Source organism: Leptosomus discolor, chromosome 14, assembly GCF_034619465.1.
Source record: "Leptosomus discolor isolate bLepDis1 chromosome 14, bLepDis1.hap2, whole genome shotgun sequence".
Classification (NCBI taxonomy): Eukaryota; Metazoa; Chordata; class Aves; order Leptosomiformes; family Leptosomidae; genus Leptosomus; species Leptosomus discolor.
The window spans coordinates 8,599,360-8,670,519 of NC_141404.1; the positions used below are offsets into that span (position 1 = coordinate 8,599,360).

The following is a 71,160-nucleotide window of genomic DNA, read 5'->3' on the forward strand; positions in this document are numbered from 1 at the left end:
TTATAAATATATAATGATGTCTTTATTCCAAAAAGCCTACAGTCACATACAGGGATTACTGTATAGAGTCCCACTGCCTTCAAAACAGTTCTCACTGTAGTAAGCACTGTCTGTTACTGCTTGCTAAACCTGAGGGTAGACATAAGTGAATGCAAAGCCTTATGTGGTTTTTGTAACTGAAATTCCTGACAGAAGAGATATTTGTCAGAAGCTACCTAAAGAAAATACAGGACTTGTGTCTGTTGTATACATATACCAGCTAAATCATCTATGCTAATATCACATGAATGCGATGCTTTTATTTTGCAATGCTTTCTTATGAATGTAGAGATTTATATACTAATATTTTATTTTTATGCTCCTTTAATCTGTTCTCTCTGATGCAGCAAATGCTGACATTTAAAAGTTGTGGCTCCTTTTTTTATTGCTGGCTTTGGTTCCTCTAGAGCAGACTGAGTGCTATATTTGAACAGCGCACATATCACATGCTAGTACAGGGTTTTTTTTCAACACTCAGGAAACTAATCAGGCCAAAAATGTCTGCCTGGAATATCTAGAAATTGAGGACCATTACTGGTGGATTATATTATTTTCTAACATGAATTTTATGTCACGATTATCTCCCCAGCTTCAGTGAAGATACTCTGAATTTCTGAAGATACTCTGAATTTCCTCCACAGCAATAGTGTCACTTTCCCAGTTAACACTGTGTGCTCTATTGGCTTGACAAAGATACAGAACTAAAGAATTCAAAGATCATTAAGCAAAAAACTTCAGGATCTCAGGCAACACTGAGGCACAAATCTTTAAGTGCTGGCTACTATCCAAACAGCTTGAATAAGTACTGGTATCCCGATTAAAAGAGGGCAGGCAGAGGGGCTCAGTGAGTGACAGGCCACGAAGGCAGATAACACCACAGGTCGAATTAGAGACCAGGAAGGAATTTCAGATGCCTAGTGCTGTGCACTAAGATTTCTTTCTACCAGCTGCTACATCCCTGCTACTACTACTGAGTCATTAATCTCCTGACTTTTACCACCAACTCAAATTAGGATAAAATCAAGCCTTAAGTACAGTTTTTAAAGACAGTCCTTTTAGCTATTTTAAGATGAAAAAGCATCTAGAAACCCTGTTCTTCTCCAGTAAGAGAAACCTCCCTTCGATTGCTTTGGGTGCAATTTTTTTGCCTCTCATTTTAATACAAATATCTAAAGAGAGAAGAGGGCCATATGCTGAAAACCTGATTCCTCCCTCTGACACTTTGTGATACACTTTTGCATCATGTCAGGTTGGCTCCTGCACTTCAGTCCAACCCCTAGTTCCAAGTGGCTGTGAATTGCCATTACAGCTTTCTGCCCCTGAACCGGTTTTTACGCTATTGGTAAGGACAGACTTTTGACCTAGATATTGCAGCATGCTGTTTCCTGAAGGCGGCTGAACAGAACTGGTCTCAGCAGGAAGTGTCATCTAGGAGTGAGAGAATACCCCTGTGAATCACTCTTAGGTGTTCTCTTTGCTTCACTGACGTGTTTCCTTGTACGCGCAATATGTATACTGGTACTTCTCTACTTCTCTGTGCATTTGTTTATGGCTTTATTAATGAACTAACACGTTAAAGAACACAGTAATAGTTTGGGATGAAAGATACTATAAAAGCGCAAATAATTATTGTCTCTGTAATGCTGATAGTCTGTGTCATGGTGAGTAGAACTTTCCAGTATTGCATCAGCGTGATTATCCTGCCACTCCCCATCCACAAAGGAGAATAATCCTCCTTCAGTGCCAGCACATACACACATTCAGACAGTATCTGAAACAATTTTAAACAATTTTTTCCCCTTGATGTTTAAAAAGAGACTTTCAACAACAATTGTAATGGATGAGAGAAGGTAAGGTGATAGATTGTGGAACAATATTAGGACTGATCTAAGCCTCAACTTTATGATACATTACCTTATTAGAATTATGGAAAGATTTATAATTGGTTATAGTTACTGCCATTTATTATTTCCTTTTCACATACTCAGCCGTGTAGTGCATTTGCAACTGTTCTGTATACAACTCAGCACTGCAGTCGTATCTATCAAACTGACAATTTTTCTCTTAAGTTGTAACTAACTCTCACTCCTTTGCTCTGTCTTTCATCCTGTTGCCTACGTTTCTTTTGCCAGACTAATGTTTCAATACGTCCCCTGTGTCAGTCTCTCTTCTCTTTCTCAGGGAAAAAAACCCCATACCAGCAAAGAGTGCTAAGCATTTTTAGCATCATGCAAGTTGTTTCTTTTTAAAAACAAATACACTACATATTAATTAAACAAAAAAGATGTAAGAATAAAGTAAAATGTAGCTGAAATATAGTAAAGTTTAATAATAGAGTAATTAACACATCATGTATTCTAAGGAGCATACACACAAGTAAAAATTTGTCTTCCAGGGCCAAAAAGCAAAGTTAAGTCCCAGTTCAAACCTAGTTAAGAGAGACATCAACTAGGATTTCAAATGCAAAATTTTGAACACTTCCAAAAGGCTCCTTTTTACCATATTTGAGGAAAAACATTTACAAATGTGTGGGGGAAAAAAAAATTATAAATTGGTTTTTATCATCTATCCAAACTGTAATATTGTTTTTAATGACTAACAGTAAACATTTATATAGGTATTTTCTAATGTTGACAATTATATATCCAATGCGGTATAAAATTGTCAATCTAAAACATATTCAAAGCATACCCTGTGTTTTAACTTAAGTATCTTTTGACAATGCAAAACAAGTGGTCGCAAGAGAATAGAATGGAGGAGCACTGAAAAGAACATATATAAAAAGATATTGTCTCATGGCAGGATCATAAAAGCAATTTGTGCTGATGTAAGTATTTTCAGTATTATAGCCTTCATCCTTGTCTTTGTATGCTATTTCATAATATTGTAAATCTTGTTGTACCCCTTTTTCATATTAAAAACTCTAATCATCCATCTGCATTACACTGGATAAAAAAGAACCAGTGGAGGAATAGGTAGGTGGTGGGAAAATCAGAAGCAGTTTCACATGTCCCTTGAATCCTCCCATGTTCTGGGTCTCCCCAGGACCATGACATAAATTAGACAGTCTTCATGTCTGCTCTATTTCTGTGCAGTATCTCAAAGGCCCCAAAAGCTGTAGCGGCAGCCAAGAACAGCAGGAGCCCTGCGATACTGCCCACACCTCTCTTCCGCAGCTCCCGGCTGCTGGGTAGAGAGCAGTTGCCAGGTCATTGGCAGCAGCAGAGTCTTGGCTTTAAGGATATTTAGCTTAAATGACACGTCATTTCAGCTTCCATCTGTATGAGGGAACATGGACATACAAGCGTTGCAAAAATAGCCTTTCAGTTCACAGCAGTAGTGATGATGTTTTCCTCACTGATGTGAAATATCTGAGAATTGTCTTTGCAGCGGAAGAAAAATGGAAGACAGTAAATGTCACAGAATGCTCTGTCCACTGATGAGGTTGCATTGTGTGGTATCAAAATAATTTAGAAATGTTCTGGAATTAACAGGAGATCAAATCTCTAGAAAACCGCCCATGATGGTACACTATCGATTTCAGTGAATTCATCATCACTATGCAGAAGCAGCACGTGCACAGGCCCTTTCCCCATACTTTCTTTGAAGAATGGATGGCAATGCAAACAAAGGGTCATGTGCATCAGTCCAACCAGAACCTTCTCTGCCAAGTAGAATTATGGCAAGAACTAATTGTAGAAATTAAAAGACTTCTGGGATCATTGGACCTGCTCTGCTTGACTTTTACTTCGGTATTTCCTGAAAATAACTTGTTTGCTTGGGGAAAATGAAAACCCCAAGGGTCTGTGTAGCCTGACAAGCCTAACAGTCCCTGGGCTGTCCCATCTTGTGAAGACTGACTGTGCACTGGTCTGGTCTAAAACTTGCCAGCAGAGTTAATCAGTGTCACAGCACATCAGAAGGCGGGAGGGCAGCGTGAAGATCCATTGATGGAGGGAAATGTTCTGGCTCTGTTCTGTGCTGGCACAGTGACCAAGAGGGACTGTCCCCTGGTGGCTGGCTGGCTGGGGAAAACAGGTAACTACCACTGTGGCACTTCAGCAACGTTGCAGGTTGTCTCTGACAACTTGAGTTACATCCGCTCGGTCAGTCTGCCCGGCAACCATTTCACATTAACGTTCTCCATGAGATGTAAAGAATTAGATCGGCGTGTGGTGTCCTGACAGTGGATGGGTGCTGGGATCGTCTTACTCTGTGTCAGGAGTGAAAGACAGGATCCAAAGTGGGGCCAGAAAACAGCTTGTTGTTTGAGAGGGGTTTGTCACGAGAGCGTGGCTGCCAGGCAGATACGTTGCCAGTGAGGCGGTGGACGCGCTGCTCTCCCGCGGCCTGCAAGCCGCCGCCAGCCCTGCTCGCAGCACGAGGCTGCTCGCTTGTCGGAGCAGTGCCAGCGCATGACGTCACACTTCACTACGGCTCTGACTGATTAAAGTATAAGAAAAACAGATCACGCTGGGAGCCACCCTGCTCCTGAGGGAGCCGGAGGGCGACCCCCCCCGCGCCCTGACTGGGTTAGTAGCACAAGCATGGCGGCCGCTCCTCACGGCGGTAAGCGGCGCCGAGCGCTGCCGATCGCGCCCGAAGCCCTCCCGGCGCGGCGGAGAAACCCGAGCTCTGCCGAAGCGGCCCGAAGCGCGCTCGGCGCCGCGCCCCGCCTGGCCGAAGAGGCCCGAAACGGCGGCGCCGAAGCGGCTCCCCGGGAGGGCGGGGTGTCTCCGAGCGGGCCCGAAGGCGGGGCCGCGGGAGCCGAGCGCAGCCCGGCCGGATGTGAGTGGAGCGGCCACTTCCTGTTTCCCCGCAGTCCTCCCTCACTCTGCCTTGGGTGGTGGACGCTGTCTCGTCTCCGCTCCCAGGCACAGGGCGGAGGCGGCCGCGACCTAGTGCGGAGACCGCCGCCGGCTCCCTTCTTGCGCGGCCCTCCGCGCCCCGCTCAGCAGCAGGACCCGCCGTCGCGGCGCAGCCCCGATGCAGGCCATCAAGTGTGTGGTGGTGGGCGACGGGTAAGTCTGAGGGGACCTCTCTGTCGGGCCCTCGCCGCGAGGAGCTCCGCCGACCCCGGGGAGGCGGGAGAAGGGTGTCCGCCCGCGGGGCGGGGAGCGGAGCGGGCCGCCCGGCCACCGCCGCAAGTTGTGGGCGCTGCCGCCGCGGGGCACGGGCGCGGCCCTGCCGCCCCTGAGGGGTGCGGGGGCTCGCCGGGGCCGGGGGTGTCCGCGCCGAGGCGCGGGGGTGGGTGGCGGCCGCGGCTTCCTGCTGGTGGCGGGGGAGGGGAGGGAAGCGTGGGGCAAGGCGGTGACTGCTGCGAGCAAATGGTGGCTGCCTCGGGAGCGGGAGAGTGAGGTTTGTGCAGGGGTGTTCGCCAGCGGTGGGTGTCTCCCGTGCTGGCTTCCTTCCCGAGCCCTGGATTACTGCTGGGGAAGGTGCTCCGGGGGTAGGTGCCGAATAATTCATGTTCGTGCTGACAGAAGTGGCTTTCGCCTGCCGTGGTACGGCAGGGTGTGCGCTCCGGATTTGTGGTGGCAGGGGTGGGCCGCTTCTCCCGCCTCACCCTGGAGCTGCCTCTTCTTTCTGGGGTTTTGTGTAGCACTAGACACACAAAAGTAATCAAAGTGTATTTGAAAATAAATAATTGGCAATGCTTTTAATCAAATGAGAAACTTAATATTGCTTTGAAGTATCTTTTGTGAAAGTAACAATCTTTTTACTGTTTATAGCTTGATTTTTGACGTCTGATTCTTGCAGTAAAACTAAATGAAATGTGCTGAACTCTAAGCAGATCATGAATGCTTGTGAGCAGAGACTGTTTTTCTGCATGCATACATCTTGTAAGGTTCCTGTCTAAAGGAGGCTGATAAAGCACTTGAAATATAGATAATTGGTGATAATAGTTGCCTGTAAAGAACTGGTACACCTACAGCATTCTAATGCCATATTACTTATGAGGGAAATAACTTGAGGATGCTTTTTAAATTCGAGTTAACTCTTTTAAGTTTAGCTGTTGGATTTGAATGTGAGGAATGCTGGAATTGTGGTGGGGAAAGAGTTTGTGTGTTTGCTACTTTTGAATATTCTCCGCGATGCTATTCCCATCAGCTCTGAGGCATTCTTTCTCTTATTGGATGTCAGAGCTCAGGGGAACATCACAGGCCAGCTGGAAAACAAGACTTGTCTTAGGCAGTTTGAGAGGGGTTTTTTCCCCTTAGGAGAAACAAATATCCCAGTGTAGGCTGAGCATAATTGGTATCACAGCAAACTTCTGTAGATGACAGAGGAGTGAAGTGTATCTAAACGGTCTTGCCACTGTGTGTAATTTCACATGGGGGCTTAATCTTCCATGTTACTTGTGTGTGGGTTTTTTCTTGGTTTGTGTTTTTTAAGATGTAGAATCCTTAAAAGGCAGCTAAGTATGGTTGTAAGGTAAATTTACTGTGGGTGGCAAATTCGTTTTTACTTGCTGTGTAAGATTTTGAGCAATACGAATATGAAAGTGGTATCTTGACAGAAAGACTTTTCATAGTAACGTAATTCTTTGATGGTAGATAGGATAACTATGGGGTGTTCTTTTGGTTATACTGATTTTAAAACAAACAAATTTGCCTTTCTATTATCTTTTTTTAAGTTCAACTGACCTATGTTTTCTGTGACAATGCTATAAATAAATGTGATGCATCGTGTTTGGGTGGGGAAAAAAGTTCAGTCTTCTTCCTCCAGTAGATTTGAGAACTCTGCACAGACAAACTGTAATGTTCAGTAATTCATTCAACAAAACAGTTCTTTTTGTCATTTGCTTTGTAAACCATCCCACTTCCTAACATGTTTATTGCTCTTTGTCTTGGAAATGAAAGTGGTGTAACTCTACCTGAGTTTTGTACATATGTGTGAACAAAATACAGTAGTTTAATTTGTTTTCCTTCCTCCATATTCAGAAACAAATCCCTCCTAAGCTTCCATTCAGGTACTATTGCTTGGTTTTGGTAGCTTTGTCATTCTCCATTTAGTGTTTTTTAAAAATATTTGACTATTTGTGTTTCTCTGTGCTGCTGCTGCTGCTTCAAAAGTTCAAGCATTACAAGTATTCTAGGAAATGTGTAATACTTGGCTTAGATAAGGCTAAAGCTTTAGTGTTTCCGTAGAACAATGCAAGTTAAAGATTTGCTTATGTAATACAAAACTCTGCAAATATCTGCTAGGAACAGAATAAACAAAGCTGTAGAAGTACCTGTGTGAGTATTATTTTTTTTTAATTTGTGAGTAGGCTGTTTCTTATATGAAACTCATGTTTGTTCTTAGAGCTTTGACTAGTATCTATTTAGACAACTAATTTGACTAGAAAAACATGATGTGTATAGTAGTTGTGCTATCATATTTTGCCCTTGTTTTTTTTCATCACTGAAGACTATTTGGGGAAAAATAAATGGCAACTGTTGCTTTGACTTGATGATAGAGCGCAGCAGGAATGTGCAGGACAGATGAAGAGCACTCCTGTTGAGTAAGTGCAGGAATTGCTGTTGACTGACACTTGAGAAAAAGCATTGGTGTAAGTTATTTTTAGTGGCTTTTGTTTTCACTCTAAAAAGGCAGCTGTTAAGCATGAAATTTTCAGTGATGTCGTGTGTAACATTAGGGGAAGCTCTGCATTTTGGAGAACTGATTACTAGATGCCACAGAAGTGGTCATGCTTCGTGCTCTTTTGTAGGCATTTTTTGGACTGTAAAAATACTGTAAGAACAAGAGCAGTGAGTTAAGAGTCCCTGTTTGGAATTTGGCTTAATTTGAGGCCTTATCTGCTAAAGCCATGCTGCATTTGATTTGATGGCTTGTCGAGAAGGGCGAGGCAGGGTAATGGCCTTCTGGTTGAGTGTAGTGTGGTGTTCGTGCAAGATGCTGAACGCCTCGGGTCTCTCCAGTGCAATCTGTATGGAGTGCACTGACTTCATGTTTGGTAACCTGTGTTACCGAACTTTGAAAGTTTAAAAAATATGGTTGTGTGCTAGGTACTCTGTGGGACAGTGTGTATCACAGTGAGTAAAAACAGCTTATCTGGCAGAGCAGTAGGTAACTAAACCTACTACGGCAAAAATACTGAACTTTGGATCTGAGGATGATACTAGGGAAATCTCAGCTACCTTTTAATGTTTGAGTGAAGACCTGGGCTGTTGTGCGTCATGTGTGCTAGGGAGGTAGTTCATGTGATCAGAGAAAGAAATAAATGTCAAAATCAAAGCTTTTCATGAAAGCTGCCACTTGTTTGCAGATACCAGCATTTTCAGAATGAAACCAGCAAGTACTCCAGCTAGCCTCCATTACCATGGCTGCCAATGAGAACTAAATTCTCACAGTTAGTTTTAATTGCAGGAAAGCAGGAGACACTCAGCTGTCTGTGCAGCTGTGGTGCCTTTAGAATGGAAGAAATGCTGGTGCAGGTCTCCAACAGCATTTTCAGTGCTTGTCACATAACATGGCTCCAAGCATGGTAGGGAAAGAAACTTCATAAAACTTGTTGGTCTAAATAAGGCCGGGAAAGAGATGACATGTTTTGTTTTCAAGAATTAATATGTATGTGGTTATAGAAATACATTGATTCCTGGATGGTACTCAGAAGCAGTAAGGGACTTTGTGCTGTCTTTTGTAAGTCTTTCACTTATTGTTAAGTTGTTAAAATGCCGGATTTCTGCAGGCCATATTTTTAATGACAGTCAAATGTTACTAGTTTCGTTTATGTAATAGTGGGTGGACAGATTGCTAGAAATCTTGTTATGACTAATCTTGGTTTGGTGTTATTTTAGTTTCTTAGTCTCAGCCTTTACGTACAAGGATTTACATTCTGCCAAACAATTCTCTTTAGGGGAGTTGCTTTAATACAGAAGTTAGAAGTCTAAAAAAGTTGATAAAGTACTTAGGGGATGTACTTTATAAATAAAGGTAGGCATTAGTGTTTATTTTTAAGACTAGTGACCGTAATGATCTGATTCGTAGGGCAGTTAGCCAAAAGGCAAGGAAAGCAGGAAACCTAGATGGAGCAAGTCTGAAACAGGGTTGTTGAACGTGTTTTTTTTTTGTTTAAATGACTCTGGCTGATTGGTGCTGCAGAAGCACACTACAGGCACTTCTAAGCTTGGCATGAAATCCCTCACCACCTCCTTCCCGTGCTTTTTGATTAGCCAAAGCAGACTCACCAGTTTCAGTGCAAAGTGAGCAAAGGAGCCTGGGTGCAGAGAAAAGTTCTTGATCCACTGCTGAAAATACTGAGTTCAACATTAATTTCTTAGAAGCTAAATTACCTGTAATGAACTCACTGGAAGATGAAGTGTTGGACCAAACAGGTTTCTAGAAGCATGAGAACACGTAGCCTCTGTGCCTTGAGAAATCTCCCAGAGAAGCTGGCTGTTGCTCCTCTCGCTATTTTGAAGGTTTTCACGTTTGTCCTTTGTAAGCTGGACCAGCATAGCCTGCTCTGTAGTGTTGGGAGTGCAGTTCAGTAGTACATTCAAATGGATGGCTTGGGGAGCTAAAATAGCAAGTTGTCCTAGTGGGGGAGGCAGAGTGAATAGCTTTCCTAACTCCTTGTTCTGGCTTGTTACAGAGTCAGTGGCTGCTAGTGCCGAGAGATCAGATGGGGTCTCCTCTTTTGACAGCTGTTAAATTAGCTAGCTGCGTTGTCATGCTGCTCCCTGGTTCTTTCCCACAAAAGTTTTTGGAGGGTAAATCCCTCTCCTGCTTTCGAGCACAAGTATATCTGAAGCCTGTTACTACAGCAAAATGTTCAGAGATTTTACTTATCAAGAAAAGAATTAAATGCTTCCTTTGTTGTTGTTATAGCTTGGTAAAAGAGTGCATGCTGAAAGGAAAAAAAAATCTCAGCCTGTGCAAGGAACTGGCATTTTGTTTCCTTAGAGGCAGGTGTGAAAAGTCATGTGGAAAACTGCATGGTATGATCCGAGGGAGTTGCAGCAGATGGGATGTAATGCTAGGTGTCAGCTCAAAAACATAAAATTACAATTAAAAATGGGCATATAGGATAAAATTCTAGATAATTCTGCACACCGAAGCAACTCTTCCATAACTCAGGCATTTAAGGTAATGTCAGATGCTGCTATCAAATATCTTCTTGTGCTGATGTGGTATGGAACTGCTTAAAGTTTAATGGAGAGACTTGTTACAGATTGAGCTACAACACACATTGTAACTTCTGGTTGTGACAAAGCTCAAATTTACTTAACCTACCTTAAGTTGTGAGTCAGTAGGTAAGGCTGGCTGGTTAATTTTGTGTGTTACATCATTTAAAATAATGTTTTGAAGACAGTCTTTGATAAGTGAAGGGACAGTCCCCATGCTTCCAAACAAAAAAGAGATGGCAGTGATTTAAGTGGAAAATACATAGTAAAACTCAGATACAAATGCCTTGGAACATTTGCAGCTGGAGAGCTAGTAAGCCCTTGACTAAAGCTTGTTTCTGTGAGTTATTTTTTTTCTTCTGCAGAAGCTAGGATATAAAAACAATAGGCTATTTTTAGCAATAGTATTTGGTTCTTGGGTTGGGCTCAGGGTTCTTTGTTTTTGTTTTGGTGGGGGTTTTTTTAATATCAACTGTAGTTGTAGACTAAAACTTGAACAAGTTGCTTCAGCTTGTGAAAGATTCAGTTCAGCAGGCTCATGAGTTGAACCTAATACTAATGGCAAGATTATACATGTGAGTACAGTAAGGTTTGAAAGCCACTGCTAGCTTGCTTTGAGGAAATCATTCTAGTGATAAAATGTCTGCAAGATAATGCCATTTTCCTTTCACGGGAGTTTGTTTGGGAAGAGTGAAAGGGAAGGCTGTAGGCTGCCTGGACATGACTGCTTTTGAGGAACTAGTTGCACATTCGCCTCTGGAATCTCTCAGACTGTTAAAGGATTATGGACTTCCAAGTGAGAAGCCAGCATGGGAATGCATCTGCAGTTTTAAAACTGTAGAGTTTTTAAAAAGAAATATGGTCCGATTTCAAGTTTTCCAACACTTCAGTTGAAACTGTAACAAAAATTCAATGGTGTCGTTAATCTAATGTTTGACTCCAGATAAAATGTGGGGAGGAGGGTGGAGAGGGAAGGAGCTGGCTGCCAGAGATTTGAAAGAAACCTGGAACAGAACCTTGTCCTGCCCTCATTTGAGGCTGTTCAGAATTAGATTGGTGGGGAAAGTTTTGGTGTTCCAAGTTCTCCAATATTGGAATGTAATTTATCTGTAAATCAGTTTATAAAGTGTTTGAATAGTTGATGAATGCATGAAGGGAGTCATTTAGCAATAAATATTGTGAGGATTATAATTTGTTCCTCAAATACTCAAAAGTAACAACGTGTTGAGAAATTACACTTTTCAAGCTATTTCAGACTTTGCTTACATGAAAGCATACCATTTTCTGGAAAAGATAACCGTTTTGGAATTGTGTAAAGGGTATCTGGACTTTTAATTTTTTTTTTAATTTCAGGGAGTTGGAGTAAGGTGGTCTTGATGAGTATTCAGGTGACTAGCAGATGTTGGTAGTCTTACTAATACTTGTGGGTGTTCTTTGTCTAAAGATTAACAAAATTTGGTAATTTACTGCTTCACAAAATGGATGTTTGTATTGAGTATGTTTTCACTACCAGTTATGTTAAGGCTACAGTCTATTAGCTGTTTTCCCCGCACAATAGTGACTACAGACACTCAGTTGTTCCTTAGATGACTGGATGTAATCAGTCTTCTTCCCTAAAAGGAATATTATTTCTTGTTATTCAAGATGAATGTGTTTTACATGTGAACTTTCTCTTTTCACAGTGCTGTAGGTAAAACATGCCTACTCATCAGTTACACAACCAATGCATTTCCTGGAGAATATATACCCACTGTGTAAGTACTCACAAAATCCTAAAAACTCATGTATGTCAACTTCTCTGTTTACTGCCATTCCAGATTCCTTATTTGAATTGTTTGAATTGGTGGCAAGCACCCCTCTGTTTCATCTTAAATGTTTAACTGAGTATAGGTGTGTGTAAGGAGAAGCACTTTGGCCTTTTACTGCTTAGCACAGTCATACCTGTGCTCGTTCGTGCTCCATCGGTTTTGCACCTCTGCCCTCTAGGCCTAGCTAGGGCTAACGTTTTATCAGATGTTCTCTTTTGAGATAATGTGTTATTTCTGTCTTTAACATCATTTATAATAAGCAGTCCCAAGGCTGAACAGCTTGTAAAACATTATACCATAGTCAGAAATAGTTTGTGACTAGAGATTTTTTTTCATTTGTTCCTTCCACTTGTTGTGCTACTGCCAATCCTGTGCTAAGCCAGCCGCAGCTCTAGCTCCTCAGACGAGATTGTGGGGACTCATTTATTTTGGTGCTTCCCGTTTTCTTGCATGTAAGGATTTGTCAGTATCAGTATTAGTGTAGTTCTGCTTTTGAGCACCTGTTGGGGGAGGCGTTTTATACATGAGCAGCTTCTTTGCCCTTTTCGGATGTCTCTGTACTTATCTGGCTATCTTGCTCTCTGTATGTATTGACGAGTTTTTTGGATCGCGAAATAAATTCTAATCAGTTTTACAGATGACTTTAGTTACCTTTCCAAGGCCTTGTTGTCTTAACTACTCCTGTTTCCTTTTTTTGGTCTTAAATTACGATTTTTGTACTACAGTATGCTTGTGTTCCCAGTGAACTTAGTTTAGCCTTAACAAGTCATTAAATACCTTTGCTTCTGCAGTAGTGATGAGATAAAAATTATGCCTCTACTGGCTCCTGGTTATTGACTTTGATATTTAATTGGGGCGGGAGGGTGATTAGCAGGATTAATAAGTTGGGTGTTTTTTTCTTACCTATTGTTATTAAGGATTCCTTGGTTGATGCTTATGTATCCTCTGTTCTAAATCTTATAAAATGAGACAGATTAACTTGCTGAACATCCCACTAAGACTGGAAAGTGCTTGCTAAGTGCATCACCTGCTTTCCTATACTTACTGAGATTAACACTTCCTTTGGAAGAGCAATGAAAAAGGTGACTTCTCTTCAGAGTGGACCAAGTCTGTTGTGCATGTTTTTCTTTGCATTATGCAATACCAGGCTTAGTATTTAAAGAACGACTTTACTGGTGCTGGGGAGCAGAAGGATGCAATAAAAACGTTTCCTTTTGTAGGGTTCCCAGTTAGGGCACTGTAGGAAAAAGTCCTTGAGTGCCCTCTTTTACTGCAAGCTAATGCAGCTAACGCACTGTTTACTTTCTAGTTTTGACAACTACTCTGCTAATGTAATGGTTGATGGAAAACCGGTCAATCTGGGCTTGTGGGATACAGCTGGTCAAGAGGACTATGACAGACTACGTCCACTCTCCTATCCGCAAACAGTAAGAGCTACAGTGTGAAACTAGAAAGAGTCTGTACAGCTTTGTCTTAACATACAGGTGTTTTCTTTTTGAAAGTAAGGCCAACATCTGGGGTTATCTCTTAGTAACAGTGACTTGTTGCAAGCTACCTTCCTTCATCCTACATGCTGTAGCTGTAATATGGTAAACTTTAATGTGTGTACAGTTGTACAAATATTAAAATTTGCCTGCTTGTGTAGTTGTGTGCACTGATACTTGTTGGCTTTTGTGTAGTTGCAGCCTCAGAATCAGCTAGAATGCTTGATTTGAAACAAAGCCAAACCAAAACCAAAAAAAAACAAAACAAAACAAGACCAAAAACCCTTTGGTGAATAGTCCCATCAGCTAGTCCCTTAAATTCAAGGTCAGCATGCCTGCCCAAAGCAGGGTTTGTTTTTTGGTTTTAGGTGTGATGTTTGGCTGCAACCTGACACTGTCACTGCTAAGCACTTGGTGTTGTTTGATCTCTGTGAAGATGTTCTAAATGTGAAAGAGGTGGTACTGAAGGAGGGTGGCATTGGTACTGACAGGGGCTGCGTTGGACCTCTTGAACGTACTTAAGGCTGTGGCTATTTTATGACGTATTGTAGTTTGTGCTACAACCTAATACAAACGTGCTTCTGTCTTCCGTGCCTGCAACTGGCTACGTCCTGTCCGCATGCTGCGTCTTTCCTGGTACAAGGAAAATGCTGAAGTAACCTGCTCTGCTTTTTCCAATGCGGCTTCAGCTACAGTTAATTTTTGTAGAGGCTGGTTTTCTAGTCTCTTTAGAGCAGTTACTTTTATCTGGTGGAGCTGTACTATAAGTGAAGAAAAGTGGTAATTTGCAGGTTTTTTGGCATTGACTGTGTTAACTATCAAATATATATTCAATGCTAATAATGCAAAATGCAGAATTGTTCCAGTTATTCTACAGCATAACTGCTCTCTTGAATAATGTGAACTTAACTGTCTTAATTCACAGTTTTTCTTAATTCACTGCTCACTAACCCTTAGGATTAGGCTTTCCCATCAGTTATGATACCCAAAATGGATATGATCTTGCCAGTTGTAGGCAGCTCTAGTAGAAATGCCAGAAATATCTGTCTTTCCTAGGAAAAGAGACAATGGAAAGCTGTTTTTCTCCAATACTTAGATATTTATAGGATACTTAGGACTTAAGCTTTGCTTAACATCGTAAAAATATTTTCAAAAAAGTATCTCGGGGTAGAAAAAGGTGTGTTGCAAGATCGTTCAATAGTGTGAGAAAGCAGAGTTGTGTGGGAGAATATTGTTCCTTCCCTACGACAAAGCGACAGAATGCACATGCATGTCTTCAGCCTGCTAAAATAATTGTGGCTTTCTGATAGACTGCAAGAGAACTCCATGCCAATCTAGGTGTACTTTTGGGAAAGAATTTGGATTGTTTTTTACAGCAGAAAATGAAGCAGGGTGGTAAGTCTTGAACTTCTTATGCAGCAATCATCACATTTTAGACTTGTGCAATACATAAGATTCATCATCGCTTAAAAGACAGAACCCCCACAAAACTAACAAAAAGCACAGGAAGAGAACAGTGGAGCTGATGAAGCTTGACTGTTTGTTTTTTTAGGATCTGCATTCAGCCTCCCCCTTCCTTCACTGTGCTGTTTACAACTCACCCCTCGCATGTTCTTGTGGCCCTCTGTTTCCCTGTATGTGCACTTGAGCTGTGTTCTGGGCAAGGTGGAAGCAGGTATTGCTCATTAGTTGGCCAATGTGTGTATGATGGCTGTTGGCTACCACCCAGCAGTTTAACAGCTTTAACTTCACAGTAAGGACTTGGCCATAGTGGAGGCATTAATTTTGTATCTTTTTCCCTTATTAATATTTTTTTTTCTGTAAAATATACAGGAATTTAATACTGTCTCCTGAATGTATTTGAAATCTACCAGTATTTCAAAATACTTGGGGAAGGCAGAAGTTGGGACAGAAAAGGCAGTTAACTTTGTTTCCTCAGGAGACGAAACCAAAAAAAGAAAATGAGGCTAGGAGGATGCTTTTCAAGAGGGGTTTGCTCTGCAAGTTTCCTCTGACAATTCAGACAGACATTTACAGGCTTACAGGGAAGTCTGGCGGTCTGTCCTGGGTGCAGGCCCTTGGTTGTGCTGAATTACAGGGCAGTGTCTCTCTTAAGAAGAAAAAACATGTTGTGGGTATTTATGAGCACAAATCGCCAACTTGAGAGAACGTTTTCCCTTAAATCCATTTTAGGAGTAACTTTATCTCCTGCTGTTATTAGGTTGGAGGAACCAATGGTAAGAATCTATCTTCCAGTCTGACAGATCAACCTATTGCCGTATGTAAAACTTCAAATAAACTTCAGTTCCAAGTTCTGTCATTTTGTCTTGCTTACGACAGTGATAAATTGGCCCCTATTTTTTAAACAACTACTTTTCTTGGAACTATGGAATTTCTAGATCTGAGAATTTACCAAATCTCTTTATACGAGTTGCTAAGACTAAACATTTTCTTGCAAATAAATAGCTTTTCCTCCTATTCATTAAGATTGGTAGTGTGCAAGACACCTAAGTCTTAATTAATTCCTCATGATCTCTGGAGCTAGTAAAGGAGAGAGTCTGCGTAATGTGCAGAACTTGAATCACCACAAACTACAGAATTGGAAAACAGAAGTAGTGGCCATAGTATCACATTATTTGATGTTGTTTCTTTCTTCTTCTGGGACGCTGCTACGGAAACTTGTTGGGGTGATGCATGAACAACGGGGTTGCCAGTGCTTAGCAGTGCAGATGTCAGATGCTGACCTAACAAAATGCCTTGAAACGCAGCACAATCAACTAACATTCTGAAATGCCTGATTCTTTAACACATTTGGTACCGGCATAAGTACAGATGCAGAGGTAGGTTGGGGGAAGTTGGGCTTGTTTTGAGAGATGCTTATTGAGTTTTGGGTCGTACACCAAGATTACAGTCTTCATCAGCTTAGAGAAAATTAATTTTGTGGTTATTCTGAATGCTTGTAGAGTGCAGTGTGGTGTGTATGAAGCTTGTTGTTTTCTGAAGTGTATACTGTACAGCAGTTGGTGTAAACATGTGCTCTAAAACAGTTTTGCCTGCTCTTACAATCTTTTGCCTTCAGTTGAAAAGCGAGATGTGCAAGATCCTTAAAACACCCACTTTCCTCTGCTTTCTCATTGTTTAGAAAGGGAAGAAGTTTCTTATATTTTCTACCCTCCTCAATCCTAATTTGGTTCTAGAGAAATTCTGAAATCATTTTATACTGACATTCAGTAGCATTGACAGTTCTACAAGATTCTTCTGATTTGCTCATGGAAGTAATAATTTTAGAAATAATCGTATGATTTTTTTTATTCCATACTCTATATTATTTTGCCTTTGCTATTTAAGACTATTTTAGAGTAGTATATTAATAGTATATTTGTATTGAAAAAATTGGTGTCAACAGTTAATACTTTGGAACATCCTTTGCTGATGAGTTACGTGTCTTTCAAGGTTTAAATCACCTAGAGGTCTGCAGAGAGCATCCAGCCTCAGTTTAGAAGCCAGTCTGATGACTCTTCACTGCTTCCTGTGTTTGTCAAGGATCTGAAGTGTGTTGTTTTTGTTGTTTCTTTCTTTTTTTTTTTTTTTCTGAATGCCAGTGAGGAAATAGAGATGACATTTAGGGAAAAAAAAAAGCTTGCAGTGCAATGGTGTTAGTTTTAGTTGCTGGCTGCTGCAATAGCTGATTAGTAAACTTGGTTATGGTCTGTTTGTTGTTGGTTCCCCCTGCCCTGGGTGTCTGCTTGTAGCTGCCTGGGAATGGATTTCCCACTGGGAGAGCTACCTCTAATTGTCACGTGCAGCTGTGTTGTTGGCCTCACCTTTGCAAGTGTGGTACAGGTGACAGTGTGATACCAGTGCTGGGGACACCAGCCTTCTCAGGGGGATGAGATTTTGTGATGGTTGCCCTGCTGGGCTAACTGCTATCAACTTGTTCCGTAGGACGTCTTCTTAATCTGCTTTTCCCTTGTGAGTCCTGCTTCCTTTGAAAATGTCCGTGCTAAGGTAAGTACAGGCTGGTATCACTTTATTTCTGAGGGCTCACCAGAGTGTTCACTTTACAGCAATGTCTGGAACATATTAGGTGGGATGTTTCTAATTGTGGTTTGGTTTTTTTTGTTTGGGTGGGTTGTTTGTGGTTTTTTTGTTTTTTTTTTTTTTTTTTTTTTTTTGCCAGGCAATGTGAAATGTAGTTTGAAAAGGCAGAAATCCATTTGCCTGACTTACAAGTCATGGAAGTTCAGGGCACATGAAACACTCCAAGTATGAATTGTTCTTGATGTATTGATAGGATAACCGAAGTTTAAGAGTTTTCAGCCAACAAGGCGCTAAGATCACAAGCAGGAGTTTTGCTTTTAATGCAATTTAAAGACATATTAAAAACTAAATGCATGTAATAATTAGGTCGATGCCACTTGTTTCTTGCATCAGCCAGCATGCTAGCACGCGCTCTTGGTTGCAGTTGGTTGTGGTGTTGGACAATTTGGCTGCATGGTGTTATGGAGACCTCAGAAATGAGAGGTGGTCTCCATGGGTGGGGGAAGGCACATCAGGGTTTTTCCATTGTGTGGAAAAAATACAGCCCTTAACAGGGTCAGTTTTAAAATTATTTCAGAATACCTGTTGGCTGCATTAAAAGTGTTTCACAATTGTGTGCTCTGTTCTAACACTGCCTTAGTGCGGCCGTGTGTTCTCCCCTTTACCGTCGGGCTGACTCTCGGAATGTTGTGAAGGACTGTGAGCCTCTCGGTCGCAACGTTCGAGAGCCGTCGTGGGCACCTGCCCACACCCAACCTGGGCTCTTGTTTTGCAGTGGTATCCTGAGGTGCGGCACCATTGCCCCAACACCCCCATCATCTTAGTGGGAACCAAACTCGATCTCCGGGATGATAAGGACACTATTGAAAAACTGAAGGAGAAGAAGCTGACTCCGATCACCTACCCACAGGGCCTTGCCATGGCAAAAGAGATTGGTAATGATGGCAACGGGTTACTGTTGACTCGATCTGAATTTTGTTTATGGAAGATGTTGTACCTTAATTGAAGTGAATGCCTGGCTCTTGTCACGGAGTGAGCTAGAAGCTGTGCTGCTGCTGCCGTTGTGGAAAGCTGCTTGGTAACTGCCCTTTTGCTTTCCCCAGGTGCAGTGAAATACCTAGAATGCTCAGCACTTACGCAGCGAGGCCTCAAGACAGTGTTTGATGAAGCTATCCGAGCAGTTCTGTGCCCCCCTCCTGTAAAGAAGAGGAAGAGAAAATGTCTGCTGCTGTAAACATTACCCTCCCCCACCCCACTCCAACCCCTGTGCTTTGCTCGGAACAATGGAGCATTCACACTCAATGCCAAGTTTTTCTGTTATAAATTAGTTCTCTTCCATAAATTCTTGAACCAATCAACAATTTCATGGTTTCATTTGTTTAAAGTGTGAAAGTTACCTTGCATTCTTCTAAAAGCAAACTCCTGAAAAGACAAACCTATGTAAAGCCTTATTTTTAAAATCCTATTCTTGCTCAATTAAGTGTTGCCAAACTATCTGCTGAACTAAGTTGCATTGTTGTGCTACAAACACTAAGCACTAAACTGTTTTTTAAAGATTCTTCTTGAAGATAACTCTAATTTCTGGTAGGAAATGCAAAAACACTTTCTAGTTTTTCACAGTAAGTAACAGTACCTTAGCAGCACACTGCACTCTAATGTGTTTTATTATTAAATGTTTTCTCAGCCTGCAGTCATTGCACAGCGCTGTGTATCAAACCTGAATCTTTGACAATGACTGACACCCTTGAGTCACAGTGTAAAATGCTTTATCGTTGGTAAGGGCTTGGTTGCAATCTCATTCCTGCTGCTGTGATTGGACAAATAAATAAATAACAATTCTTACCGAAGTGTGTCCAGTCCTTCTGACAGTTTTGCCTTGGGATGGATCAGTGGAGCACTGGGCTGCAGCAAACGCTGGTGCCGGACAGTATTTTACACTGTACAGGTGACTTGCACTACACTGCCAGGGCAGTTGAAACTGAATTGACTCTCAGTGCAGGTTAAAATCAGGGACCATTTTTGCAGAGGTGCAGCAGCGGAGGAGAGGTTGATGTTCATGGGTGAACTCCTTCGACGCGTAAGTAGGGCATTCGTGTAGGTACAGTTCTGAACCAGTCATTCCTACAGCTCTTGTGTAGTAAGTGCTTTTCTTGTAGAATCTCTTCTTACTGAGCAATATAACTTGTATTTTAAAACCTTTCTGATGATTGAAATGGGCTTTTTTTTTTTCTTTAGAGTAGAACATTCAAGCATATCCTCCTTATTTTCCTGTTCTTTCTGACCCAGTAAGTTATATGCTTTCTGAGGAGCTTTTAGTCTATAACTAGGTGTAAAAATCATGTGAAGCAGCTTTACACATTTTAGTAATTTTTATATTTCAAACCTCTATAAACTATAAACCTTCTCAAATATCGTTATTTGCCAGATATTCCCACCACTGTAACGTTACTAATGCAGACAAGTGTTCTTGATGTCACTACATGTACATGTGCAGCGTAGGTTGAGTAATGGTAACTGGGGTCTGTGAGGTTCTGTAAATTAGTGCTAATGTTCTGTACATTCTGAACGGGCAGGAATACAGTGTTGGGCTACACCCTTTCAACCATGGAAGCGAAATTTAAAAATAAAAGTTGCAAAATTGTGAAGTTTTTACATTGATCTTTTGCTAATGCAGTTACCAGTATGTTTTGCATGTATGACTTGACTTAATAAATCCTTGAATCACACGTGTGGTAGTGTTTGAGTTTGAGCAGGTGTTTGTTCTCCTCCCACTACGAATAAGCATTCTTCTGCCAGGGCCGGCAGCAGCGTGGGGCACTTGGCTCCTCAGGGGGCGTGTGCTAACCCGGGCTCTGTCGAGAACCAGAATTAAATGCAGTACATGGCAACGCTTCAGCGGCCTTGCGTTCTCGTTTGAGGTGTTCTGGCTCCTGCTGCTGCTTATACAATGTTGTAAAGCTGCTGACAACGGGGGGGAGGGGGGGGGCGGGAACAGGAACACCACCAACCCAACCCCCTCTCTAACTGTTGCATGCCAACAGGAGTGCTTACCTGTAAGGGTTTGTAAAACAAGGGCTCTGGGGGCAGTGGTGTTTGTTCTTAAGTAAGTGCCTCAGATTTTAACCTTTCACAGCTCCGGCCATGCTCTATGCTTGTAGCCCCCCAGCTCCAGGACAGCAGCCCCCAGCCCCTCTCCCCAGGGGCAGGTCTTACTCCACGGGAGGCAGGGGGTGACACTGCAGTGTGCTGGAAGCAGCACCACTACCACCACCTGTGCAAGGCCCTGGCTGCTGGCACTGCCGAACCTGGCTGCACCCCAGCTGGCTCCGAACAGCTACCAACGAGGGGCTCATCTCACACCCAGCACCCCAGAACAGAAGACCACTGGTTTCTAGAGGGCATTTTATTTTGTCTCCATATTAAGTATCAGAGCAACAACATCCACACAGTTATTCTCAACCACATATTACTTCTACTTATTAAAAAAATTTTATATAAGAAATGCTGCTGAGCCTTAAAAAAAAAAAATTAAAATAGTTGCACACTAGAAATGAGGAATCCACTTTTTTAAAATCAGTACAACAGGTTATACATTTCTTAGCAGAATGAGCTTGATGCTCTCTGGAGCAGAGCTGGAGATAAAGATGATACCAGGCCATGAACAATCTTTTTTTTTTTTTACTGCTCATTAAATAGTTACAATATTAGTTTAGCTTAAAAAATCACTAAAAGTAGTCATGTGGACCAACAAATACAAAAGACAGGTAGATTAAAGAATATTGCACATGTGTATCCAAGCAGCATTTAACCACACCACCCCCGCCCCCCCCCCCCCCCGGGATACGACCCCGAGTTGTAAGAAAACCAGTGCAACCCATCAGCACTGCCACCTGCAGCCCAGCTTGGGCACCCTGCCCCCACCCTCCTACCCAGCAGAACTGCTGCTCCTTTCACACAACACCCTCCAGGCTGCAAAGGGTGGTCAAGGGGCGCTAAAACAACAGCTTGAGGTGACTGGAGCAAACTGCATTTATTTTTTAAAGTCTGACAGGACCCTGCTCCAACACGTAGGCTGAGCTGTCCTCACGCAGACCTGCACTCTGGTCAGCTATTCCGCTGCCACCTCGGCTCTCCTGCACCAGCGGACACAGGCTCAGAGAGACCATGTCACACTTCTCCCTTTTGTAAATCTCAACCTTCAGCACAAATGCAGAATCTGCGCTTCAACCAGTGTACTGTTACTTGAGGTCACTGCAGAAGCAAGGGCCTCAGGACCCTTGTTTATTTTATGCAATGTGAGAAAAGTACTGAAATCCACTTGGGTATGAAAGTGGAATGTGTCCTCCACACTTGAAACCTGCACTATAAAACCTCCCACCTCACCTTTGAGCTATCGTTACACCACATTGGTGTTACATTCTTGTGTTTGACAAGAAAGACATGATCCATGTTCCTGAGACAAACTATTCAGAGCTTTGAGCACAACATCGGGCATGTGGTCTGTTATCATCTTGGGACTTATTAAAATGCTGCTGAAGACTGCTTCGTTTGACCATCTTGCTGTGTATTTAATATCTGAAGAGCACAACCTGGGGGAAAAAAAAAAAAAAGAAAAAAAAAAAGAAGAAACCACAAATACAACAGCTCAGACTGTTCAACTCGATGCCAAGCCTGGAACAGACAGTCTGGAGACTTCTGACCTTGCTCAGGAAGGAACTGGAACCTTCTCACAGCAGGAAGGTGGGCTCCCAAAGAGCTCCAGTCCTGACCCCCAGCACCAGCTGGGAATGCTGCCATTCACTGTCCCTGAAGGCAGAACCATGCCACATCGTACTGTGCCTTAACGGCAAAAGAAGCCATCAAATAACGCTGCTCAACGCAACACAGGACAGCGTGTGAGCAAAGTGGGATGCGGGGACAAGCCCTGCACATTCACGTGGCTCGTGTCAAATTTAGGGAGTAAGGGGTAGCAGTAGGAGACTCGACTCTAGATTTAATGCTGCGCATAGGATGTATTTAGGGTTTTATTGTACAGAACAGTACATGACGGCAGCTCTTGTGTGCTAGTCCAGTTAAGAAAAACACCATGATTAACTGCTGTGCTGTGGAGTAAATGAAAGAAAAGAAACGAACTCATAAAGTAGAAGAGCAGTCATTGAGAAAGTCTGCCAGGTCACAGGTTTAAAGTATCTAACTTGTAGAACCAGTATTAAAAGAATTAAACATTAAAGATGTGAAGCTTAAATAAAATACTAATTACTGAACAGGAGGAAAAAAGTGGCCTTCTTATCCAGCCCTTTTCTTTCCTCTTCTATAAGATACAGATATTTTTTTTCTTCTGTGAGATAGTCTTGTGCAAGTTACAGATGCTCATATTTCCTCTTGTGCAAGTTACAGATGCTCTTATTTCCGTTTCAGAATGAAACGAGGATATAGAGTACTGTCTAGCTTGTGGGCTGTTTCACATTGTTTTGTCTAAAAAACCCAACATCAACAAAACACAAACAAACAAACAAACAAGCCCCTAAACACAACGCTGCCCCAACAAACCCACAATCCTCACCCTTCCAGCAGTTTCAGCTTTTCTGTTGTCTTTGTCTCACCTTCCTGCATCCACAAAAAAAAAAAAGCAGCACAGGACAGGAAAAAAGAAGCTGCATGGGCACACGCACCAGTTACTGGGGCAAGTGGACCTCTCCAGTCTGGCTGGGCTGGTATTACAGGCAGCATTTTGCCTCTTTCCCATCACCAAGATTCACTGCTGGGTAACCAGCTATTCTGCTACCAGGACACAGGACTGTAAGACGTGCAGCCTCGGGCAGGGACTGCAGCTGGCCAAAGCTGAACTTGACAGTCTGACTGTTCAACACCATCCCTTGAGCACATGCAACGTATGGGCAGAACAAGGCCCACGGGCATAACGAGAAACAGTTTCCAGGGCTTGAAGTGAAACAGAAAGCAGCAGGGAGGCACAGAATAAAACCAGAAAGGCTGGCTAACGCAATAACCGAAGGCGGGGACTGGAGATGCAGATGAGGCGCAGAGCTGGAACCATGTACTTTGAAAGTGAGAAGCAGCTTTAAGTAGATTTTAGGAAAACGCAACAGTGGTATCCATCAGTCTACCTACCTCCTAGAGCTGGATTCTTCTACAATATGGATAATCTTTCCAGGAAGATACAGATGAGGATACTGAGGTGGCGAATTTAAGTGCGATTCATCCTCCAGGGCGTTGTAGGAAGGTGACCGATGGACCATTAAACTCTCCTCAGCTAGAAGTGGCTGGGTGAGGGCATCCTGGTTTCTGCCATCCAGCTCAGTGGGGAAGTTATCTGGATCTCCCCCAAATACTTCGTACCAACACCCACGCAGCAAAATCTGGTACTGAATTCAGAAAGAAAACAGTCAAATTGAGGTTTGGCATCTCTTCCAAGTAACTTATTCAACACACAACTGTGTGCTTGCACGCTGTCATCTGGAACTACAATTAAAAAGTATTACAAGATTTTTAAAAAGATTAAAAATGACTATGCACATGCTCCCCAAACTTTTTGCTTGATAAAATCTCCTTACAGAGTTTTCCAGGCAGTAACATCTGTTTCACGCTATCTAACCCAAGCCACTAGTAACACTACAGAAAACATTACAATCTTTACCAGCTGAATTACTCTGTGTGGATTCTGCTCTGCAGGTTTCAGTTTTCTTGTACCTGTAACTTGTGCCTGTCTGTTATCTTATTCTGTATTTACGACATCACATGACTCCTCATCCTGGGACTACATGGAAACCTTGGGGGTACAGCAGATTTAACTTTACATGTTCAGAAATGGCAGTTTTGAATCTTTAAGCCACTCCTCTATACCTCCAGTATCATCTTGCCTGACACCACACTGTTCCAGCACTTTCAAAACTGTGTTTCTCATCAACAGGAAAAAGAAGAGGCAACCAATTAACACCATAGCAGAGAAATAACTTGCTTTCCAAATGAATTCTGAAGGTAAAATTTAAGTAAACCCACTAATTTGTTTGCTTAGTGATACAAAATGGTTATTAAAGTAAGCAATCTTACTGATTTTTCATAATTTTAGCCGTTCTGTTTTTCAGTTTTGCGGTTTTGTTTGTTTGTTTGTTCCCCCCCCCTTTTTTTTTTTAATAGTTCCCCTTTGCCAGCCAAACTAGCAAACAGATAATTTCAGGTCTTGGATGTTGTGCACAGGTATCTTCCAGGTCTTGCTGAATCACAGGGCAAGAGACTAACACAAATGCCACCGAATTAAAACCAAACATTTTTGTTCCAAAACACAACTGTAACTCTCATCACTGAGATCAACAATACACACACCAAGTGTCACTTCATCAAAGCTGGGGCTTAAGCCAAGTAATAATTCCACTGACTTTCAAACAGGAACTGCATTTAGTTACCTTAGGTCTGTTGCAGTTTGCAACAATTCTCACTATTCTCCTCTTTAAATCCTCCATGTTGGGCATACTTAACCTGTTTAAATACACATAGAACAAAGTGAAGAAAAGCCTCCTCTAACACATCCCTGGAAGAACAATTTTTAAATATTTCCATCTTACCTTGCAACAAGGTCCTTTCCAACAATGACTGAAACAATGAAGTGCTTAGTGTAATCTGCAAGTGATTTGCTTAAAAAAAAAAAAAAAGACACGCACTTTAGATACACGGAAGAGACAGGCACACTTTAGTTTTATGATCATAAGTATCATTCAATAAAAATAAAAATATGTGGCAACAGCAGCAGCGTTTGCAGTCAGTTCCTCGGTAGGTTTCAGACCTACTTGCTGCAGATGAGAGAGTAAACTTCAATGCTGATTATAACGGTACGTGTAGATGTCAAACAGGCCAAGCCAGACTAGTCAGGTGAGCATTTTATTTCTGAGACATTTATTTTAAACTAGTTACACCACCTGACAGAATTCACTAGACGTATTTCACTCTGTAATATTCCCCTAGAACACGACTGTAACTCAAGATGGAGCAAACCTAGTGCTAGTGGAGAACATACAAACACACTCTGAACACAGTCAAGCCCAGAGGGATCATCCAACGTATTTGTCAGCTACTTTGAAGGTTTTTATATCTTGGACACAGAAACAAATAACAGAAGTCTCTTACCTTAACAGTCCTCCTGGAGGAGAAAAGGCATAACATCTTAACGTGGGGAAAGAATTCCTGAGCATGATTGCCAATATAGAAGCAGTTCCACCACCCAAACTGTGACCAACTATCACAAGTTTATACTCCTACAGACAGAAGGAGAAGACTGAAACATAGACGGACACAGAAAAAGCTTTGTGTAATTTTTATGGCAAACTGGATTATTTGGAAGGTAACTTACTGGAGCAATTGTGAAAGCCTGGTTTAAAATTCCATCATTTATTAGCTTTCGATAGATGTAATTTGCAGCTTGAGTTATTCCCTACAAGACAGCATCTGAAGTTAGAAGAGAAGGGTATATCTAATCTGACGTGTGATACACGTATACTTTAAATACCAACACCATCACAGAACTTTCTTGTCGCAAAGCTGGTCTTCTCTTTCAACATGCTCCTGACAGAAGTCTAGTTATAACCCAGTGGTCTTGTACATAACAGTTAAAAAGTGCCTGGACTATCTAATAAGGTCACAGAGTCTGACCAGAGGATTTCTACCTTGTGGTTCCAGAGGCAGTATTTGATGCAACAACCAAGACACTGAAATAGTTCGTGCAATCCACCTCACAAGGAGCAAACTCTTCTGTTCAACTAAAGGATCCCAGGTGTTCACAGCTTTCCTACTGCCAAGAGGATTTATGAACAGCTACAGACTGCACACACCTTATGCACAAAGCCATTCTCTAGAACATCCTCCAGGGTCAGGTCTTCACAATCTGCTGACAGATCAGTGAGAATGTCCTGCAAACAAGACAGCTTTTGTCAGAGCTCTCTGCAGGGCTGCACACCTCACGAGTCACCCCCTGCTACTCAACACATTGTCACCACGACATCATCACCCGACTTCCAAGTCTGTAAGCAACGAAACACAACGCGCCATAAACCGCCACCCGAACAAACCCACACAGCGATGGCAGCTGTGACGTCAGCAACTATTTCCCAGCTGCAGACACAGACATCACGAATGCACCTCCACTGCCCGCCCTCCACGCTCTCTTCCAGGGGCACAGGGAATGTTCCTATCCAAGGGCAGGAGGGCTTACAACTGCAGCCTGGAAGACTCGTACCTGGGAGCGAGCTGTTTTCATGTGTGCCAGTGTAACACCATTTCCTCTAGAGCTTAGAGCTCACCCATTTCTAGAAAGCTAATACATATATATCAGATGATACCTCAAAAGACAAGGTTCCTCTCACTGCAACCACAATAGCTTCTTTTTTGTGGTCCAAAGCAACAAAAAATGGAATCTCATAGATCTGGAGGGGAAAAATGTAATCAGTAAAGACACCAACTTAAAAGAGTAAGCATGTGTTCTCACCTTCTGAAAGCTCTCTTACTGAGCTCTCTTTATTGTATTATGGAAAGAAGCTGAATTATTTTCTTATCAAGTTATTTAAGTGTCTTTATTGCAATACTGAGACAGATTTATGTCAACGGTTTTGTGGCTGTTCCTTTAGATTAGGAAGAAAAAAAATCAGAACTGAATGTTTCAGGGCCTGTTTTCATTTGGCTTTGCATCTCACAGGTTATAAATGCTGAAGGCGAAGCAGAAACCTTACCCCTTGCTTTCACTGAATTAATCACTAAGTTTTTTTGCTGAATGCCTGTCCGGATTGTTTACCTTGTTATGAAAACTGATATGAATGAAGTCTCTGTACTGCAGTCCTGTTATTTTTAGGATGGATCCAAAGTGAAAGTTATGACGATCACTGCCAGTTATATCAGAATCTGTTGGTCTATTTCCGCAACTAACAAACACAGAAGAGAGAAACTTTCATGTTCAAATTTTTTTTAGGTTTCCTTTCAAGGAATCAAACTCAGTTACATTTGCAGATTTCTGCCAGTAATCAAATGCTCTTTTTTCCTTTTTTAAAATTTTTTTTTTCCTTTTTTTCACTAGAACCAGTAGTCTGACACAAGATGTTACCTCTGCCTACAAACCTGGTTTTGCCCGAGCAGCACGCCACCCATTTTCAGTTCAAGGACTGTCAAATACACCATTGCTACGGGACTATCAGCAGAGCAAACAATGCAATAAGAAAAGAATTCTTACAACTACAGGCCAATGACAAAATACAAACAAGCAACAAGGAAATTTCAAAACAAAGGCTTATTTAGCCATTATGTGATTTTTTTTTTCCAAAGGTATTTATATTTCAGTAGGTTAAATCATTTCATGTTACTGATTAAGAAAATCATGGTTGCAGTCACCAATGTCAGTGGTCACTTAAACAGACAGTAATCCCACACAGCATTAGGCATACTTAAAAAAATGTTTACAGTCAGTATTGAAGTAAAGGGACGAAAGGGAATAAAATGGAGGCTGGAGGAACAGGAAACTTTTGCCAATTCCTTTAAGACAGGGAAAACTGTTGATACACTTTCATTTCTCTACACACATGTGTGCCAAAAGGCAGCTCTAAAAAGCCTCATTTTAAAACATGTTTGATTTAATTCCAATTCTTCCTTTGTCATCTTGCTAAATTGACTTTATCTATCTCAATCACAAACTTCTCTTAAGAAACAAAAGCTAATCAGTTTCTGAGGGTGGAAAGATGTTGGAATTCTGTTTACACTTGAGGTTGTAATTTGTGAAAGATAACTCTACCAGTCAAGCTCAGGTACTCCCAAGAGTGCTGTAATTTAATGCAACAAAAATATTGCTATTGAAACTATTTTATTCTGCTAAGGCTAGTTAAATAAAAGGAAGATATGTGTTTTTAAGCTCTCGATCGAACGTACCAGTCACCATTGAGCTTACAGAGTGCAGTAAATGGGTTGGTGTATATGTAGTAGGGCCAGCCATAAGCAGCTGCAGCAAACAGCATATAGTGAGCAGCATTCTCCAGTTCGGTATCCAAATCATCTGTCTGAAAGGACAGAGGGAAAGAAAAGGAGGAAGAGAGAAGAAAGGTGTGTCAGGCAGCCCCACAAGAAAACCTGAACATAGACTAGTGAAAAATCAAGGCGTGGTGAAACACGCACTATCCAAAAGGAAAACCTCAAGGTCTAGGAGGAACCAAAACCAGCCACTCATATTCCAGGAAAAAAGATCCACGTTTATGTACCTGGCTACACGGCTCAAGAATCTTGACATGCTCTCAGTAAATTTGTTTCTTCCGATACTTATACGCCGAAAGCTTGATACTGAAAACAGCATTCACTCAAACTATGTTACTTAAGGATGTCAACAGAATGGCTAAAGAGTCTGTAGATCTCTCTGGTAAGGACTTTTAAAGCACAACCCCATCATATTGGCTGGATTCAAAAGGAATTTGATAGAAGCTGGTTGAAGTAGAATTATATACTTCCATGAAACATAACCCAAAAGAAGGTAAAATAATTTACAAAGGCATTTTACCATAGAAGACTAGCAAAATTCAATTAGCAAACTGTAACCTGGTTTTGCTTCTTACCTTGTCTGGATATCTGCAGTAGACATAATTTAAACAGAGTGCAATACTTAAAGACCAGCTTTTCAGTTCTAGGCAAATAGTACTAAATATTAATTTTCTCTCTGTTCCCTTTCTCTCCCACCTCTTCAACAATGATCAAATGTCCTACAGGGTTCCTTTTTGTACTTAGTTCCCCGTGCATATCTAAGTTCTACTTATGCAAAAGCAGAGAAATTATTTGACTGCAAACTCATCAAGATGTTTTCACTGCATGTATTCATAATTTAAATTGTTGTGATTTTTTATAGCAGTGTTTAATCTTGTTAAAAAAACAAAACCAAAAAAACCCTTGCACAAAGAACTGCATTTCAATTTCATCCGGCACCATCTCCTACAGTAATTGCACCAGAGGCTGCAACAACCCTATCTTACCACGAGAGATGATGGAGAATGACACAGGACTTCTTCAGGCTCTTTTGGGCAACTTTCCATTTTATCTTGCTCTTGATGAAGCAGAGTCAAACCAGCTGCTATGTCACTTGGCACCAGATCGGTGTCCTGTACAAAGAAACGAGCGAGTGCTTAAAACCATCCTACACCTCAACACGGCAAAATGATCCCATGAGAAACTGCACACAGAATTATCTTTTTTCCGTTTACACAAACACAGGTAACTCGGAGACCATGTGCACTGGGGAACCAGGTCACAGCAGCATCTAACTCCACCCCTTCTGTACATACTGAACATTTTCTTCAGAGTGATGAAAATTCTACACATGAATTTCATCACTTAACAACATACCCGACAGAGGCCCAGCTCCGCCATATACCAAATAATGACTTAGAAATTACTCATCGCTGTTCTGCGCCTCTATGTGAAAAGTCCTCCATACTGAGAGCAACTCAGAAGGCTTTTGCACAGAAAGCTGAAGGGTTTTCATTCCACTCTCTGGGGCAGTCATCTCTCTGTGTGACTTGCACCCTTTGCCCCAACCCACTGAGTAAGCTGTAGCAACACATCAGCACGCCCAAGTACCGCTTCATAAACAAGAACTACTAGGCTTGAAATCATGAGCAGATTTCAAAGTCAACATTGAACTATGACTGCCCAAGCAGTAGGTGACAAAAATTTGAGCTACATCAACGCTCTGCAGGCTCCAATTTCGCAGACGCTGTTTCCAAAAAGCAACTTCCTGCATGTGCACACTCTAGTCTGGTACGTGCTCAGAAGCGGCTCTGAGCAGGAAGACTGCCTAACACACTGTGGGGCTCATGGTTTTTAACAGCCAGAAAGCAGTCTGGTTTTTTCCTATGGGTACAGCTCCTTACTCAGGGTCAGTAGGAAAAATGCCTGGATCTTCGCATATTGAGGAAAAGAAACGCACCCTGGTTCTCCTGAATAGGGACTCACCTAAGCAGAAAGAATACTGTTTTCTCACAGCCCTTCACACTTGTGAAGGGAGAGAAATCTTTGTTAAAGGGAGGGAAACACCAGTGTGGAATACCTTGTATGAGAATCACCTTTAATTTTGAAACTGGCACATTCAAAACCTGATTTCAAGGCACAGGGTAGCAGGGACCTCTGGCTGAACAAAGGCACACGTGGGCTGCAATGTTTGCAAATTCAGAGTTAGTCAAAACAGAACACAAAAAAGCTTTCCATCTTACTGCAAAGTAGGTGCGGAAAAGCTCTGCGATACTCGTAAAAGCCACTCGATGATCATCGTCTTGCACAATACAACAACACAGTAACCTGATTCTTTTTTCCCAGACTCTGGTGGCAGTGTTCTTCACATTATACAGCAACTGCCCTGACTGACTGCTTTCCAGGTTCCGGTTTACACTATCGGTGAGGTAAAATGTCTTTTTCCCCCCAAGTGGATCAAAGACGATTAGAACTCCAATGATGGTAAAGATGATGATAACCCAGCTGCAAAACAGAAGGAAGTGGGATAAAAAGACCGTGAAACCAGATACTTCTAACAAGTACACAAGAAACGATAAATATAGATCCTGACAGACAGAAAACAAAGTTAGGTATGAAATATACTGTAAGAGCACTGTATGAACACCATCTGTTACTGTCTTAAGGGTTATCAGGCTTTCAGTCTAGTAGGCACAAGAACAAGGCCATCAGCTCATTTCACACAGGGCACGAAACTCAGAATCACAGCCCTGTCCTTAGGAAACAGCAACCCAGAGGTACAAAGGCTCCATTTTTCACCACAAGTTAAGCGATCTAGTTATTACCCTCTTCACATTTATCCAGTTTTCTACATTCCCATCTATTCTTCTTACCCTTTCTGATCTTCACCTCCTTTCCTTCACTCTAACATGTGCTCTCTCAAAGGCAAGTAGCTCAAGCTTGTTTAGGGAAGGATACCAACTCATTCTAGCTGTCTAGATGTAAAAATTCTTCTTTCACAATGAAAACCCTTCTAGGAGAAACCACAGTAATTTATAAGAAATATCAAAGTCTCCAGCTGCTGGAAAGCCTTCAATAAACACATACAAAAACCACGTAAGCAGTACTTTCCATTTCATGTATACTATCAAGCTTAGATTTGGGGGGAGGCACCTTTACCTCGCAATAACTGTCACAATGATGACATTTATCACAGTCTTCTCACAGCGCACGCTGCTGTCTGACACCCATACAGCTCCTACAACAGCCCAGATGAATTCAGGCAAATAGAGAAGTAGGCGAGTGTAAAGTAGCTTGGGAAGTGATTTTCTTGGGCCTGGATTAGAAATTGTTCCTGAAATTACAAGAAGAATTTAACTGTTTACCAATGCATCTTCAGCACATAAAATCCTACCTGGATATATGAACTTTCTGAGCTTTACAGGAAGGGAGAAACATAACTGAAACTATAAAGTATTTTCATACTAATGGAAAGCTACCACTGAAGTTGAGAAAAGATAAACAAGAATGGGTTTATAGCCACGATTCTTAGAATCTACTGCACCAATACCCAAAATCAGTTTCCAGTCAGAGACAGCTCCGCAGTGAACTTGAGGCAGCAGTGCTGTGCCCAGCACGCAAAGCGTTGACTCACCTACAGATCCTTATGGCTTTTGGTGCCTGCTTTTATTATTAGTCTATTTAGTTTTTAGCTGGCCGAGTATTTCATTTTTAGATGCTACTTTGCTGGGCTACATCGAAGTTCTGTATACTGAGTCACCAAACAATAAATTCATTCACATTTTTATTTAGGAGAACAAAAGTAGGACCATTACTAGGACAAATACTTCTTAGACTATTTTCTGTATTGTCAGCTTACTAATAACCTCTTCCTTTTAGCACTCTTGGGCAATAAAAAGGCAGTAATTTTTGGCCAGCTCAGCTCGTTAAACCAGTTTGTTCATCGCAGGATAATGAGGTGGTGGGGTGTGCGTGCTCATGTGTAGGCAGGATAGTTTGTGAAGGCTTAAAACACCGCAGAACAAACAGCCCTTTGGAAACTACGTTCCAATTGTGAAGCTGCGGTTCACATCCAGGGACCAAGCGGTTTAAAAAGCCCTCGAGCCAGTGATCGCTTACTGCCTGGGCTGCGGTCTGTACTGTGGCAGCACGGCTGCTTGCAGACACCATCAGATGGAATTGCGGCTCCTGAAAGGACCTTCTGTCCTTCCCCAGCACCACAACCCAGTGTACAAGTTCTCCAGTCAGGTTCACCGCTGGCATCACTAATGCCCACGTCAGTACAGCACAAGGGGTGGTGCAAACCCACATGTTATAAGGATGCTCCCAAACCCACACGTTATAACCACAGTCCAAGACATCTCACCATTCATTTTCTTGGAAATTCAGCCTCAGAATTCTTCCATTTCTTAGTTACAATGGCCTGGTAGCTGTACTCTCGTACCAAACAAGACTCTTTTCTCCCTGCTATTTACAGTTACAACTCTCACCCCCTCAACTTTGATGTAAATAGTGTAACTTGGCTAATCTTCCTTTCCCTCCTCTGGAAACTGCAGGAAAACCAGTGGTTAGATGCAAGGACAGGATTATCATCCACATCTCTGCTCTGTCATAGTTTCTCTTCATGTACTCTTGCTTCTTTCCACTTAAATAATTTAAATACCCTCTTATTTACAGTGTTGTGAGAACCAATATAGCAGAAATGTGGGGTCTCATCTATCACTCCAGAGGCCACACACATATTTCAAATTAATCTTCCCAGCATTACTTCAGTAACAAGGTGCCTCACCAGGAAAAAAAGCTTTCCTAGCATTTTTTAACCCAAAATGAACCATTTCTACAAATGACTAGAAGTTGCATTGGAGTTCTTACTTCTGTTTAGCCATTCACTGTAAGCCTAGTTCTATTTAACAGTACTTACAGTGTTAGTTAGTTTTTACTGGCATTTACATGGATCTCTTCCCTATATGTGGTTATTCCCAAGCAACCCAGTTGCAGCTAATGAACTTCCACAAGGCATGACTAAATCTGCCTATGCAAAGCAAAGCTAACGTGACACTTCAGATGAGAGACTGATTTTGGATAAATTCCCCTGAACTCCTGTCAGAGAGGCTGAGAAGTGTTCCATTCGAGGTCATGTATTAACGGTGAATGCAGAGGGAGTTTTCAAGACGCTCTGATGACAATGACCATACCACCACCAGCTGCACCAAGCTATGGTGCCCATTCGTTTGAGTCCAGACTAACAGAGGTAACACTATTAAAGCAAATACATTAATGCTGACAGACAGCTTCTCAAGTTTGACTACCATTAAAGCACTTGAATTTTTTTTTGCATTTTTTTAAAAAATGGCAACTCCAGATTAAAAAACCCCCGTATATTACAATCCTACTAGATACATACCAGATACGAACTATTTACCTTGCATACTGATGTACACAAGAGCAGATAACGCACATATTATGGAAGCCAGGAGAATGAGAAGGACGAGCAGGTAGCTGTGCAGCAATCCTCCCCCGGGACAGTTGAACTGCCCCTTGTGAACCGTGTAGAGAACGAGGATCCCAACCCACCTGCGGGAGAGCGAGACCACCGCAGCTGCAGCCGGGGGGGGGGCAGAGCGACCACCCGGCAGACAGCCCTCACCCCAACGAGCGCGCCGCGCAGCGGCTAACACACAGGGGGCTGTGACGCAAGGCGTTTGTGGGGATGACGCGACTGCACGACCGCTCCGCGCTAAGCCCGACAGAGCGGTTCGCAGGCCGAGCGCAGAACCCCCTCCCGGTGCCACTCGTTTCCGCGCTCCCCGCAGAACCCGGGCTGCCCCACGCGCGGGAATCCCCGCGGCAGCTCCCCAGGCAGGGACAGCGCGTCAGCGAACAGAGGACAGCGCAGCAGTCACACCGCGCTACGAGATTACGTAAACCCAGGGGCTCTCTACCACGAACCCGCCGCTTTCCTCGCCCCTGACGCAACGCCCCGGGTGAAGGGGGGACGCTGCACCCCCGGCCCGGGGACCGCCGCCGGCCAGCGGCAGCCGCGCCGGGAAGCCGCCCCCGAGGCGAGGCGACGCGCGCCTGCCCGAGGGGCGGGCTGGGCTGCCCCGGCCCCGCGGGGGTCCCGGCCCCGCCTTACCACACCAGCCTGACGAAGAGCTCGAAGGCCCCCGGGAGGACGAAGTCGTCGCTGCCGATGGCCCAGCGCCTGCCGAACACCACCAGCCCCGGCATCCTGCGGGCCGCGCCGTCGCTCCGTCACGGGCGCCCCCGCCCCTGCGGCCTGCGCCGCCGTCCCGTTGCCCGCAAGGCCCGCCCGCTCCCGCAGGCCGCCCCGCCCGCCCCGGGGCAGGCGCTACGTCACGGGGACGCGGCGTCATGACGCGGCGCCGCAAATTGCCCTGCGGACACCGCCCCCCTTCCTCCCCCCGGTTTGGGCCAAGCCGCGCACGCGCCCTGGATGGCGCCGGCCTTCCCGCCGCCCCGCGCGCAGACGGCTGGGCGAGGCGGCGCTCTGCGCTCAGGCGCCTGCGCGGCGGCCGCACGGCGCGGGAAGCCCGCCCTGCCCGGGTTTCAGGCGCATGCGCAGAGCGCCCTGGAGGGCAGCGGCAGGGCTGGGCGGCCCCGCCCGGGGCGGCCGTGAGGAGAGGACGGTGGGCGCAAGCGGGGCCCGGGCGCAAAGAACGAGCCCCGTGCGGAGCACCTGCTGTCCCGGCACCCGTCCGTCCCGGTGCTGGCACACCCGAGGACGGCGCCTCGGCCAGCACGGGTCACGGGCGGGCACCGGAAAACCGGCGGAAACGCGTAACCGCTGCATCAAGAGAGGTCGGGACACGGACGGGTGTCCTGCGGCGGGGCGGCGTCGGCTACGGCAGCCCTGCCCCTTCGGCCCCGTGCGCCTGCCGCCCCGCCCCGAGCCCGCCGGCTGAATTACAGGGCAAAGCCAACAGCAGGGAAGCAAATAACGGGCCCGGTTCCGAGACGTTCGTTCTCCCTCTCGCTAACAGGCACAAAGCTCGCGTAGCCCTAGGGCTGCACCCAGAACTGTGCTCCCGTACGGGGACAGACCGGGGTTTCAAGCACCTCTGAACAGCACCGGGACACGAGGTGCAGTGTCTGAGCTACTGGAGACTGCAGCACCTCAGCGTACACGCGCTGCAAACAAAAAACACTATTCACAGCAGGTGTTAAGGATGATGACCATCACTAACTAGGGGGATAACAATGGTAAACTGAGTTAGAGAAGATAAATGATTTCTTGGAAGATAAAAACATACACAAGCACTAAACCCTCATCTGCACTAGGCTGAGCCTGAGCTCTTCCGGAACAGGCAGAACTATCACTGAATGAAGCCATGGGGACTTGAAGGCCCTTCAAAGCCTGAAAAAGTTCATACTTCACTACAGCAAACAATGACATTAAGCAATTCGTCCTTACTACAACATTTCAGCTGGTCTCAGGCTAACAGAAAACTTCAATTCAGGAATAAAACATTTTCACCATTTCATAAAGTGTTTATTGAGGATGGTAACACAGGATAAATCATGCAACAGCTCAGTAAAAAAAGGGAATCATTTAAAGGATAATGAATGGTAACTGGTGCTGCTGATTTTGAAAAGTTTATAAAAAAAATATTAATTGTCCAAAAGTGACATCAAAAACCACTTGAAGCTGAACATGGAAGTTGCTTATAAAGCATTCATTAAAATGTAGATATTGTTTAAAACCATCACCTACAGATTACTGTAATAAGCAACTTACAAGTCTCCCGTTTCTCTAGCTGCAATGGTGTAGCAGGGCTGTACATCCAAGATATTTAACCCTCTTTTCTTGAACAAAGAATACAGTCGCAAACATCTGCCACTAAGCAACACAATGGCATCTCCTACCCTTCCCGAACCGCACTGCCAAGTGCTTTCACTATTGGGATTACCTTCCCAAACATCATGGCAAAACAAGAAAGGGCCCATCCTTGTGGCCTCAAGAGATTTTCTAACTGTCCTCTTGCCATCTGCCTGTTTTAGAAGGGGAACAACTACAAAATACGACTGTTCCCCTTCTGGCACCAACACATATTTCAGATAAGGAACTCCATGTCAGCAGATGGCACAAAGACTGGGTACCCGCACATCACATCGAACATCGGTGGTTTCAGATTTAGAGTTGACATATATTCACCTTTTGGAAAAAAATAAATATAGTGGAATGAAAATTGAATCAAAGGGAAAGAACAGATGACTACCATCCATCAAGGATGCACATATCTGTGCACTGAAAAAAAAAAAAAAAAAAAAAGAAAAAAATCAGTCATTTCAAAGAAATTCTTGAAAATTAAAAAAAGTTTGCACTTGTTCCTGGTCATAAACAATCTCACAAAAATCTCACTTTTGGAACTATTCCAATTGAAACCATACACTGAATTTATTAATACAGTATAAGTTTCTTTATGTAAAAAATCTTTATACATAGTAATAAAAAAGATAAAGGCAAGATGCATCAAACAGAAATCTGCTGGTTGTTTTTCCTCCGTTCTTACAGAGCCGCTGATGACTACCTGCACTATAAAGAGCTGTGTTTCTGACTTTCTGTCTCAAGCATCTTCGCCTTTGCTTGTGATAAGGATTGTTCTGTCCAAGCATCCAAAAGGACAGATGCTGGTGATGGTTTTTTTTGGCACTTACGCTGGCAAACTGAGCTTCTTTCCCTTGAGTACTGCAAGCAAAAACAGGAAAGAAAACAGTTAGCAAAACAGAGATGTGATCTCGGAGAAGCGCACACTGTTAACACCTAAAAGGGACCAAACCCTGTCACACAGAGTCACTTCCCTACAAAATGAGTGCACTGCAGACAGCCCACCCAGGCGGGCCCCGCTCTCTAATACAGACTGGTGAAACTATGGGGCATTAACAACTATCCCGATCCTGCCCTCTGGTGGCACCCTGTGACACTCACTTTCCATCCTCACAGGACAGACCAGTCTGTGACTGTGGTTTCTTAACACTTATGACTAAAATAACACCGCCCCACACAGCTTTGCAGTTATATGATGGAAGCCGGAATGTGAATAAGGGCAGAATTACTAATGCAACCAGCAGAAACGACTGCTTCTACACTTAGCATAAAGGGAAACATCCAAAATCCTCTGGACTCTTAAGGTATTTAAAACACTGGGAAATGTGTCTTTAAGCGTGGAATCCGCACAAAACAGCGTACATTGTCAGGAGAAGTGCGAGTGCCACACTTATCAACAGAGGGCAACAGCAACACGTATCCAGCCATACTTATTTTATATTTGCCAATTAAGTTCATCAGACCATTTATACATTTATATTCTATCCATACGCAAAAACAATCCTCAGAAATGCCCCACACTAGCAGAAAGCATACTTGATAAATCTATCAAGGAGATAGTGGTGAAAATTTGCATGCAGAGTTAACAACCTGGTAATGCTGATATAGCAGATCCCTATGAATATGCTTATTGCTACATTCCACAACCTGAAGCTGGAAGTCATTGCAGTACTTACCTTTTGTAACATACAAATAGAAGAAGTCACAGTAAAGAACGGTCTGGACCACACCAGCAACAACAGCTATGAGGTCAAAAAATCCCTCAAAATAGTAGCGCCAAATCCAGTTGACTAAGTACAAGGCACGGTACAGACCCAAGAAGAAAAGATAGTGAGTAGTGATGGTCTCTGCTTCCCCAGTTTTGCTGATCATAAAAAGTTGAGGGAGAATAGCAACCGATTCAAGATAGATGGAGAAGGTCCACAGTATCTGAAAGGAAAAAAAAAAAACAAACCCACAGGTATATTTGACTATCTTACTGATTACAGAAACACAGAAGGTATTTGACTTCGCTTGACTTTTCAGTCCCTAACGTTATGAATAGGTACAGTATTTTGGCAAACGATCCTTGGTACAGGAAAAATTAAGTGAAAGCTTCATAATCAACCATGGGACGGTACAAGGGAACAACTCTCTCAGCAGACAACAGACTCTCCAAACCAGCTGCTGAGTGAGCTGGCAAGCATAGGTTTACTTGTCAGAAAACTTAGGTACATTTATCAGTTCAGGATTCACAGGGCCATGAAATACAGACCCAGTGCTGTGAAAAGCTTCACAGTTGGTGCTGTGAAGTCCTTTTTTTCCTCATGTTCTTCCAATCTTTTTTATCTATTGGTTTAAAGAATGAGTTAATATAGAACAAAATTTAAAATAATGTCTCAAAGTGCTGCAATTAAAATTCCTTTAGTCTCTAATAAAATAATTTAACTCTAATAAATACAAATATGCAGCTCAGTCCACTTAAAATATGCATCTAAAGTTATTCTCTATTTTGTGGAAAAAATTACCTGTTTGAACTCTCTATAATTACATTTTTAATATAATTTTTCTGATAGGAATAGCTGCATTTCAAATACAATGCAATTCTTTCTAATACCGTAGAGCATTTGTGATTCTACAGAATTTAAGAAGTACTATAATTCCTTTCGTTTTCACCAGGTGGCACCAACTACTCACAAACTGCATTCTGGGGCATTTCTTTAACAAACATAACAAAAGGAAGGATACTTTTTGAATTAAGATAACCATCAGAGCGTACTGGGAAAAAGACAGTCTTCTGCTTAATAAAACAATCAATGTTGGTAATAGTGCTAGTTTCCTGAAGTGCCTTAAATTTTCATAGAAATCTACACTGTAAAGATGCATTAAGGAAACAGGATTAGCCTGAAAATGCTAAACCCAGACATCTTTCAAGCATTCCTCAATCGGCCTAAAAATGCTCATCTTCATGTTTGAAATTTTTTAGAGATAAAAATATAACCTCCTGCCCACAATCAACTCACCTCCAGAGGAGAGAAGTCATGATTGACCAGAAATGAGAGTCCACCAACAGGAACTATCAGAAACTCCACTCTGAATGTATCATGGTTTCCATCATAGGTGGCCTTAAATTTCATGTAGATCAGATACACAGTGGCATACGAGCAAGCAATGTAGATAAGCTAAAGAGCGAGGAAAGAAAACACAAAACAACCCACAGAGGTCGCAGGATTAGATCAAACTCACTGAACAAAGACATTCCCAGACACTATGAGGAGTAAGTGCTGTCTTTTTTGGTTGTTCCTGTTGTTTGTTTACATGCTTTTGCAGTTCCCGGCTATGTGGTGGTATTTAACTTTTCTCAGCAGAGTAATAATTAAAACCCAATGAATCTGGGCTCTACTGGTTTTGTGGCTTTAAAAGTATCACCTTGCCTCTGGTTGAAGCGACTGCCCAAAGTTTCTTTAAAGACCCTTTCCTGAGCAGACAGAGCTAAGAAACTGACTGGAGAAGGAACACCTCTTCTGCTACTGCAGGGGAAGCACGGCCCAAAATGTGCACATGCGTATGTGCAATAATGATGGAAAGGGTCTTTTTACATTCAAAAAGCCTGGGAGTGCTGTGGCTTATGTGGCAATTAAAAACCTATTTGGATTTGGCCATTTAATATATCACAAATTGGCCAATTTGATTTAGGCTTTTTAATATCTCTAAAATAGGAGGAGTGGCAAGTGGACAGTGTTCTCTACCAAACATCAGGCTGTAAAACCTGCAGAACTAACAGACTGATAGAAGCACTGAACCATAATTCAGTTTCAATTTCAGCTGATGTCTGATGTTACCATGCTTAATTATGGTACAGTAGATTTCATGGCTATTCCCTGTGGAATAGGCAAATAGCCTTATTTTACAGATGAGAAAACAGAATCAGAGAGAATACATGACTTTCTAAAGGTCAATCTGCCATCATCAGGACAGAGCTCACATTGTCCTGGAGACAACACAGTACAGTAGACTAGACACACAGTTTAGCTTCTGCCTCATAAACATGAAATATTTCAAACCATTTATCACATTAAATAAAGGTTCTTTACAACTGAAAAGTAACAGATTAAAACCCGCTGTTTGTAGATGCTACTGATTGTTAAAAGCGCTGCTCACAGACACAAACTGCTACAAATACTATATTAAGGAGCTCAGAATTCAAAGAGCCTTTACTACACTAGCACCCCGGCTGATGGACATAAAGGACCACAGGACAGGATATCAGACACAGGGAATCCCTACTACAGGTGTAAAGTAATTGTAATTAGTATGGTCATAGAAGACATTAAGAAAGTGTGAATGAACCCAAACTCCTTATTAAAGATTTCTTCATAAGTATTCTAGTATGTTTTGGGACACTCAAAAAGTTTTCATTTTAAAAGATAGCAAAATAAAAGAAAAGAATGGTAGAAAAACGACTGCGGAGTGCACCAGCAGAAATGCATCCAATACTCAGATACAGGTACCATGAAAGAGACACAGAATGCTACAAATCACAAAAATTAAAGTCTGCAGATAATGCCAATTTGTGTATTTCTGTATATACCCCTGGAACACAGAAGAAACTCATTTTCCTAAATACCTGATGATCACTGCCAGACAAATACAACAAGCTGGCACCTTAGTTTAATTACTATTTCTTTAAAAAATACTGAAGAAAATATTAATTCTATAGAAATTAACAGGGTTTTTTGCTGCCAATTACAGCGTTTTCCTTAGATCAGGAAGTTCATTTAGTTATGCTCTGGGTAAGCTCATATGTATAGTAGTTCACGTTCTCTGCAACTGTGTAATGTTATATACTCCTACACGTATGCAGACAGGACAAGAAGTTGTGCTGGGACACTCAAGCAGCTTTGTCTCGGCACTACAATAATGGGCTGAAAACCCAATTACATCTAACAGTCTCCCTAAGCAGCAACCTTTGAAACTGCACCAGAGGCTTCCATTCTGCAAGTTAATGTTGGACTTGAAGAGGACCACTCTTTCATGACAGGAAAGACTCAGTTGAGTATTACAAGTGTCATTTCCCATATTCATTCCTTTTCTGGCTAGGAGGGCTGCAGAACAAAGACATGGTCATGACCCCAAATCACAACCAATAAATAAACTGCAAAAAACCCAAGCTGCTCCTTTAGTGCACCCAACAGTAGCTTTCAATATTCTCAGAATTTACACAGGAAAAAAGCTTATGTTTCAAGAGTATTTTACTTAATCCACAGTTCTTCACCTACCCTGTTAATATTAAAGCTTAAGCATACATGTCTGACTTGTTAGAAGACCACAGTCTGAGTGGGTTTTAAAATCTAAAAAAAATTATTTTACAGTATTATTCCAATTCTTCAGTTCATTTTGCATTATTGACTACCTAGTCTTTCCTCTTGGCAAAGTTATACTACCCTCTGAACTAAAGTTGAAGAGCGCCACGAAAACCCAAGAATAAATGAACTGGATTAAAAATGTCTGTTCTGGTGCCACAAATGTACCAATCTGTACTGGTGCCACAAACATGGTGCACTCTCCCAGCCTACTGATTTGTCTCCTTGTACTTGACACCAGAAATTACAGGAAGAGTTAAGAAGTAACAAAACCAAATTTGAGCTCACTAGCATTAAGTGGGCAAGTGAACGGGGTATAATCTGATGGAAGCTACATTCTTAAAGGTGTACTCCTGTCAACTTTCTATCAGCCTTTGACCAGACACTAGCTACAATTCTGGCAATGCGTTTTGAATACTAATTTACCTTGTAGTGGATAAAGAGAGATTTACTTAAGCTCTAATGTCTCAATTGAGAAATACAATTTATTTGAACCATTTTTCCAAAAGCTTTTATTTTCAAGAACCAAAACGACATTTGTTCTAAATGTCACAGTCGCCATACAAACAGTTTTCAAAAATTGCATGCAGAGTGCAGAAAAAAGTAGGGTTTGAGTCCATTTTCCACATTCTTTATCCAAAGCCTGTCTAGAGCTTATTCTGTAATAACTGTGCAGTGGGCCATTTAAAGAGGCTTTTACTAATGAAATTACAGACTCTGCATGCAACATTACTGGCTTTTCTATCTCTTCAGTATACTCTACCTTCATAGATGTGTTATACAATGAAATGAATGAAGTGAAGAGGTCCAGATAACGGGTAGTGAAGACCAGTGCAAACAGAAGCTGGCTTTTCCCAGAAATACCTAAAGCGATAAAGGAAATAATTAATTATTCAAAAAGTGATGATGTGCTTTAAAACACTTGATGCCAAGGATGAGAAAGGATATATCCTTTATTTCTAAGCAAGCTGATTACAAAGTTAGGACAAAATCCAGGCTTCCAGAACTAAGCTGTACAAAGAACTGTAAGTTCATATATCTCAGTAGCGTGCATGCAAGTTACCTATACACCGTTGTACTGGTAAAGGTGCTAGCACTACACAAGACTTAGAAGTTACTCACAGCAGAGAGCTTGCAGGTGATATTTTTTGGACATTACACTATCTGTTCTGCATTATCACTGGGCACTATGCATCAAGGCTGCATTAGTTTTCAATTCTCAGAGTGCTGTCACATGCCTCTGCACATTCTTTAGATGATGAATAGCTGGAAAGGTACAACGGCAGTAGATACTACAGATCCAGTTATAATCAGAAAGTATGCTAGCATAAATAACGTGATTTTAAAGGAAAAAATTGACTTTAAAACATAAGGCAATTCAATTCAGAAACTTAATTGACCACATGGTGGGGAAAAAAGAGATTATTAAACAGTCAAAACTAGATGTTACGATGTACTACAACAAAACAGAGAGAGTTGAGCTAAAATTACAGACATCTCTATTGCATCTTCGGAGTAACTGTCACTATTAGGCCAAAGCCCCAACACCAAAACACTTCAGCCACTAGAGCATAGTTACAAGCATAAAAACTTCACACAATCAGTCACTAGAAACTTCTGAAAACTGAGGTGAAGCATCGCTCCCTAATATTGATGTGATGGTGTGTCACAGCAGGGGGACAAAACAACCTAGCCTGCACCCCTATCTTGTTATTCCAGTCATTCTTTTTTTCAGTCATGCGGGGGCGTGGGGTGGTGTGTGTGAAAATATTTGAATCCATTCAGCTAAGCACGAAAATATTGTTAAAAAACAAGAGGGATAAATATTCCCTGGGAGAGGGTTATGACGCAAGGCTGAAAATCCTTGTCCCTTTATATGGAGATATTTCTGAGAAAGGCTTTTATTAACAGTGCATAAAGCAATTAGAAGAAAGGCTATCTACTATGGTTATTGTACACCTTTTTCTCTCTGGCTTAAGTAACACTGAATAAGCTGCCCCCAATGAAGGGACTTCATGTTTACACATAAAGTACAGCAATGGCTGAAATAGTAAAATTAAAAAGGGTTTTTGTTTGTAACTTTCACATGTGAAATGTCTACAAGGTGGGTCTGACGTACTACCCACAGGACCACCCAACTGCAGTACAGGAAACAGAGCAAATGCCTCAAAACCTACAGTTATGCAGACTGTAAAACTATGAAACAGAAGCTGTAAGTATTGAAAAAAAAAAAATCAAAACCAACAAAACAAAATCATAATCCCCCCAAAAACAGAAACAAATAATTTCCCAAAATTTAGGAAAAAAAAAACAACCCACATTTGACATTTTCTTGGACTAGAAGCACATTGCAAAGACAGCTGAAGCAGCACTCTCAGCTGCATCCCAGGTGTGCTCGCTGACATTACAATTCTAGATGGAGCCCTGCTCTCACGCCCATAAAACTCCCCAGCAAGCAATGCTGTCCTAAGGTCAGAACCAGGAGGACAAAGAAATCCACCCAGACAGATTACAGTACAGCATCACGCTACAGCATGTAGTTACGCTAAATTATTTAGCATGCTATTTTCTTCTAGTAAATAACTGTGAACAGCAAAAAAAGCATACAAGATATATTACTATTGATAATGGCTATAAACTTGGATCTGGATGTATTGTCACATAAATACAAGCAACATACTTGACGAGCTCCTCTAAGCCACTGCCAGCCTCCCTGCCTAACCCAGAAGTTGTAATTTTTATTAAGGCTTTCAGTATTTACGCCGAATTTTGAATCTTTAGAATAGTAAAATGTTCCTCAGACACAACCTAAAGTCAAATTTAAACAAATTTTCAAGTTAAGTAGGCTAGACTTGGCAAGGTTCATATTTTAAACCAAAGACCTACAGAGAGACAGGCAAACTGTGAGAAAGCAAGATTCTACCACTAGCAAAAACAGGGGGAGGAAACAGGTAAACCCTCAGCTGTATGAATCTGATGCATTTCATAACTTTAGGGAAGATATCAAAACACCTGCCACAGCACTCACCTTGCCTCATGATTGGTAACTGCAATACACTGAGACACCACTGCCGTTAGTCTCATCCTTCTCCCTTTCCTTTGACTCCCACAAACACTACTTACTTAGTACTTGAGCTAAACACACATATTTTTATTTCTTCTTCCCAAGCTCTGGTCTCAAATTTCAGAGTCAAACCTCTCATTTTTGTTTCATCCTCAAGTGCAGAAAAACTTCAACTTTTGCACTCTAGCTTGGCTAAAAGCAATAGCATGAAACTTTAATTCAAAAGCTCAGGTGATTTGCACAGCCAGCGAGGAGAGCAGAGCTGAAACCGTAGTACCTTCTTATCTAACCTCATTTTGCTATTATGAGTTAGGTAAAGAACAACTGGCAGCAGCACAGCATTCAGTCAACCTGGCTGTGGAGTGTGTACATGTGTATCATGACCATAAAATCTACAAATGAAAAGTTTTTCTAAGGAAAGCCAGTCCATACTTTGTCATGGCAACTTCACTGACTTTAAGTACTTAATAAAAAAAAAAAAAAAGTCCATATCAGCCACAGAACCACAATTTCTTTGGCTCTGCTAATAAAATAATATCATTAAGAACCCTGTACTTTCAATTAAAAAAACCCAACCTAACTCCAAACACAAATTTGTCAATTGAGAAAGGCAAAGTTTTCCTTCAAAGAGAGAGAAGAAACTCCAAACCTACCTAAAGCAGCATTTTTTGAGAAAATACAGCCAAATTGGCAGTAGCCTATGGCAAAGTATTGTCTAAAGTCTTCAACGTAGCATATGATCTGGTCCATAGCAGATACATAAAGAAAATTATGAACAGCCACATTACCTAGCAAAAGTATTACACGTTTACTGTCTACATTACTTTTTTAGAGTATTCAGCATATAATTTGACAGTCTCGCAACTGCAGGTCACCTTTAACACTTGACAAACGACACTGAGAAAAGCAAATCAATTTTCAGGCAGTAATTCACAGTGCAAACAACCTAATTTGACTTGGAATGGATTAGAAAATACAGTCTGAACATGACAACGTTTGAAAGCACAGGATTCTTCAAGTCTCATGAATTTCCTAATTATGACATGAAGTCAATAATGGAGTTACCTGCTACATTCTCCACAGCACTTAGTAATTATTTTGAGCTGTTATTTGGAGTGGCAAACATTTTTCCAAATTCTAAATTTGGAAACTCAAATAACCAGTCATGCAAAAAATTGTTTCCCTGCCAGCTCTGAAATCATGACTTGATTTGCTTGCCCCTTGTTCTCTTTTTAACACATTGACTAAATTAGGGAAAAAAAAAAAATTAAGTTTGTCAGACACTGAAAACACAGACTGCTTCACAATGCAGATTATCCTAGCCTCACCTATCTTCCTCAATTAGAGGACTCACTTCTTGGGAAAGAACATGGGGACTGATGTGTCTTCGGAACAGTAGGTTGCAGCAGAGGTACGCAAGCTGTCTCCCTCTGTTTCCAGCTGCTTTTACAGGCCTCTGAGCTCCTCTTGGAACAAAGGCCTCAGACATAGACAGATGCAACCAAGAGACGAGTCGGCACCATGTGGTTTGCCAGCTCTCAGTGGATCACAGCCTACAGTCCAGCAATCAGAAGCTTCTATTTATTTTCTAAGCTTCTGCTGCTTCCAAACTGCAGAGTTAGAGCAGCAGCTGGTTTGCTTGCATTTCCTTAGTCACCAATAACCACAAGGTATAAGTCTGATTTTAAACTGCTCTAGTATGTAACATAAAGGAATCGGGGAAAGCCCACTAACAAGAGGCATTTAGCAGCTGCTCAATATTAACCGGTAACTATTTCAGAGGTTATTGTTGTGAACGACTTTACAAACATATTTTATGCCATTATATATTTATGAAGTTTATATTAGTAGAAACCACAATTGACAACAACAAACCACTACAAGAAACAGGATGGAGCCCCAAAAATAAAATCCCACCTCTTTTGAGGTGCTCTTCTCATTCCAGATAAACTTGTTAGGCCTCAGACACTAATCTCATAGAAGTAACACAGATCTGGATTCACTCCTAAGGACTCAGGCAGAACTGGAAGACATCACAAAGCCAATCCCAGACAAACGCATCCCTATGTCATTTTTTTGCTCAGGAAAATGAACAAAGCAGACGCTTTCTACTGAAAGAGTCTACGCGTGTATGTTTGCGTTCAGGAACACTGGCTGATTTGGAAGAGGGAAGAGCTGAGGGCCCTACGTGATACAGGCCCATTTACTTTTCTGTGTTGGAGAAGGCAGTACCGAAGATAGTGATTGTTACAAGCCTGCTTTCTTAGGAATAAAGCCCTAGTAACAGGGATCCTCTATCACAACTGGTTTAACAAAAACAGACCAGTTTTTAAGCAGAAAGATGTGACTAGGTTACATCGTACTATACTGTGTAAATAACCTCACGTCCAAAGGTCACTTAAGAATCTCCTGGCTAAAACCCTATTTGAATTTTAGCCTTGCACTAGAATTTCTCATTTTCCTTCTTCAGACAGCAAGGGACAGTTCGTTTTTAAATCATTAACTCTGTTGTTTTTTGTAATCTTGACTGCATTTCTCAAGTAAGGCAGAGGACATAGCTTCACAGAAGAGCTGGAAAAGGCCAGGGCCTCTCCTGCCAGATCCAGACAGAATTCCTGATCTACTAGAGCCTGAGCCAGGAAAGTAATTAGGAAGGCGCTCTTGTGCTCCATGACCTCAGAAACAACAGTTCTGCACTACCACTGAATTTGGACCATGTAATCATTTGGCTGAGCTCTTTTGTAAAGTTAAGAACAGACTTTTACTTCATGCTATTAATTTACTTTTTCCTTTTGCACAATCAAGTGACTAGCAGAAAGTGACTTGACATGAAAACATACAGAACCTGTACTTCCTCTACCTGTAGTGCCAATCTCTTTCATTTCCCCATTCTCAGCTCTTTCAGGTTGCAGCTTAAACTAATTCTTCATGCTCCTAACTGAAGACTTTACAGACACATCCCTTCAATAGCGTTAACTCGGTATTTGAACGATATTTCATGTCAACACGTGGCAAACCGATCTCAAGAATAATCACTCTTACTAACAAAGGAGAAGCTCACCAGAGAGAAGACAAAGTCAAGCTGACAGTCAAAAACCCCAGTCCACTGCAAAAACGGTATTTCCAGGGTCGGTGGAGTGATCCATGAAATACACAGAGAGCACGAAATGCTCATTTTGAATTACAGTAACTCCTAGTTTTCTGAAAGCAATCAGCTATGCTGCAGTTAGAAGAACTGCATGCAATTCCCTCCAACCACCACACCACACCGTCCACTAGAAGCGAAAAAGCAAATCGCATCCCCCGGAATTCGCGCAAGCACGTACAAAACCCGGGAGGGAGACGGCGCGTCTCTCAGCGGGGCGGCGGGAGCGGGGCTTCTCCCGGCGGCCAGCCCGGAGGGGCCGGGGCCCGGCTCCCCCCCGGCCACACCTCTCCCGGTGCCACGTCAGAGCAGGCCAGGATCCCGACTGATCCCTGTTCGCTCCGGCCTGGAGCCGCTCTCCTACGGCTTCCTGCTGCAGCGGGTCAGGCGAACAAGAAAACACCCCAGAAGCCTTAAAACCGGCGCGAACGGCAGTTTAACTCTTACCGCAGGGAGAGCGGGAAACAAAGGGAAGAGGACGCGTTAGCCAGCCACGAATGCCAGCCAGTGCGCGGAGGGAAAGGAAGGGAGAGAGCGAGGGAAACTTCAGGATCCACAAACTGCAAGTCAGCTACTCCCAACGCTGCACCAAAACCAGCTTTCAGGCACCAGAGCGGCGCTTAAAGCTGCCGAGTAAACACGCAGACGAAAGGCTGCGCGCTGTCAGGGAGGGGAGAAAATAAGCTCGGTCTCTGCTGCCGACAGCGGCCAGGCGAGGGGAGGGGAAGGGAGGGAGGGAGGGAGGCTGCCCGCCCCGCGGGGGACGCATTCCTCCCTCCCTCCCCTCCTCCAAACCTGCCTCCCCATTCATTCGCTCGCCGCCGGGCAGTTACATAAGGAAGGCGCGACCCTCCCGGGGACAGCCGAGGCGATGGTGCTCGGGGATTAAAGTACAAATAATGGCAACCACTAAACCTCTGACGAAATCGCAGCTCCCACGAGTGCACCCCCACCCCAGATGGGGATGCAGCTCCCCCCCCCCTCCCGCCTGCCCACCCGTTTCCCCACACCCTGGTTTTGGAGGGGGCAGAGTTAGGAGGGAGGTCGGTCAGGGCAAGGGCTGAGCCCTCCCTCCCCTCCGCTGAGGGGAGCGATCGTCCCTTTTCACCTGCCCGGGGAGAGTTCTGCCCTCCCACCCTGCGGGCCTTCATGGGGCGCCTCGGGGGGAACACAGTCCTCCCTCCCTCCCTCGCCTCCCGCCGCTTCACCACAGCCGCCTCCCGGGCAAGCGGGGCAGGCGGGACCCGCCCCGCGCTGCCCCCCAGCCCCCCCAGCGGCTCGGCTGAACCCTCCTCGGGGAGCGGCCCCCGAAGGGCGGCAGAGGCGATCGCAGCACACATAACCCCCACCCCCGCCGCGACGAGAAAGCGGCGATCGCGCCCAGCCCCCAGCGAGGCTCCCCTCAGGCACCGCGGCCCGGAGCTGCCCGGCCGGTCCCGCCGCCCTCTCCGCGCCCGCCCAGCGGCCTTCCGCACGCACCCGCGCAGGAGCGGCTCTTCCAGATCTTGAGCAGCAGGATGATGATGGCCGCCAGGTGGGACAAGTCCCCGGTGAGGCGGAAGATGTTCATGGCGGCGTCGGCAGCGGCGGCAGCGGCGGCAGCGCAGCCCGGAGCCGGGGAGCGAAGATGGCGTAAGCTCAGCGGGCACCGAGCGACGTGGCCCGGGGACGTGGCCAGACAGCCACCACGCCCGGTGCACCCTGGGAAACGGGAGGGAGCGGCCCCGCCTCTCCGCCCCGCGCCGCCTCCCGGCGGGGCGGCGGAGCCGCTAGCCGTGAGGCGGGCCGCGTCCCGTCCGCCCGGGGCAGGGCGGGCACACGCCGTCCCCCGGCCGCCCTCCTGCCCCCGGCGGACGGGGGCGGCGCGGGCCCGGGTCTGGGCCCGGTGTCGTCGGGGCCTGGCTCCGCGCCGGGCCCTGAGGAGTGGAGCCTTCGCTGCGGCTCCCACGCGGGGTGTTGGGCACTGAGGGCGGAGTAGGCCACGGTCCCTTTTTTGGCCTTAAACTCTTCAGAAGCCCTTTTAGATGAATAAATGCGAGGTTCTCTGTTAACTGGCGGTAAGCAGAGGCGAGAGTTGTGCGGCCAGGAGCGGCGGGCGACGCTCCGGCAGCACCGCCCGGCCCCAAGCGCCAGGCGGGTGCCTGCCCGCGGGGTAAGGGCCCAGAACGAGCGGGAGAGGGAAAGTGCCGTGCAGTTCCGCCACCAGACATTCGGGTGGCTGAGCAGCTGGTATGTAATAGCTATTGTCATGTTTCTTGAAAGCGAGCAATTGCCTTGATTGATGTTTAGTGGCCCAAGCGAGAATGCAAATCTTCCAAGAAAAAAATTGTAATTGTTCCTCGCAACAATAAGGCTTAGCGAGTCAGCACGCTGCCTCTTCGTAGTCCTAAACCTGAAGGAGGGCATCACCATGATAGTTGTCCAGTGTGCCGTTCAAAGAGGTCTGTCCTCTTACGCAGTACTGCAATAACTCTCAAATGTTCTCTGTAAAAAACCCCAACAATCAATAACAAAGAAAGGTAGGAATAGCCCCATGGGAATAGGATTTCCAATGACTGTGGAAAATAGGGAACAGGTTGTCTGAGCTAAACAGCAGTGCTTTGCTTTTTTATAGCATTTCAGAAAGTGGAAGATGTTTCTTAAAAATCTCTTTGTTTACATTATTTCACGCCCTGTTTAAGGAAATAGTGTAAGGACTTTACTGTTACACAACGATGTACGGAACCATGTACAGAAGATTTCCCACAGCAGAAGGTTATGTATTGTTTGACAATTTATGAAAAAGATCCTAACTGTAATCTTTCATTTTCTTGTTTAAAATGTAGCGTAAACATTGAAATCTTTAAAGGGTTTACATATTCCCTCAAAGAGAAGAGAACCGAGTTTATCTTTTTTTAATAAGTAACCACGGTGGGACAGAAACAAATTTACTTATTTTCAGAGATTAGGAATTAGCTTGTCCTCTTAAATCACTGTTTACAAGTACAGCAATACAACTCCTTGACAAGCTCCATAGTATCTCTTATCTTAATGCCCTAAGAGAAGAGGTTATATGTTACATTTGAAAAGTTTAATAGATTTGAACTCTAATAGACTAATTATTTCAAACAGATATTGAATACTTTTTGGCATCAAGTAACATTTGATGTAATTGCTGGTAAGTTGCCTACTTGAGGACACATGTTAGGAACCCAAATCCAGTTCCTGGAGAATCTGTACTGCAGACGACAGCGTTTGACAGAACTCCCTGGGCCCATGGTATAGGCTGGAACAGCGCAGGGGAGAGCACAGCTACCCAGGTCCAGCCTCCGCGGTTGCAATGCTGTGGCACTTCCACCACTACACACCAGTCTAACAGCGAGGTCTCAAAGCGCAGCCTGTGTCTTGGAGCGCTGTCTGAATGGGCCGGATCAGCTGTCTGACTGACGTATGTACATTTAACCCATTAGATGTAAACGCTTTTGAAAGGGTGAATACTGAAATAAAAGTAGCTAATAAAAACACTGACAGATGCGTATCTGGAACCTATTTTAACAGATACATTAAAGGCAGAGAGCTGACATCCCTTCTCTCCCAACCCCTTTCTCAGTTCATGCAGGATATATTCAGAACTATTTGTGATCTAAGTTGTTTTCTAATATCTGATTAAATAGTGAAACATGTCAGGCCCCAGTTAAAGATGACCTAGGGCAGCTTTAGCTTGTGCATCAAACTGATGCATCATTTTCACTATAGCAATGGTTAGTCTTTGATAAATCAATACAGTTCTTTTCTATACAATGGTTAAAAATCATTGGGGAAAGGAGTACCAGAAAGTATTATGCTGCTGTATTTGTGACAGGTTAATATTTTCCACTATTTTCATCTCTCTCCTCTAGGAATTTACTCCTGGCCTCTCTTCTTTTCTCCTTGGCCCCCAAAGAGAAGATCACAGATATTAAGTGAGGTGCTGTTGAATAGTTGAAAGGCTAATTAACACCAGCTAAAACATTAGAAGATCAATGTTATACTGTTGCTAGCAAAGCAAGAAATGCAGCAGTTGCAGTTCCTCTATTTAATACTTCAATGTATAGTCACTTGGATTGTAAGCTCTGAACATGCCTTGTGTTCCTGCATCATGAGGGCAAGAAAATCCTCTCATTAATCCAGATTGGAAAAGCAGACTGATGCTGAACAGGAAGGGGCAGGAAGAGACAGATGGACATTGGCTGCTTGCTATTCATTGCAGAAAAAATGTAATAGGTTTCTAGACTATCTATTTTTGGGTATGATTAAAGAACAAGATGTGATTTTTGATGAAAATATCCTATGGTACAAAACTGCTACAGGTCCTGATACCAGACAAGGTCAGGTGGGGTGTAGAGCTGGTCTCATGATTTCTCTGCTTAGGGACTGAGTAGATGGATACGGAAAGATAGTGGGTCACTTTACTAAAATATGAAGTTCTGGATTCTAGGGTGGTACACAGGTTTGTTTTGTTCTCTGAAAAGTTTGTCCTTTATCTGCACTTTTAAAAGCATGCTGTGTAACAATGCACGAAATACTGCTTCAGAGGAGCAATTCCAGATGTACTGGGGTACCGATAAAAAAAATTTAACTTATCTTGGCGCTGGTGTTTATTTTTTGCAGACCTGTCTGTTCTGTCCAGTTTCCCTCCTGCCTTACTGGAAAGGCAAATCAGATCCCTCACCTCAACAGCAGTGGAGTAAGCAGTCCACAAGGCTGTCCCACCTCATGTGACATAGGAGAGAATATTTTACTAATCATCAGGACTACAGGGGAGTAGAACAAGGTTCTTAGCCCTCCTTAGGCCCAGGTATCTACAGATCTTGCTTTAAAAAAAAAAAAAAAATCTCCACACACTTATCAAAAAATAAAGACATAAAGAGACCACACTGCTTAAAGTTGTGTACCAGCCTAGAGGATCAGTCTTTTTCGAGGGAAAAGAAAAAAAAGAAGAGTAAGAGATTATTTGAAATTGATTTCTACTCCGCTCTAAGGAAGATGGCCTATCCCAAGGGAACGAGGTACTGCAGTGTAACGAGTTACTGTACCTTGACTGATATGCCATAACTGGCTGTGTGCGCACTCGGGAGCAGCATGTGATGCCTTTAAGCACAACACAGTAAGAGCCAAAGCACCAGCAAGTGCACTATGGCCAATGCTACAGGGGTACGTGCTCAAGTGACACATTCCAGGTGACTATTTGACCCCTTGCTTATTTGTGAGTGTTGTTTGAGTTAGTCAGACCTCTCCCATAACCAGCGTTTGGCTGGCACACCTGGGAGGCACGTCTCACATCTGCTTCAACGTGGGCAGACAATGGGACTAACAAGGTCCCACTCCAATATGATGGGGCTGCAAGCTGCGTTACAGGAAAATAACTCAGGTGGTGATGATCCCAAGATAGGCACAGCAGTCAAGCGATAAGCTAAATCTGCCATAATGCAGCACATAATTGCCTCTGGAATATTCAGGCAGATTATACAGAGGCATAAAGGGCTTCTTCAAATTAAAGGATGCCATTCTTTTTTTAAAGCGGTATCTTTAGAGCCTCACACTGATAGGAGTTGGTTAGCTCTGATGTGACAGGTCGAGATCACCGGAAGTCAAACATTCCATGTACTGTACGAAACCCGACAACAGCCATAATGCCAGCTTTAACAGGGATAGTTGTCAGACACTCTGGATGGGTAGTTGTTCTCTTAACTTCAGGCATTTAAAGAGACCACAAATGTGGCACTTCCTCAGTACCAGGTGGCAGGGATGTCTTCTCAATTGGTGAGCCAGAACGAGTAGCCCCTTTCTCTTTTCTAAACACAATTCTGAATGTAAAAGCGTCAAGTACTGAAATTAGCCAGCAAAGTATTTCTTCCTGTCTGTTAACCCCTTAAGAATCCTACATGCAACAAAATTAATTAAATTAAATACCTCCTCATACACACTGCTGGACAGGGCCACCTGTCACATGGTTCACAACCCTCAGAAGAACTTGGCCTACCCCAGAGTTATGTCAGACTGTCAACAGTCAGATGTACATCCTGCAGTACATACGGCAGTGCCTAGCAACCATCGGAGTAGTCACAAGTGGAGAGGAGAGCTGCAATTCTCACAATATGCAGATAAGAATATGATTGTCGTGATATATGTTCAACAGCAGATTTATGCATTGATCTGATTTCTTCTCCATTCTCAAATACAAATGTTAGAGCTAAAAGTAGAGAGGAAAAATTAAGCTTGGTTTAACCAAATGTTGCTCGTATCTACAACAGCATCATTTCTTTAAGGATCAAAGAAATACTCATACAACATTTCTCTGCAGTATATTCTTCCCCAAAATCCTGATGGTGTGAGAAGAGAGGGACTGTGAGACATTTTTCCTATGACTGCATTCCAGCGAAAGCGATCATGTGCATTTTGTATGTCATACATAGGCACAGGGACAGATCTGTATGACTAGCAGTGTCCTATGGCATGGATGCCTGCATTAGGGGGTTCTGTGACTTGTTTCATAGGAGTAAAAAGGAAAGTGTAGATGTTTCAGTTTCCTCTTAGCAATGGAAGTGTGCTAGATTGTGCAAATTACACACATGGATTACATACCATGCATACTAGTGCTCTCCATCTCTTTCTCTCCTTTCCATGTACTCTTCTCATAGAAATTCAGTTTTGACAGTCTCATGTATCAGTTTTCGTAGAATGGGTTTTTCCACGTGACCTTTACAAGAGCTACACTGGCAAAAGTAAAATTGCTTTTCTACAATACTCACCATCCAAGATGCTCACACCATTGTACGAACAAATAGGATTTGTAATCTCACCATGAAATAAATACATTAAGTGGGTGCTCCACATTTACCCTTCCTACACCACACTCATAAGAAATAGACATGTCTTTGACCAAATGTAAATGCAATGCCAAAGTTATTAATGTAATTATTAATTAATAATATAAATAAATAATCAAGGAGTTCAGCTATTTAAAAGCACTTGTGCTTGAAAGAAATTACAGCACAGATGGCACAAAACAAAGAGCTCACTCTTGCTCCAATTAAAAGCTAAACTCTGACTCACATAATTGCAGACAGAATCACTCCCAGGTACACTGACAGAAGATCATTTCCAGCTTGTATAGATTTTTGAAGTGCTTGGTATAGCTAAGTCACCTATCTGACTTAAACAGCCAAACTGGAAACGCTGACTGTCCTCTTGACTATGAAAATATTCTCCTGCATCTTCACTGAAGTGCACACAGAATTCAAGTCAGGCAATTTCTAGAAATCAAACAACCTTTTAGTACTTTCACAGAGGCAGAACTTTTTAATGTGAAAAAATAGATAAATCTTTATAATGTATTTGATCCATTGAAGCCTCTTTTAGTTTTAATGGGCATTTGCATGTATTTTCTGGGATGGATAAACCAAATTTTTTTCTATTCAAATAAATGTCACAATCTACTGTCTACATGCAGAAGAGGAAACACAGCAGGAAAAGCTGGAATCTTAGCATTAGAGAAAAAGGTGTAAGGCAGTTTGCAGCAGCAGCAGCAGTAGTTCTTTGCTCATAAAATGCAAACCTACAGCACGTAGTATTATCTGTAACATCATGTCACACTTGCCAGGGTAAGTTATAGGCACAGGCAGTTCCTAGAGCAGCAGCCTGCTAAAAGGGGAGAAGGAACAGGAGGGGGTGAAAACCAGCCATGCTCTCGCTGCCTACTTTGCCGATAGCAAAGCCCTGAAAATCAGGTTGGCTCCTGCTGCTGCAGGAATTACAGAGTATACGGGACTGTGGTAGGAGCTGCTATTCCCAACAGCAACAACAGCTAATATTCACCCTTCCCCCAGCAGCACAAGCCTCTTCCCTACAGCTCTTTCCCTCAGCCCCACTCCTATTGCTTCCCTACCTGTAGCAAAATTTCAATTCTTCTTTCAGTGCTGAGAAGCTAGATGTGATGTTTGCCATGAAGAAATACAAATAAAAGCTTGAAAGGCATTTACTACAGTACTCCCCTAAATGAAAAAGCTAAACTTTTAAGTCTATGCATTGCCTTTTTTAGTCGAGAAAAGGGAAAGACTTTTGCAATGGCAAAATGGAAAACTGTACCATGCACTCTTGGCATAAAATCATGTTGAACGACATCAAAATGTATGTTCACATGGAGAGCATTTTTAATATATCTGTTTTTACCAATGTTTAAAATACTGAAACATGGCATGAAAAACATGAGATATAAGCCATATGTTGATAAAACACATGAAAATATTTGTGGTTTATAATTATGAGAAATTAGTTATTAAAGAGCTTGTGGAAAGTACTGGATGGACAGTCCTAGTAGTATGTAGACCTAGTGAACGGGAAAGTTTTCCCGTGCTAGTCCCAGGTGTACGCTTCAACCCCACCTGAGGTGAAGGGACTATCTCATGACAAACATAAGCAGCTCTCCATGGTGCATTTTGTCGCATGAAATACTAATAGTATTGCCAACACCCTCTGTGTCAACAGTTCTGTGCTGAATACATACAGCCATGGGGAACTACATTTCATACATGTGCTTAAATTGTAAGAACATATCATCATCACTTATCTGAGGAGGATTTAAACCAGCAGCCCAGAAATGAAGTTATTTTATTGCAACAGCAGTTACTTTTAGTATGGTTTCTACTACATCACACAGAAGGATAGCCTCTGTCCAGAGAAATGTACACTCAAAGTATAAGAAGAAAACCCAACAGATGGATACAATAGTGTGACCAAATTAGCCAACATAAAAAGCACTGGGTACAATACAGCAGCCCCCAAATAAGTCACCTGCTACCCGTACCCTAGGTCATTCAGGCTCCTCCCTAACACGTAAGCGTATCTTGCAGTGATTTTTGTCATGAGACAGATAAGCCATTTCCAGTTTTAAAATTTGTCTGGAGTATTTGGAGGGATCCTGTGTTACTTGGTAATGATAAAGGTAGGGAAAGGGGATACTTCACATCATGATGGCAGATGAAAGCATTGCTTTTAAGAAATTAACCATTTTGTGCTCAGGCATCCCAGAGCTTCTTGAATCTACTGAGCTGAATTCATGCTGAGCTGCAACTCTATCTCTAGCATCTCCTTTGTAAGCTCCAGGATGCTGAAAATCAAAAAGCAAAGAAAAATAATGTCTTTTGACATACCATGATTTGCAGTCTTAAAGACTAAGTAGGAACAGTTAAGCGTTTAGTTTGCTTAATTGGAATTTATACTTTAATCCCACTGGTGCCCTCATTAAATTTTAGACTGTCAAGATGGTAAAATCTAATGAAAGTTAATGGCGACATTCTTTTAATTGGAGATTGTCAAATTGGTTGCGGAATAAAATATTATCAATAGGCTGGAACAGGCAAACCACAGACTAATACCAACAACATGTTCCAAATAAGAGTGCAGTAATAGATTAGTGTTACATGGAACTTTAAATATACTTTTGTTAAGGTTGGCATTACAGTAAAGATAAAGTGCTTTGCCCTTGATTAGATTCTAGTCTAACAGAGGTACAAGACACCTTTGTAATACAGAAAAATTATTCAGAAATTGTTATCTCTGTATTTAAAGCAGAAAGGGGGTCCCACAGTCCTTCACCCTTTGTTGCTACTTCTAAGCCATCACTCTCACAGGTGAACTATGCTTCTATTATAAAGCTGCCCCTTACTGAAAATATAACTTACCTCAGGCTTAACAATCGTGGATTCAGAAAGGCAGGTGCAGTATAAACACAGCACACAAACAGATGCTGAAGCCACTCAAACAAGGAGCACCTGAAAAGCAGAAAGTACTACGTCTTCAGTGGCATGATACAGTTCATGTCTAGTAAGTTATCCACACCACCCCAAAGAGGTGCAGCAAATTCCAACATTTGAATCCTAATTACATTCAGCTGCTCAAAAGATGACACCAGTCAGAATGTCACTCCCAGTTTAACATACACAGCCCTGCAGTGGAACATTTCATAGCGGTGGTACTCACTAGAGATAGGAACAACGAATGAGAAGCTCAAGAACTCAGGTGATCTTTATCCAGAAACTCCTCCCTTCAGCATATCTACAGAGGGAACAAGCACGAGGGAGCTGGGCTGAGAGCACTGCTCAGGTGCTTCTGTAAAGGTCTGCTCTAATTCCAGCAAGGGCATCATAGCAATTTAGTCCCCCTTACTCCTATTTTAGCACCTGAACAACCCTGTCTTTTCAACAGCTTTTGTCTTGCTGGTGCCACCACAGGCAACAATATTTGCTGTCTGACAGGGATAAGTTCTCAACATTGGCCTGACTGTAAGCAAACACTCACTCATTGTAAAATGTCCATTAACATACTTGCCAGCGCAACTTGCCCAGTATAAACTGCAATACGGAGAAGTAAAATGTTAAGCTACTGAAGCATAGGTATCGATAGGCTTTAAATCCAAATAGAAAAAACTGTTCAAGGGGTTCTACAGCCTGGATAAAGATTACTGGGGTAATCCACCCCAGTGCTAACTCCTTTCCCACTTGCAGCTCTGCAAACAAGGTTCTGCAGCAGATAAAGGTTGTGGTCTGAAGGTCCAGAGATGGAGAGCCCTGCCTGAAATCTAGGCAAAGAATATGGGAAAGGAGAAGAGGGAAAAGCTTATTGTTTCAGACTACATTTTACACAAGCTCGTGCTTAGCACAGTGTAACGCTACTAGCAGCGTATAGCTGCCAATGCCATCTGACAGTCTTCCTCCATTATCTCTTGCCGTGGGCAAATCTAACAACATCCTTGCTGTTTGTCTTGGTCAAGCATGTGATTTGAGGCATGAGTTAAAAAGTTGATTAGAAACTTCACTGTAACCGACCTTCAAAATACAGGTCTGATCCTGGTGGATGCCGCAAGACTGCACACCTCACTGGTGTGTGTGTGTGTGTCCTTCCTTCCCCTCTAAGCAGGAGGAGGGAGTGGCTCTACTCACCACTTGGTGCTGGGGTTTCCACTGCCTGGGTACTGCTTGCACCGTTTTGTGTCTCTGGGGTGCTTGTCCTGGCTCCGTCCAGCGCCAGCCAAAGGCTCTGGAGCTGTGATGCATTCAGATATTGACACTGTGATCTGGTAACCATGGCGGCATTTTCAGGACCCAGGTTTGCTATTTGTTCTGGGGACAATGCCTAGAAGGAATAAAAGCCAGAAAAATTGGCTTAGGCTGTCAATTATATAAGGCAGGTAAGGAATCAGAAGTTAGCACTGTCTTGCATTTGGGATGAGGGGAAGTAGCCTCCAACATTGTATTGCTATACAACAGCTCAATAGAGCTTAAGAAAATCCTCTGTGTTCATTAACTTCACAGACCGCTCATCTATCTTTCACCCTTCTCTTTACTTCTGGGATCTGACAGCTTGAGAAGCTTTCTATGCCAACCCTGTATTGGACACTTCTTCAATATATTGCTGGAGTTTAATTTTCCAGCTATTTCTACTCTGATTTGCTCAAAGACTGATGACATTGTGCATTCTCTTGTGTTTTCACTTACTTCCTCTTACATCTGCTCCCAACCAACCTCACTTGAACCTATGTAGTTAGCAGTAGATCGATGAAATGAAAAAAAAACATTCTTTAATCTCATTGTTCAATTTTCTCTTTTAGATTGAAAAATCTTCCAAGTTTGGTCGTATCAAAACCTGTGTTTAAAAATGAAGCACAGCAAACAATCTTACAGTAATTATCGTATATGAGATAGCAATTAACCAGTCTGTAAAGCCTGCATATATTGGGCATGCTGGATTGCTTTGATTCTAGTTAATATTCTGCAGTCACAAGAATTTTAGCCCTCCTACACAACAAGCCTTCTTTGCTGCAGCAATTCTGCATCCAGGTTCTACTTTAGAAAGACTAAATTCCCCTTCCAAGTAGGTCAGACAATGGAGCAAACCCCTCCTGGCTTTTCATTGTCTACCAAATGGTGTGCTCTTTTAAATGAAGTAAACTCATGTAAATACCTACAGGTCCAGAAATATTGAATTGAGCCTCTTCTTAATTAAAGTCCATAATACAATGTAGTTTTTCATAAATCAAAATCTGAATAATGTGTACAGCTGTAATATGAAGTTATACAAAACCCAAGTAAAAGCAAAAAACCCGTGCTTTGAGTCTTTCAAATACAGAAAACTGTTCCAAGAAGGTGTCCTGTTATTTGTTAAGCATATTTTGTGGTACCATTACTATTCTTGCTAACAAAAATGTATGCTATTTGAAAGAAATTCTACAAGATACTGTAGATCTTCAGTTTTGCCTGTATTTCAAATAAATAGTTTCACTAAAAACGTTTCAGGCTTATCTAAACTGTCAGTGGTACTGTGCAGAACAGTTAGTGTTCAAGGAGTTCTCTTTTATGGAAGCTGACACAGTTAATTATCTGTTTAGCTCATCTGTCCAGAAGTACACTGCTTGCCTGAGCATCTGAAAGACAGCAGCCTAGGCAGAATATTAATCTTGTCACTAAGTCAAATAAAGTCTGGGGCAATGATCTCAAGACCCATGTTCTAATTTCTGGTCCACATTCAGAACTGCTGTAATTAGATTTAATTCCTTTCCGATCTGTATCTGCCTGTACAATCTGTTTTTCAGAGCTAACTCAGGAGAATGTTGCCAGATTTCAGGATAATAAAAAAGCTCTTACATAGTCAGCAGAGAAATTTGTAGCTATGAGAGCATCCTTGCAAACGTTAATAAACAGAGAAGAAAACTCAGATCTGAATACAGTGTTGGAAGAAAGAGAGTATTTTCCCTGCTTTCTGACCGTAGATAGTTGCTTTTTCCTTGGGACACATTCTAAAGAATAAATAAAGCTTGCCTAGCATATTTTATGGACATCACAAATACAGACGGTATAGCTGAAAGTTAATGTTTCAGATCCTTGACTGCCTCTCACTTAACACACCACAGAAAAGTTCTTGCTGAAAACCAAAACCAAAATATTTTACTTATATTAGAGTAAAAACAATAGAAATTTGGTTACTTCTTCAATAATCAAGCTCTTACTTGGAAAATTTCAGGAGGTATAAGTCTTATTGCTATTGGCTGGAAATATGGCATCAGGTTTTTATCAAAAGCTTTTAATTCATCCTCATTCAAACCACCTAAAAAAAAAAAAGGAACGAAACTCAGTCAACATTCTTTTTATTAGATTTATTTTTAGGCTAATGCAAATTTTAAGCATTTATACAAAATATCTAATAAATGGTTTACTCCAGTGCATTATGGAAAGAGATACTGGTTCTTTTTGTGGTTTGTTTCTTTCACTGTATTCCAACATTACAAATCATCTGACCTTAACCATTGGTATGGAATGTAGTCTACCTGAGTTAGTAAGAGTCAACAATAAAAATCAATAAAAACATAAGCAGTGTTATTAGGGAATGCTTGTTCACAGCCTCTTCTGATGCAAGATTAGGGAGCATAAGCATGTAATGGGAGTTACTTCTTCACCCATTAGCTACTTACAGCGAGGAATCATTACCACAGGCATTGGGGATGCTAAAATTTATGAGAGTTCAATGTGCAGTTAACTGATCCCAGGGAAAAAAAATCCAGGAACAAAATTGCATGTGACCTCTGGCTCAGGAAGACTCCGAGGCTGTGAGAGCACTCTGGAGAAGTATCACTCCAGGCTAAATCTGCTCTTTTGCACCTCCCTGGGCAGCCCATTCTTTCCACTGTTGGAGGCAGGATGCTCGGTCAGCTAGAGCACTGCTCCGACCCAATACAGCCACTCTTGTAGCAGCCCGTTCACAAATAGTGAGCAGGTCTGCAATCCTGGTTGGTTTTGCCCTCCTTGATTTACTCTTTCCAACTTACAGGACCCACATGACTTCAGGCTGTGCTCTCCAAGTTTGGTTTGAGCAGATTCAGAGAACCTTATGGAGAATACCACGACTTTTCCTTAGTGCCAATGAAATTGCTGGATGTCCATCCCTGCAGGTGACTTGCTGGAAGAAATGTCTTTTGACATGAACCTGTCTCTTAATGCTTAATAACAATGCTTCAGTATCATCACCATCTGAGTCTAAATTTTGTTACCTGCTACAGTACCAATCTCCTGTAAAACAGAGCCGTTCCAGCTGGTAGCAGTACCAAACACGGCTTCCGTCATCTTCTTAAACTGCCTCAGAACAGGGGTGCTACAGAACAACAGGCCGATTCTTGCAATAGCAGCATTGCAAAAAGCAACAAGGTTAATGTTACATACTGCAATTACAGGCAATGCTAAATATGCCCAGAATATACTTAGTCTGCTGTAAGAAGACTGTAAACCCATTTTCAATTTAAAATATATGTACACAAATTGCATGTAAACGTTTAATGCTTTGAGCAAAAACCTGAGTTTCTCAATACTTAAATGATGGGACATAAATGGCAGACATATGCATAGAATGTATTTTAAACGACTAGTCTACACCTTCCATAACAGTTGTTGCCTTTCTAAAAGCATTTAAAATGTAAAAAAATTGTCGTTTAGGCTCTGGAAATCTTGAGGGGAAAGAAATTGCACAATAAATTTTATGAATAGAGATACTAATAAATATTTCATTAAATATTAAAGGCAGTACCTGAATTCAGCAGTCCTTATGAACATGATTTCTGTAGAGTTCAAAGCACAGAGAATAGCTCCTAATCCAACTAAATCAAAGCTTTTTAGTGTACTGATTGTCTGGCCAGAATCTTCTAGAAAACCTTGCAAAATAGATCTTGCCTACAAAAGCAGTAAGATATTATGCATGAACAGAGTAAATATAATTAAAGGTTTTGCTACTAGAAGCTCAAAAGCTTACCAGAAGCTATGGACCATATAAATCCTGAGTTGCCCCAACATAATTAATTGGAGTTTTGCCATGGCCTTCAGGAGGAGCACTGTCACCACCTATACGTGACACTTAAACAGGGCACTGTTACACAACCACTCCCCAAGTGCAAGTGATTTGAAAGCACTCTGTGCCTCTTCTGCCAGGTCACAAGGAAATGCTTCACCAGAAGAAACAGGCATTGAATTGCCTAGCAGAACTGCCCAATTCAATTAATTTTCTAGAAGAAAACATAAATTACTCAAGGGGATCCATATGAAATTTTCAGTTTTTCTAATACGCAGGTTGTCTTGTCTTATTTAAGTATCATTTATAGGTGGTGACCTGTGCTTTGGATTAATTCTCAGATATGAATGGGATATTGGTACTAAAATGCCTTTGCAAGCCTAGGTCATTTAGGATAGTGCCTATCCTAAACTAACCATTTAAAAACTGTGTGTCTAGCTTAAGCCTGCCACCAAGACATCCTCCAAAGTCAGTGAAAGAAACAGGCACCTTCCAAGATTTCCTAATCTATCCACAAAACTAAGCCTCAAATGACTAGCTTAAACTAGCTGCCTAACTTTTAGACAAGTGAAGTTGGGCAGGATTAATCTCTCTTAACTAGCTGTTTTTATTGACAGCAGGAAACCTCAAAAGCCAACTAGTATTGTATAAAATCCTCCCAAGTGCTTCCTTCTGACGGTGCTCTTCAGAACAAGAATCTATTAAACAGACTTGTGATATTCTGCCAAAGCTGGCTGCCACCATGCCAGCATCTGTGCAACTGAGGAGCCCTGATGGTACGGGTCACAGAGTCAGAAATATGCTGCCAATTGCATACGCAAATAAAAGCTTTTAACTCTTATTATGAAGGTCCCATTGACCTAACTAGAAGTTATTCATGGAAAGGAAGATGAGAGGAGCCTATTTGCTAATAAGCTTCTAGAGCAATAGATGCTGGGGTTGGGAGGCACACTACCTCCTCAGTGATTACTCTTAGTTAGGAAGGGCTAACTTCTCCTAGCAGTAGTGTCTATTCTGGGGCCAGTGTGAGAGGAGCTGCTGATCTCTTTCTACTACTTAGTGGGCAAGCACTAAAGAATACACTCATCACCACCACAATTAACATTGATTGATGTCCTCTTGGCCATCTCACCAGGGAAGCCACCAGCCAGGCAGACATCAGCACTGACCCACCTGCCCACTTTCACTGGGGTCACAGCCACAGAAAAGCAGCAGGCAGTAGTGTGGATTGCTCTGTGTGCTTTCTGGGCGATTCCAGGACTTCAGCCCCAAAGGGCGTGAATCCAGAGCCTTTCACCAGGAGCACATTCAATAACATGCTTACCTGGGTAAGAGTCCATTCTGTTTGCTGACTGAGTACAGAAATGGTGTCAATAGAATGCAAATCCAGCTCTTTGATTTCAGGTTCGGTGAGTGCCAGAGCAATGCGTCCCAGGGAAACAATATGATAGCTCTTCCAGTCTGGCAGTGATCCCCAGACCTTTAGAAGAGATTCATTAATGACTGTTAGATCATTATGAACCTTCCTCTACATACACCACTCAAACCCCTTGGTTTTAAAAGTCCCAATACCCAAAGTATGCCTCTCTGCACGCAAAAAGCAGAGTATTGTGAAGGTTTTTGAGGTTCTGCTCTAATAATGGTTAGTTTATCTAAAAATACTGCAATTTGTACAGCTTGAGCTTGTTGTAAGTCAGCACAGGGACTGCTGGAAGTGTCGCTATAGGAGCAAGTGTCAACAAACCCAATAAAAATGTGAGTCTGTGCCTAGATCCACACTGTTACACCACTACAGCAAAAGCAGCACCTGGACTACCCACGCTTCTACACCAGCTGCATTGCTGTGGTGCAGTGACTTTAAATTGCTTTTGTGACCAGTCATTCTGGCTCAGCCATTGACGTGGAAAGCAGAAATCAAAGTAGAGAATCGGGTAATACAGACAAATAGCCAGTTCCTAAAGTTCTGGTTTCTAGTTTGTGTGCACACAATATTAAAAAAAAAAAAACCCAAACATTTAAATGTGTTTGTACAGATGCAGTTGAATCTGTAAAGCTCTGTAAAAACAAAGAAATAAGCTGGGGCTCTTCTAAACCTGTACCAATGTATTTAAACTGGCAAGTTTCACTGCTTTTAACTTTATCTGTGATATAGTTACAGTGATACAAAAGCTGTCACATATCAGCCCTAAGAAAATATTCATTTCAGGAAAAGGTCTGCCTGAATAAGGAATAATGAAAGTCCATCAAGAGCTGAATTTGCAGAGGCTAGAACTGTCAATTACATTTAGCTGGAAATGATGGAAGACAGTAATCAGCGGTCAGTATCTCTCAGGATGTGGCCAATTGCCTTCACAGAAAAAAGACACTGGGTTTTGGCTGGAGCAAGTGACTTGAACAAGACAGGCATACATTAAAAAAAGAAAAAAAAAAGCTCCTTTTAAAGGTCTCATGTACTTCAACTTTGCTTTATGCCAGTCAATACATGATAGTTTTCTAGTACATGATTGTGCTGCTAACTCCACATAGAAAAATAAAACCAAAAGCCCGGTCCTGGGCTAAGTTGATTGTTCATTCTGTCTGATTCATAGAAATATTTATTCCATTTTCAGGATAGCTATAATTTAACTTTTGTTCACAAAATCAGAAAGGTCAAAGCTAGTAAGGACTTGCTGAAGGAATATCTCTGCAGTTGCCTACCAAATAGTGTTTGCACCTTCAGATACATATGAAGCTGTACAATCTGCATAAAATAAAGGAAAAGGGCCACATCTGGAATAAGATACTCCTCACAGAGTTGCAGACTATCTGCTGTTCATACCAACATGCACATCCAACACAGAGCAGCCTCAGGACAGCCAAAGTGCTCTTCTCAACTCTGACCCTCAGGTTAAGGATTTGTTTAAAGAGATGCTTTGCTGGACCTATACCTCCTGACTGAGTTTCCACTGGATCTTTTATGTTGGTTTTACGATGTCATAAAGAAACAGCAAAAGGGTCTAAGCCTAGGAAATGTCAATCTTTTCCAAAGAAAATAGATAGTAAAAAGCATTAGCTCAATTTTAGAGCTCTTAATTCTCTAGTTTAAGAGATATGTGAAATACATGCAGTTAAAAATGTTGTGTGTCTATTTCCTGATCTAGGTCATAAACTACAGAATTTGAAGTACTTCATAAATAGTGTTATCTGACAGTGCTGGATGAAATCTCTGACATAACGATATAAATAACAACACACGAAACTGAAACACTCCTTTGTCCTCATTCACCTACAGACTGCAGATCCATACATCTGTTACTATCACAGAGCTTGGAGACCTTCCACTTACAAGTGAGCTAAGCTTCTTACTTTCGTTAAGACACAATCTGATAACTAGGCTTTTTGAATTAGTTTGGGACCACGAGTGGTACGCAGTTTCTTTTAGGGGAAATCAATCAAATTAGGAGAAATTAAATCTGGCTTAATCAAACCTTTAATCAAAGATGCCCTTTAGTTAATAACATAACAGCATCTTATGCACATAATTTCAAAGAGCTTTGCCTGTACTGTCTGATTTCTCATGCTTCATGTTCACTGTAACACCATGTTGCATTTTGCAAATTAATATATAGAAAGTCTGTCTTTGTCTAGCAGCAATCTGTCTTACAAACAGTCACATAGACAGAATATACTTGCATACAATGCACCACAGATCTGTACATCTTTGAATTGAACATAGCTGGGATACGAGCGTATTAACCTTATTGGCAATTTCTCTACAACAAATATCACTCTGTAAGTATACCATTACATTGCACCACTGTAAAATATTTCAGTTCCCACTATCTCAGATGAGCACTGTTTTTATTTTCTTCTAGGATTATATTTTTTCCCCCTTTCCTACCCACACGTCTCCATGCTGACAGAGGGAAGCTGTCTTAGGAGGAATGCATTTGATGCAGTGGGCTGTTGTCCTACTGCAACAAGGCAGCAGAGACAGAATTGCAGAAAGTCACCATCTGCTTTCAGAAATCTGGTTAGTGCCACTTCTCTTTGAGCACCTGCAGTTCAGGAGTTTTAAAAACTGAACTTCACTGCTGAAAACTGCAATGTTGGCCTTATCTACCCAAAAGTCATGATCAGGTCCACTACTTTGTCTGCAGCTGCTGGTTTAAGGAGATGCTGCCCAGGCACACCTTGTCCCTTGCTCCTGCTTTCCTACAGAGGTCACAGCCCTCGGATCTCCGAGCATCTGCACTCGTACTACTTGCAGCCAACTGCACTTGCAGATGCTTCCTAACCTCATTCTGTCAGAATGACACGATGGAGCCTAAAAAGGACTTTTAAAACATTGGATCATTTTGACAGAACAGGATGACAGAGTAGCTAGCCACGCAGAGATGGAAGCAGAGAACAGATAACCTCCAGCAGATGCTGGTGACAGGAAGCTGAAGATAGGCTGGGAGTAGTAACCTCTTCACCTCTGGGTTTTCTGCAACCAAAATAACTTGTCTTACTGCATCCTAAGGTTTTTCCTTGCTGAAGCAAAAGTATATTTGGGACACTACATGTTCCCTGGCAGTGCAGGCAACCACAAAACAGCAAGAGGAGGTGACCCCAGGGAGGAGTGCAACACCAACAAGAAGGATGAAGCAAGGTCTGACTTCTCTCCCAGCCCACAGCTGGCCAAGGCAGAGCTGCTCGGAGCCCGGACACCTTGCCGATGCTCTGCCCCAGACACAGCGTGCTGAACTGCACCCAGCACAGCACTCTGCCCTGAGTACTCAGGCACAGATCCTGTGCTGCAGTGCCAGACGGGGAGAAGTTTTAGTCCTGGCGTCCCACACTGCTGCTGCAGCATGGGCCCTACATATGGGCTGAGCCCAGGGCAGAGACTTCTCTGAGGAGCTCAAAAAGGAGCTGCAGTGCTGCACTCTGAAAGAGGTGCCAGTGGTGCTCAGGAGTGGTGGTAAAAGCTGAGACTACAGCCCTGTTCCTCTCCATGAATCTACAGCCTGGCAAAGGTAGAGGTTGTCTTTCTGCTGTACTTCCGTGACTTGCACTCACCAGTACTATCCCAGGAAAGGATGCATATGGGTTTTTTTCCTCCCTGAAATTACCCACTGATGGGATTGTCCCTGCCTGTGACAGGAAGGTGGGAGAACAAGCTTTATTCAGCTAATAACAGACTCTTTCAGTCACTCTGGTTTTACACCACTGTAAACTATATTTAACATTGATTTAGACAGTTTAACACTCTGAGCTTAATTCTCGGCAGGCTAATCAAAAGCCTATAGTATTGCTTGCTGATTTTTCAATTAGGAATAAAAAGCAAGAAGCAAGCAACTGAAAAGCAATTCAAAAGTAAAAGCACTTCTGTTTTTCAGCTGCCAATATCTCAGAACTACTTGCCTGTTGACGCTAAAGCAAGGGCAATAGTCTTCTGTCCCCATCTCACATAATTTTTCCAATAAATAATATTTTTGCAGGAGTAGTGACATTGCCATAGCACAGCCATTTTAGAACTGCATAGTTCAATAACAGCAAATCAAATTATGGACTTAATTTTCCTTCACAGACAGGATAGTTACCTGCTTGGCTTTCTCCTTCAAGGTAATAAGCTGGGAGGTGTTAAAACCTGAGACAGTCCCAAGAAGCTCCACATTTTTGTCAAAAGTCCCTGTGTCCATACATTTCAGTTCCTGAACTGACCAAAAGACATTTGCTTCTGCTAATTTAATGATTTCATCTGAAGAAGGACCTCTGGTTCCCAGGCAATCTGGAAAAAAGAGTCAAACAGCAAGAGTTTTCTTCGAGGAGACCGAAAAAAAGAAATCAAAGTAATACAGATATTTGAGAGGGTGATAGACTATGAATTATCTACATCTGATGTGATATTGATAAATTCATTATCTTGCAATGAAATAATGTCTTCAAATATTTACATTGTTAACATCCTGGATATAAAACTAGAATTTGCCTCACTTGCAAGCAATGATAATGTCCTCCAAAGGCAGTGCATGCTGGAAAAGAAAATAGGAACAGACATGTACTTCAGAACAGTTACAATATAGGATGCCACAAAAAACCTAAAATCTGGACATGTACAATAACAGTAACCAGTATCTTGCATGTTTCTTTGAAGTTTAATGCCCTAAAAAGATCGAAACCCAGGCATGGGCTTATTCTGAAGTAAAACCACCACTCGCTGGAAGCCTTGCTTGAGTAAGAATGAAATGCAAATCTTTGGGATGACCCCACTGGAAGTCTCCGTAGAGCTATGTCATTGTTCACAAAAAGCGTTGCAGCTGAATAAACTTCTCCGTTTTCAAACAGCACATACGTGAATCCAGCTCAACAGGAAACTAACAGACATGAGAGGTCCTTTTACTCTGAAATACCCTGACAAAGATGTATGTCTTGTAAGACTTGCCTGACATTTAAACAAGGTGAAGACAGAAGCTGGAATGTGTCAAAGAAGCACCGTGCTTGTTCTTTATGTCAAGCATATTGTTAAAATGTCAGGATCTAAAGAGGGCTGTTCACTTACAATGGAACTGTTTGGACAAACTCCACTTAAAAATCTTATTTATGGTCAGGTTCTAGACCGACCTATGCATGATCAAATGAGACAGTTTCCATTGTGTGTTTTAACAAATCCTGGTCTTTGTTGGCATAATCTACCTCTAATATTGATGGAAAGCAGAGATTAGAATCCTAATGTGGTTGCTTACTGCTTTCTCTCCTGTCACTAATTTAGGAAAACCTTATTAAATAATTATCTAAACCAAATAATCCCTACATATCTTCAGATACGTTAATTACCAGTAAAAAGCTAGAATTTCACAGATGCTGTGCCTGAGCTAAGCTCTACCAGATAAATAAATAAAAGTGAGGATGTACAAAGTAGATTTGTACTTTGAAAGGAGGCAGAGGAGGGATTTATTTGCATCAAAGGAAGCTGCAGTAGTGGGTAGAACACTGAAAAGATTGAATCTGTTGAGCAAACGAAAATGTTGTTCAGCTTCCACTGCACCAGCTGATGTTCTGCTCTCCCTTTTCACCGCCCTCTTGTGAAGCTGCATTGTTTCACTTTCCCCTACCGCAAAAGGTCAGCTTTTATCATGTAAATACTAGCCATTCAGACACAATGCAGTTCCCTTCCCCAAGTCATGAAAACCTAATATTTTGTGTTCTTGGAAAAAAAACATTGATTTTATTATTTGTAACACACCAGATACATTGGTGCAATTACAGAGGGAAATACTAATCAGACTCCTGGCTTTGCTTCCTGTACCTGATGCTACTTCACTCTTCCTTGTGCTATATAATCACATCTAGTTTGATGAAGAACATATTATATATATAATACATTATAACATCTCAGTGCTTGAGGTAAGCAACTTGAATTCCTTTTGCAGGATTGCCACTGCTTTCGGGTAGCATCTCGGACACACGATTCCCGAGTTTTGCCTCACATGTTCCATCTTGCCTTAGGCAACACCTTTGTTTTTATCTTGAAGTAGACATAGATGTAAGAACTCTGTCACTCTGTAATTGTTATTGTTATTAATATTAGCTCACAACTGGACTGTGGAAAATGTAAAATGTAAATGATGTAAAATAGCAGGTTGGTAGCATGAAGAGCATCAGTATTATTCTAGAGCCATTTTTATAATACTCAATTTTCTAATGATTTACAAATCAGCCATAAAACTTCATTCCCTATTGAAACCACTGTCTGAGTTGTGTGGACCTGATAAGATTATGTTTGGTAACAGAACTTCAATACCATAACTGGACTACAGAAGTATTTCTTAGACCAGCACAAAAAATTCTTCAGTTTTTCATCTTTCAGACTCCCTCCGCAGCTGAGCTCATGTACCCCAAGTGAAGAATGAAGAGCCTCCATAGCCTTGGAGCCAAGGTAACCTTTGACAAAGATCATCAGCTTCACTGGCAGGTTTATACTGGTCTTACAATGCAGATCAGATAGCTCTGCAACTGCACTAAACGTGAGTTAGTCTGATTAGAGAAGTCTTTGGGATTCACGTTGTTGTGACTCAGAGGCCTAAAAAAGCAGACATAAGGACACACTGAAATGCCTGATGCTGAACTTTTAGTCCTGTGGCCCATATCTAAAGAAATGTGATTTATGATCTGATGATTTACTTGTTCAAGGAAGAGTGAATTTCATGCATACAGATAGACTATAGCTATTCCACCAGCTTTTTTAGAGCGTGATAATTGTGTAATGCCTCCTCTGATCAACAGAGGTCATGGTTTTTTCCAGGCTATGCAAAAATACAACTCTGTAGAACATCCTCTGTCTCTCTCTGTATATGAATACAGCATTATCAGGAGCAAATTCATTCCCAGAGGCACACAGTCATCACTCAGGGTTGCTGTTATACAAGCAGATGGACTTCCATGGTGG

The 71,160-nt window shown here is 42.4% G+C and overlaps 3 protein-coding genes across 5 annotated transcripts; 1 reads left to right on the forward strand and 2 right to left on the reverse strand.

Moving 5' to 3' along the window:
* Window positions 1–4,987: 4,987 nt before the first annotated feature.
* Window positions 4,988–20,231, forward strand: RAC1 (Rac family small GTPase 1). Of its 2 annotated transcripts, XM_086473064.1 has the most exons (7): window positions 4,988–5,060; window positions 11,855–11,926; window positions 13,290–13,407; window positions 15,686–15,742; window positions 17,410–17,472; window positions 18,281–18,440; window positions 18,609–20,231. In XM_086473064.1, the coding sequence occupies exons 1-7, from the start codon at window positions 5,026–5,028 to the stop codon at window positions 18,737–18,739; spliced, it is 636 nt and encodes a 211-aa protein (XP_086329190.1). In that variant the 5' UTR covers window positions 4,988–5,025; the 3' UTR covers window positions 18,740–20,231. The 2 variants fall into 2 exon arrangements, with proteins under 2 accessions (XP_086329190.1, XP_086329191.1); XM_086473065.1 differs by lacking the exon at window positions 15,686–15,742.
* Window positions 20,232–21,349: 1,118 nt separating this feature from the next.
* DAGLB (diacylglycerol lipase beta) lies at window positions 21,350–34,731 on the reverse strand. Of its 2 annotated transcripts, XM_086473370.1 has the most exons (15): window positions 34,637–34,731; window positions 33,923–34,074; window positions 31,660–31,834; window positions 30,744–31,005; window positions 29,508–29,633; window positions 28,423–28,550; window positions 27,302–27,428; window positions 26,853–26,936; window positions 26,346–26,423; window positions 25,868–25,948; window positions 25,645–25,772; window positions 25,086–25,154; window positions 24,927–24,999; window positions 23,635–23,888; window positions 21,350–22,094 (listed from the first exon to the last, which is right to left on the reverse strand). In XM_086473370.1, exons 1-15 carry the CDS (start codon window positions 34,729–34,731, stop codon window positions 21,902–21,904), a joined length of 2,025 nt encoding a protein of 674 aa, XP_086329496.1. In that variant the 3' UTR covers window positions 21,350–21,901. The 2 variants fall into 2 exon arrangements, with proteins under 2 accessions (XP_086329496.1, XP_086329497.1); XM_086473371.1 differs by lacking the exon at window positions 25,868–25,948.
* A 2,406-nt stretch (window positions 34,732–37,137) lies between these two features.
* KDELR2 (KDEL endoplasmic reticulum protein retention receptor 2) lies at window positions 37,138–49,486 on the reverse strand. Its single transcript, XM_086472900.1, has 5 exons — window positions 49,380–49,486; window positions 42,455–42,555; window positions 39,352–39,510; window positions 38,026–38,278; window positions 37,138–37,210 (listed from the first exon to the last, which is right to left on the reverse strand). Exons 1-5 carry the CDS (start codon window positions 49,468–49,470, stop codon window positions 37,176–37,178), a joined length of 639 nt encoding a protein of 212 aa, XP_086329026.1. The 5' UTR covers window positions 49,471–49,486; the 3' UTR covers window positions 37,138–37,175.
* Window positions 49,487–71,160: the final 21,674 nt, after the last annotated feature.

What these genes read in the sequence shown, in the direction of transcription:
- RAC1 (XM_086473064.1), top strand. Translation starts at nt 5,026, where the DNA reads ATGCAGGCCATCAAGTGTGTGGTGGTGGGCGACGG. An exon ending in GGAGAATATATACCCACTGT is followed by an intron (nt 11,927 to 13,289) that starts GTAAGTACTCAC and finishes TTTACTTTCTAG; the next exon opens with TTTTGACAACTACTCTGCTA. An exon ending in CACTCTCCTATCCGCAAACA is followed by an intron (nt 13,408 to 15,685) that starts GTAAGAGCTACA and finishes TGCTGTTATTAG; the next exon opens with GTTGGAGGAACCAATGGTAA.
- DAGLB (XM_086473370.1), bottom strand. Translation starts at nt 34,731, where the DNA reads ATGCCGGGGCTGGTGGTGTTCGGCAGGCGCTGGGCCATCGGCAGCGAC. An exon ending in AGAATGGCTTTGTGCATAAG is followed by an intron (nt 25,949 to 26,345) that starts GTGTGTGCAGTC and finishes GCTGTCTTGTAG; the next exon opens with GGAATAACTCAAGCTGCAAA. An exon ending in GGAAAGGACCTTGTTGCAAG is followed by an intron (nt 25,000 to 25,085) that starts GTAAGATGGAAA and finishes GTATTTAAACAG; the next exon opens with GTTAAGTATGCCCAACATGG.
- KDELR2 (XM_086472900.1), bottom strand. Translation starts at nt 49,470, where the DNA reads ATGAACATCTTCCGCCTCACCGGGGACTTGTCCCACCTGGCGGCCATC. An exon ending in GAAGAGCCGCTCCTGCGCGG is followed by an intron (nt 42,556 to 49,379) that starts GTGCGTGCGGAA and finishes TTATCGCTTTAG; the next exon opens with GTATTTCTGGGAAAAGCCAG. An exon ending in CTATTTGTATGTTACAAAAG is followed by an intron (nt 37,211 to 38,025) that starts GTAAGTACTGCA and finishes TTTTGCTTGCAG; the next exon opens with TACTCAAGGGAAAGAAGCTC.